Source organism: Cryptomeria japonica, chromosome 6, assembly GCF_030272615.1.
Source record: "Cryptomeria japonica chromosome 6, Sugi_1.0, whole genome shotgun sequence".
Lineage (NCBI taxonomy): Eukaryota > Viridiplantae > Streptophyta > Pinopsida > Cupressales > Cupressaceae > Cryptomeria > Cryptomeria japonica.
This window is the reverse complement of record NC_081410.1, coordinates 610,198,053-610,270,141: the sequence shown is the minus strand read 5'-3', so window position 1 is coordinate 610,270,141 and position 72,089 is coordinate 610,198,053. Positions and strand designations below refer to the sequence as shown.

The window sequence follows — 72,089 nt, the reverse complement described above, 5'->3', positions numbered from 1 at the left end:
CTATGTTGAGTTGAATGTGTTCCATGAAAAGATAGTGGGATAAATGAAGGAACCCGTATAATAGGTAGATAAATAACAAAACCATTTTATGTTTTCTTCTTAATGAATAGATAAAGGATTAGCTATGAATGCATCATCAAAGTAATAGTCAATTCACATTGATCTATAACGGATTGAACATGTATCTTAAGATATCTTATCCAATCATACACATATGTCAGTATTTAACATGATGAACTATGATACTTGTGGCCGATTTGTTATAGCCAAGCATATTATGTTGTGAAGGAGGTTTAAAGTTCCATCTCCTAGGGTATAAGTTGATGGGAGAATAGATAACTAGTATTGCATCATTGATATTTCGTTAAGTAGGTGATAAACGATAAAGTTAGGGGCATAGGTTGGGACATTGAGGGTAGGAGAAGCAAAAAAAATCATGTTTTAACCTAATAGTGTGGCAAGGGTTATGAGGTCATGGTAAAATAGGAGAGGAAGTGAAAGTAGTGGTAAGAGAGGATCAAGCAATATAAGTGAAGGGTAAGGGTTGAAAGGAATGCACATAGTGGTAGGAGGTAAAGTATTTGCATAAAGGGACATGATCATAGTTAAAAGGAGGAATGGAGAGAGACACATAAATGGTAGGAATGTGGGTTCAGGTTGGATAAGAAGGTGTAGGCATGCAAATTTAGGTGAAGGAATATTAAGGGGTAGGTGAAAGAAAATAAGTTGGCTAGAAGAGTGAGTTTAAGGTAGGATAAGTAGACTATAAAAGGACATGATTTTAGATGATATATCTTATACTTTGTAATATCTCTAGCCCCTCAAGATGGGTGATGATCATATTTATTTAAGGAGTAGGTGACATCATCAAGTATGGTACATTGGAGGAGAGGCAAGCAGTAATTAATTTTGATGAGTGACAAACCTAGTATCATCTAATAGGGATTCATCGTCAAAGTAGTCATCACTGTGAGACATGTAGACTTGACATGTGGGTTGGATGACAATGGAGGAATGAAGGTAATGAAACGGGGAAGAGGAAGGAAAATACATGGATGGTTAAGATAAGGGTTCGTATAAGAGATAATGTATAAGGAAGGAATAGTCTAAGAAGGAAAGATAATAATTTGTATCAAAGAACTAAAAAATGATTCATCCTCATATGCTATAGGGAATTTGAGTAGAAAAATAAAGAGTTGTTTCAATGAAAATAAAGAAAAAGACAATAGTGTAGCGAATGGAAATTAACCTAATTGTTATATAGTCTATATATTGTGACTATGTTTATGTTTACTCAAATATAGAGTTTCATTGAATGACAACACAATTTAAAAATCAAAGTAGAATAACTAACTTCAAAACATTAGAAAGAGAGTTTGGTGTTTAGAGAGGAAAATTCTTTTAAGGATGAAGAGAGGAATAAATACTGAAGGTTAAGATTCAAATCAAGTTCACTACAAATATAGATAGAAAATAGATAGTCTACATAATTTAAATGTAGGAAAGCGTTTTTCAATTATCTATCTTAGGATTCAATTGGCAATGAATGGATTTACTTAAGTTAATACAAACACATAAAAAACCTTTACCAATTAATTAATAAGTTAGTTTTCTTTCTAGCTCAATTGCTTAATATGCCTTGAATGAAATTCTTAATTTCAATGAGACTCAATTGAAAAATGATAACTTATCAATTTACTAGCAGCTAAATTTATAAATGAAAAAATTATTTAGAGACATTTAAAAAATTGTTAGAAAATAATAGAGCCTATTGAAAAAACCAAGGTTGCTTATTGAAAGAACAAATTCCATTTTTAATATAAGGATGTTTGCACACCGGTAGAGAGTAACCATACCTCTATTATAGATAACAACAAACAAAGAGTGCTAAAAATTTAGAGAAATGCAAAATAGAATAAGTATGCCATATTTCTTGTAATTTAGTAATAGATGTGGTCTCAAAATAGTTCCTGCCCCTTTTCTATGCTTCCACATTTTGCATACATTTTGTACCAGAGTAATTCCAACTACATTGGACAAAATAGCTCTATCTATGCTTTAATGGATGTCCATACCCTGTTCCAAGGATCCCATTTTGGCACGGGCTAGGAGGATGTTGTAAAAGGTTGCGGAGTCCAGCTTTACACTAGCGAACTCCATTTGCTTGAAAGTTCCTAAAGCCATTTTAAAAAATTGATTTTGTGAACCCATGAGAGCACGTTTCTTTGAGGCATTCCATGAGATCACATTTTTTTGAGGCACTTTGTTAAACAGTTACTGCCCCCTGTCCATGCTTCCACATTTTGCATACATGTCTACCGGGTCAATTATAACTATGGCATCTGACAGAATTCCTCGGTCCTTTATCATTTGACGGATTCCATACCCTGTTCCAAAGTTCCCATTTTGGCACAGGCAGGGAGACTACTGGCAAAGGTTGCGGATTGCAGTTTTACATCTGCCGATTGCATTTGCGTATTATCCAGGAATCATAGCATTCCATAAGACAACATTTCTTTGAGGCATTCGTCCAAACTGGTTCACATCCCTTGTCTGTGCTTCCAAATTTTGCATGCATGGCTTCCTTGTCTGCGGTGACAACATTCCATGAGAGGCTTTCTCTCTCTCTCTCTCTCTCTTGTGATCGAACCTACCAAACTTTACGCAGCGCGGGAGCGATTTTGAATTAAGTTGTATTACAGGCGGGAACTGGGCAGTTGAGTACTGACCGCAACGGTTAACGGGGCCGCTGAGGAAAACGGAAACGGGCGCCGGTGAAGAGAACGGACGGAATGGACCCCACACGAGCCACCTAAGCATTACAGTCAACGCTTTGAGTGTGCTCGTTAAGCCGGGCCGGAAAGGCATTCCTCAGCAGATTTGTATATATAGATATCTATACAGCATTGGGACAAAAATCTATTCCTAAATAGATTTCAGATCTCCTGGGAATCTGTCAAAGACGTTGACCATTTTCCCTTACAAATATTGTATGTATAAAAATCATTTTCCTAAAATGATTTCTTGATGGAATTTGACACAAAATCGTGATCTATCAAAGGACGTCATTTTTCCTGATAAGATTTGTGTATATAAAAATGTATTCGGTAACTTAGTATCGTTGACCTAAATATACCAAGAACAGCGTTCACGGAATCTGACAAAACTGTCGGCCTCCAAGAAAAGTGGAATCAATTTGTATAAATATAAAACATTTGGTAACGGCCATTGTCATTTGTATATAAAACTAGTCATACTATCGTATCGTTGACAATTTTTTTTTAAAGATACCAAGCACAGCGTTTACGAAAATGTTGAATCCATTTCTGTATATAAATAAACGTATTTGGTAACGGGCATTGTCATATGTGTATGCATGTGAATTGTTGATATTTCATTATTGAATATTCAATTAAGATTACACATATTTATAAATATTATTGTTAAGATTGAATAAACTAACTTAAAAGTACAAAAATTACTAAATACATTCATTATATTTATAGCTCAATTATAATTATTGTTATGTTTAATTTTAGTTAGGATTAAGATTATAGTATAATTAGGGTTAGATTTATGTTCAATTAGTTTAGTATTAGAGTTTAATTAGAAGGGGTTCAATATAGGTTAAGAATATGATTAAATTAGTGTTTAATTAAAGTTACAAAAGAAATTTTTGAGTTAGGATTAAATTATGATTCTAGTTCAAACATAGTTAAGGTAAGGGTTTAATTAGGGTAAGGGTCAGGTATAAAGTTGAAGTGGAGTTAGGGTTAAGGATCAATTAGCCTTTTAGGATTTTTTTTTGATTTGGAGTTAGGGTTAAATAATGGTTAGGATTCAAAGAGGTTAGGAATACAATCCAATAAATGAATTTTTTTACGCAAATTTTTATGTACATTAAAATAATATTTATAATTTAAATTTTCTTTTCAAATTATTTAGAATTTGTATCTTTTAAAGCTTTATATAAATAAATAAACATATATATAATATAAAAAAATATGAATTAATAATATTATTTTAGTTATCCCCATGCAATTTAATAATATAAAATGAGATAATTCAATAATATAGCTTATTATTTATAAAAATTTATACAATAATATTATACTATAATTACAATAAATTAACAATATAATGATTTAAATATAGTTTTGATTATGATTACTTGATGAATAATGAAAATTTTGGTCTTATAAATCTTTTTTTTTTTTTTTTTTCTAATTTGATATATGTTACAAGGTAATTAGCATGACAAATGAATTTTGTCTTTCTTATTAAAATTAGGTGAAAATATTTTGATACTAGTTAATTGATTAATTAATTATGAAAATCTTGGTAGTTACCATACAAGGTAACTACCATGACAATGAGTGAAGGACCAATATTAATTGAAAAAAAAAATATATATATTCTCTATCATTATTGATATTCCATTATTGAATAATAAAAAATGTATTCTCTAATATTCAATTAAGATTACACATATTTACAGATATTATTGTTAATATTGAATGAACTAACTTAAAAAATATAAAGATTACTAAATACATTCATTATAATTATATCTCAGTTATAGTTATAGTTAGGGTTAGATTTATGTTTTTGATTATATTAGTAGGGAGAGGGACTTGAACCCTACAAAACAACAAAATTGGAGTTTAGCAACACAAAATTTGCCATCAAACATCCTAAGAAAGAAAACCACAGCCACCTCTCTTAGAAGTAATAAAAAATCATCATGTCCACATAACTAAACATACTGTTTTGATCAAGCCACCATCTACCTAAAGTATAACTACGAATAACTAAACATAAAGAGCTCATGAACATAGTAGAGAAGATAGTTTTAATAAAAGTCTGAAGTAAACGATACGTAGGCCTATTCAAAATGTCTTCATTATAACACCTATGCCTAACTATACTAGATATCATCAAAAGAAAATAAGTAAAACATTAACTGCTTAATCTTCCCTAATGATGTTCCAATTTCTCTGTAGTCTCTACACCTGTTCATTCTAGATCTCTAGGGGAATTGTCTCCACATTCTTGTATTCCTCGCTCTAGTTAGATTTATATTCAATTAGCTTAGTGTTAGAGTTTAATTATGAGTAGGGTTCAATTAGGGTTAGGACTATGATTCTTGATTAGTGTTTAATTAAAGTTATAAAAGTAATTTTTGAGTGAGGGTTAAATTATGGCTACAGTTCAAACATGGTTAGAGTAAGGATTTAATTAGGGTAAGAGTTAGGTATAAAGTTAAATTGGAGTTAGGGTTAAATATCAATTAGGCTTATATTAAAATTGATTTAGGGTTAGGGTTAAATTATGGTTATAATTCAAAGAGGTTAGGAATACAATTCAATTATTATTAGAGTTATAATTGGAATTAGAGACAAGACTTTTAATAGAGTTAAAATAGAGTTAAGGTAAGGGTTAAGATTACTGTTCAATTTAGGTTAGGGGTTATTATGTGTTAAATTTAAGATTCAATTAAATTTATAATTAACATTCAATTAATATTACAGTTAGGGTTCAATTAAGATTACAACTTAATTAAGGTTAGGATTCAATCAAAGTTACACTTACAAAATTATTATTCCCTTCTATTTGCTAATTGTTTGCAAAAAAGCATACTCAATTACTATTACAAATCTAAACAAAAAGTACTTGCCATTACGTGACACTTGTTATTATTTTTTTAATACGTATTGATAAGAAATCGATAAATTGAGGGCAATATTTAGTGTTTTTTCATAGGTATTGATAAATTGATGGCGGTAATAAGTATATTTTTAATAAATATTGATATACAAATTGATAAATGATTTGGTAATATATAATATTTATTTAATAGGTATTGATGTAGATATTGATGACATTATTTAGTATTTTTTAAATACATAGTGTAGACACCTAAGAACAATTTGGAACATCAAATTAAGGACTTACAAAAGAAAATGGAGGACTTAAATACACCGAAGCCAGCTTATACAATGAGAGACATATGTCCCTATCCATTTGACAAAAGCATTCCAATGCCTCCATTTCCTACACACTTTGTGACACCAAAATTTGATAAGTATAGAGGCCAAGGGGACCATAAGGCATATATAAGACAGTTTTTCATAACTTGCATTGAGGTAGTAGCAGAAGAGACATATTTGATGAGATTATTCCCACAAAGCTTAGGTGATCAAGCTATGGAATGGTTCTCCCAACTCCCACCTAGAATTAAGTCTGGGGTGATCTAGTAGAGGCATTAATCCAACATTTCTCATACAACATAGAGACAGATATATCAGTCACCATTTTGTGCAACACCAAACAAAAGGATGGGGAGTCATTTTCATCATTCTTACAAAGATGGAGGAATTTAGCCAGCAGATGCTCTTGTGAAATTCCACAAAAACAAATGGTAGAGATGTTCACCCAGAATGTCCATAGAGAAATTGGTTATGATCTAAGAAAATCTTGTTTCTCCACCTTCAAGGACGTCATTGAAAAAGGCTTAGCAATAGAGAAGGTCCTAATTGAGCAAGGCATCATAAAAATATTCAAAAAAAATAAAGAGGACTTTAAAGGAAAAGACAAGCCAAGATTTTGGAATAAAAACAAGAACACAGTCAATGATGGTGTTGTTGATGCCAATACAATATGACCCAAAATCCTTTTTCTTGGATCAAGCTCTACAAACAATCGAGTGAATACTCAAACAACTTCAAAACCACAAAGGAAATACACCCCATTGGGAGAACCACTTGAGTCGGCTTTCAAGAAGCTAGTAGCAAACAAAATAATAATAATTCTAGATATGCCTCCATATGAGCCAAAGGTCAAACCAAATTGGTAGAATGACGATGAATACTACGAATATCACAAAAGAAAGGGTCATAAAATAGGAAATTGTCATCGACTCAAAAACATTATACAAGATCTTATTGATAGAGGTGACACTGAGATCGAAGGACACTCATCTAACCAAGAACATGAAATGTTTAAAGAACCATTCCCAAAACATGACAAGGTAAAAGCCAAAGCCATAGATGAGCAGACCAACTATACCAGAGCATCCTATAACTATGATTCAACTCTTAATCACATTTCAATGGACAATTATGTCTCTACCATCATCATCAAGTACAAAACACCTGAAAATTATACCCAAAGACCCAAAGTTGTCCTAAAAGGCATTGGTTCTTCTTCTGAACCTACCTCTGAATGTAATGTTACAACTCATCGAGGTAAATTCACTTTGCAAGGTGCTCTAGCTAAAAACACCACTTCCTCATCAACCAAACCTGAGTATGACCTTGTAGAATAGTTAGGGAAAACACCCACGCTTATCTCCATCCTTGAACTTTTATGCATATCCCCCACACATAAAGCCATTCTTGACAAAACTTTGAGAGACACTTCCATCCCCACTAATCTGAACGTGGACCAGTTACAAGCCATGGTGGGATACCTTTCCGTTCCACACTCCCTTACATTCACAGAAGATGACGACGCCTTCATGAACCAGCCACATAATGCACCTTTACACATTGAAGCCTTCCTACACAAACATCGAATAAAATGAGTACTGGTAGATGGAGGAGCTGGTCTCAATATATGTACATTGAACACAATAATACAATTGGGATATTCAGACAAAGCTGTGAATTTTACAAACAAAATTACCATCAAGGCATATGATGATGAAGAACATTCATCCAAAGGCACAGTCACCTTGCCTCTCAGAGTTGAGCCAATTACAAAGGATGTGACTTGTCAAGTCCTAGACCTCGAACTCACATACAACATATTTCTAGGATGCCCATGGATTCATGAGATGAGGGCAGTCCCATCTACATACCACCAATGCATTAAGTTTCCTCACAATGGAGTTGAAGTAATAGTTAATGGTGATCCTAATCCATTTATATACTGAAATAACTTGAGATCAAAAGTTGAGACAATCATTCCAATTAATAGAGACACTATCCCTTCTTCTGCATATATTGACCCTAAATCATTAAAACCTTCAACATCAAAGAAAGGTGAGCTCAAAGGGAAATATCAAGACAAAGGAATGGGTGAAAACACTTTGAATCAAACCATGTGCTTACGACAAGTTATGAGTTCACCAAAAGAATATGGACGACCACATCCTTATAAATGGGTATCTATCATTACACTCAAATGGGATCCTACTATCTTCCAAAAGTGGGGTAAAATGAAAGAAGAAGACTTATACAAAATGCTTTACAAAGACCCTAAAGATGGTACACAAGATCACATCAGCATACCATGTGAAAAATATGGCAAAGGATTCAAGATCCTACAAAAGTTTGGATATGATGGTAAAAGTTCTCTCGGCTTAAGAAAAGAAGGTATCACTCAGCCTTTGTTGCCAGAATTAACATTTAAAAATCAGCGCTTGAAAGGGCTTGGTTTCATCTCTTCCAAGTTAAACACTCACAAATCAGAAGAAGCATTACAAATCATGAGGTCCAATGATCAACAAGAGAACCACCATTCCACTGACTCTAATGAATGGGAATGGGGTTCAGACAAATCCTCCAGTGGCTATGAACTCACCGAGACATTCAGAGAACTAGGTGAACCCACAAAAGAAGAGGAATTTTATAGAAAATTCAAGGTTGGTCAAGAAACAACCCTTGAGGATCCCACATAGTCTTTGCCTCTAGGTTTTAGGTCAAAATCGCGAAGGATGAGAACACCCATCCCCAAATGAGCTTTTAGTGATGACAATTTGGACTCGTTCACGATTGAGATAGATGAGGAGAGTGCCAATGATGACCTCAAAAACTACCTTTACATACCCGAATATAACTGTATCTTCACCCACAGTCCCGCTGACTTTTAAAACATTGAAGGCCTTCCCCTCTTTCACCACCAACTTATTGACTGGGACCATGAAGGACCTATACAGTTCGATACATTCCAAAATGATGAAGCCTTTATTGACTATCTAGGCATATGAGATGATCTTCCGCTTGGGTACCATAAGACAGGATACACTATAGAACTCAACAACGTGGCATATTTTGGTGAGGGTGTTGCGCCTTCCAATCGCAAAAATGTAAAAATAAAAACAAATCATGGGTCTTATGGTGAAAACCACATTGTGGCACTATCTGACCCCAAAAAAGTAAAAAGAAAGGATGAATCTGAGGGTGAAAACCTCTCTGAGGCACCCGAAGATGGAAGGCTTAAAATTTTCCCGACATCATATGAAGAAAAATCATCTATGTTAGTAGAGGAGACCATCAAAACAAACATTGTTACAGAAGAAATTCCACATAACATATTCCTAGCACAATCTCTAATAGAAACAAAAAGACCGAAGTTCATAAGTTTCTTCACAGAGTGACAAATTAATTTTGCATGGTCATATGTTGATATGCCTGGACTAGATCCAGATTTAGTAATGCATCATTTGATAGTTAAACCAGGGGCAAAACTAGTGAAACAGAAATTAAGAAAGATGCATCCACAAGTGGCATTATTAGTCAAGGCGGAGCTTGAAAAATTATTGGATGTCGGATTCATACGCCCAATTGATTATGCTGAATGGATCTCCAACTTAGCACCAGTTAGTAAGCCAGATCGTAGCATCATAATATGCACAGATTTCAGAGACATCAACAAAGCTTGTCCTAAGGATGATTTTCCATTGCCAAATATCGACCTGATCGTAGATCTCACAGCAGGTCATGCGATGTTATCTTTGATGGATGGGTTCTTTGGATACAATCAAATAAAAATTGCATCCGAGGATCAGCACAAAACAACATTTACTTGTCCCTGGGGAACTTTCTACTGGAATGTCATGCCCTTCAGGCTAAAGAATGCAGGCGCTACATATCAAAAATACATGACTACTATCTTTCATGATTATATGCACGTAATTGTAGAAGACTATGTTGATGACCTCTTGGGAAAATCAATAGACAGAGATACACATTTGCACATACTTTTAGTATTTTTGATTGGTTAGAAAAATACAAAGTAAGATTAAACCCCAAGAAATGTGTCTTTGGAGTAACCTCTCGGAAGCTCCTGAGATTCATTGTCTCAAAAAGAGGAATTGATTATGATCCAACAAAAGTCAAGGCGATCCTAGAGATGCCACCACTGCGAAATATCAGTCAACTTTGATCGTTGCAACGAAGACTCCAGTCCATATGAAGACTCATAGCACAACTTGCAGATAAATGTCATCCTTTTCAGTACTGGCTACACAAAAACATCAAATTCAAATGAGATGATAACTGTCAATAGGCTTTTCAGATACTCAAAGATTATCTTCTGAATCCACCAGTCTTGATGCCACCAGTTCTAGAACAACCCCTATTACTCTACATATAAGCTACATCAATAACATTGGGGGCACTCTTAGCGCAACAAGATGTTGAGGGCAAAGAAAAGGCAATCTACTACATCAGTCATACTTTGGTAGGCTATGAGCTAAACTACACACCAATTGAGCGTGTGTGTCTCACTATGGTCTTTGCTTCGCATAAATTATGACACTACATGCTAGCTCATAAAACTAAGCTAGTCGCAAGGATCGATCCATTGAAGTACCTTCTCAATAAAGTGACGCTTACAGGTCGACTAGCCAAATGGGTGATTCTCTTGAGTGAATTCGACATTGAATATGTGGACAGAAAAGCAATAAAAGGATATGCTATCGCAGATCAGTTAGCAGATGCTCCCATGATAGATGATGCTCCTCTAACTTCAAAATTTGCAGATGAATCCATCTTGACGGTATCACACATGAAGCCTTGGCAACTGTACTTTGACGGCTCATACACACGACATGGTGCAGGCACTGGCATCCTCTTCATCACACCTTAAGGGGATTCCATTCCAAAATCATATCGATTATCATTTCCTTGCACTAATAACCTAGCAGAATACGAGGCATTAACAACTAGATTACTGATTGCAGTTTAGTGGAAGATCCAGGAACTTCATGTTTTTGGGGACTCTCAACTTGTAATTTGTCAAGAAACTAATGACTACCAAACAAAGGATGAAAAATTAATGCCTTACAAAAAAATGGTGGATGACCTGAAGCAACATTTTATGAAGTTAACCTTTGAGAAGATACCAAGAGAGCAAAATCAAGCCGCAGATGCCATGGCTACTATTGCCTCGTTGATCGATCTACTGCAGAATGAAATCCACTATGAGTTCTTGGTGGATAACCTTTTGGTTCCCTCATATGAGTTCACTCCTACTAAGATGATATGTGTCGTTGGTTCTGATTCCCAGTTATACGGTTCCATTTTCACATACCTTCATAATAATACCCTTCCTCCTGACTTATCCAACAACCAACATCACACTTTCATTCGCCAATCTTCTCGATATGTCATTTTAGCTGATATCCTATACCGTTGAGGTCTAGATGGCACTCTTCTTAGATGTTTAGAAAGGGACAAAGCTTAGATTGCATTACATGAAGTTCATGAAGGGGTATGTGGTCCACATTCTAGTGGTCCTACCTTAGCCAAAAAATCATTAGGACTGGATATTATTGGCCCAATATGGAAAAAGACATATCAGTTTGTCAAGAAATGTAAGCAATGTCAAATTCATGGAGACCTTATTCATGCGCCAACACAACAACTTCAACCGATTGCAACTCCTTTTCCCTTTTGTCAGTGGGGACTCGATCTCATAGGTAAGATTCACCCTCCTTCCTCCAATGGCCACAAATTCATCATCACTGCCACAGAGTATTTCACAAAATGGATTGAAGCCATGCCTTTTACACAATTCACTAGAAAACAGATTGCTACATTCATTCTCAACTACATCATTTGTCAATACGGTATTCCTATTTCCATCATCATCGATAACGGACATCCCTTCAAAAATCAAGATTTTCATGAACTTTGTGATCACTTCCATATTACCCATCATTTCTCCATGCCCTATTACCCCCAAGGTAATATTCAAGCTAAGGCGTCTAATAAAACCATTCTTAAAATCCTAAAAAGACAATCAATGATGCTGGCCACAATTGGCATATCCAACTTAATCTCGCACTTTGGGCTTATCGCACAAGTGTTCACACACCTTATTGACTTGTCTATGGCACTGAAGCTATCTTAACTATTGAGGTCGAGTTACCATCTTTATGAGTCTCTTTGCAAAATATTATCAGTGATGAAGATTACAGGGTCTCTCGCTTGCAAGAACTAGAACTATTGGATGAATGAAGACAAACTGCTTTTAATCATCTCAAGTCTTATCAACAACGAATGATTCGCAGTTACAATCACAAGGTGAAGCCTTGCACATTTGAGGTAGGTGACTTAGTTCTAAAAGAAAATCCTAAGAATCAGTAAGACAGAGAGAAGAAGGGCAAATTCAAACCAAATTGGCTTGGTCCATACATCATTACAACAACCTATGGATCTGGTGCATATCAGCTCTCAACTCCAGTTGGTGAGCCTTTGGAGGATCCTATCAACAACATGCACCTTTGTAGGTTTTACACATAGCTCTTCAAAGTATCCTAATTCAAAAATACAAAAAAATCAAAAAAATTCAAAAATACAAAAAAATAAAAAAGTTCAAAAATACAAAAAAATCAAAAAATTCAAAAATACAAAAAAAATCATAAACATAAAAAATCATTACTTAGTGAAAACCTGGCAAACAGGCGCGTTGTGACACAATTTTTTTTTGAAAAATCAAACAAAAAAAAAAAAAAAAAGTAAAGAAAAAAGCATTTCATCCAACAGTAAAAACCACTTCGGTGGCACCCTGGGCAAGTACCATGGTGAAAACCAAGTCACCGATGCCATGCGTAGAGACATTTCTCCTCCCTCCTTCAGGATTCAATCTCATCATTTCACTTTGCACACACTCACAACCTCTTCATCCATAATAAGCTTACCCATTCCCATCATGGCTTGTTATTGATCTACCCAAGATTGGTTAGCCATTCATAATAAAAACTTCCTTTACACCCCCTTCCATCCATAATAAATCAGCTCCTATCTGTGGCTAAGGAAAATCCTACATCTAGTGATGGGCATGGAACTGAGAGCATCACATATTTCAAGGAGTACAGTTTCTTCCAATTTTCTTCAGTTTATCTGCGCACAATCTACAATAAAGAAACATTTGCATCACCAATCCATAATAAAGTTTCATCTTATCCACAATAAAGTATCAGTTGCATGGATTCAATTAGTTTTCAGATGAGACACAAGAAGCAATGGGTTTCAATAAATCAAATCTTTCAATAGACTCAGACAACATTATGGTTCAGTGCTATCTATCCTTTTGTGAAAGTAAACATTGTGACCACAATCAAATAGACTTATACAAGTGACAAGAGACACTAAACTTGAGGACTACAATAGATGTTGGTGTCGAGTCTTGGTTTTCTTTTGATTTTATCTTTTGGTGACATGTCTTTTAGCTTTTTTGGGATGTCTCTGACTAGAGATTCTATCTCCAGGATGTCTTTGACTAGAAAGGCAAGGATGGGGTATCGTCACCTATTTTTCTTTTGTTGTATGCAAATTGTCTCTTAGTAATGCTATGACTTGTCCAAGGATATGAGGACACTAAGAGTCTAGTATGAACTGGGGCATTTCGTGTTTGCGACTATCTGATCTCCATGCAAACGGGTACAATGACTTTCTGGGTCGAACATATATCTATATTGTCATAGCCTATTTGCCATAACAAAGCTCAATGATGACAATAGTACAAGAAGCTCTTTCACTTCCATATCTTCTATCTTCCATCCTCCTTTCTTATTGACCTCCATCATCCTTCCCGAGTCCATGTAGCCTGCTATCACATGACTAAGTATAATGACAGGTCAAAAATATTTGCATTTCATGTAGTTGCACCTGCATTACCACATATTAAGCATTTCATGCATACATATAGATATCACATTTGCATCGCATCCTGCACACAACACATGTTAGCACATTTTACATTCTCATCATGTAAATAGTTATTTGCATTATCATATTCATTTTCATTTCATACATTCACATTGACATAACATAATAAAAACATAAAAGAACAAAAATATTGCATTTCCTCATGTACATATTTGCATCCATATCATAAGCATCACATAGAAACATACATTACATAGGTCCACATGCATATAGCTTCTGCAAGGATGAATCATCTCATATATATATCCAAATATCATAAGTGTCATGATACAGTGATGTCAAAATACATATGGCTACAAAATCACCCGAAGGTGTCTACATCAAAATACAAAAATGGTACAAAAATTGATACATAGGGAGCCCTCTAAGGCTATGATGAACTCCCTCCCTTAGAGCCAGCTAGCCTCGATAGAGTTTGAGCCCTAGAAGGACCCGCCCTAGGATCATCTCTCCTGCCCTCTCTATCTGGTGGTGGTGGAGGACCCATGACCCCACTGCTAGATGCCTGTCTCCTGTCTCTCCCTCTAGAGGTTGTCGCCATCTGTGATGGTCTTCAGAAGCTCCTATCCCACTGATCTGGTGGCATTGCTCCATAGTATAGGTCTCTCCAGTAGCCTATCTCCTCCCCTGCCTGCAGAACATAGGTGTATCGGGCCCCTATGTCCTCTGTTACCTGCCTCTGTGCCCTCAGTGCTGTCTCAGCCTCTATATAGTGCTTAATAGCCTGATCTCTCTCCTGTTCAGTGTCCCTCAGCTATCTCCTAAGTCTAGCTGTATCCCTCTCCAGAACCTAGATTTCATATGCCTGTTTCTTGGCAGATCTCCCTCAAGGATAGTAGCTCATCCTCTTCCTCTCCCCCCTCACCCTATCACTGTGGCTACTCCTGTGGCTGCTCCTATCCCTGTCCCTGCTCTTGTCCCTATACATGTCTAGGAGCCTATACCTGTCTGGGAACCTATGCTCCTGGCACCTGTAATGGCAATCCACCTCTACCCCTCACTACATGAGCCTATCTCTCCTCTCCTCCCTCTCTCCTCTGAGCTACTCTCCTTTGAGCTACTCTCCTCTCTGCCACTATGCCCCATCTCCGCCGTCGGCCCCTACCTTTGCCATCTCCACTATCATCTCCATCACCTCCACCATTTCCCTTTATCGGCTCCCCTGGATCCATCAGCTGTGGAAAGGGATGATCTCCCCAATATGTAATGTACTCTACATTCATCCCTGCATCCTCTACATCTGTCCATATATCCCAAGGCATGGGAACCATCTCTACCATCTGTGTCATAGCCTAATCATAAGAAAGAAATGGCCCCAAATACACCTAATCCCTCACTATCCGTGCATACATCCCTGAATCCCATGGCATATGCTATATCCTACCAAACTGCCTGCACACCCTATCTATCAACTGCCTCTCAATAATATTTGGTTTCCTCCCTATCAGATACTTGCTCCTGAATACATATGGCAGCTCCACTGCATCATCCTCTCACTCCTCATAGTCTAAGTACGACCTCCATACCACACTGTCTATCTCATCGATAACCTGCGCCAATACTCCAGTCTCCCAATCTGTGGCTGAGAAGTAATCATATCATAAAGGTGTACATAGCTGTGCCCATGTCCTCTACCTCTGAAATGTATCAGTCGTGTAACCGGCAGATGCTCATATGCCCATACCTGCAATAAGGTCACTCCGCATCCCAATCCTGCTGATCCGTGATACACAAACTGACACAGCTCATAATACAAGTGTGCCAACAGACACAGCCCCCATGCAAACCTGGTGTGCTCTATCACCAATGTCTCCAGAGTCCTCCCCCATCCCACAACCAACCCTCGTGTTTCTCTATCTAGATAGAGGAATCCACTGATAACTCCGACTAGCACCGCCGATAGTGCCAATCCTATCTATGTCATGGTATCCCAAGCCACATGTCCAGCCCTCATCTCCAGTCCTAGATCTTGAAATACTCATCTCAGTGCATCCCTGTCTCCCTCTCGATCATAAGGAACCAACTCCCCATTGATCGGTATCCTCAGTATCCTATATACATCCTCTAAGGTGACTATCATCTCAGCCATCGACAAATGAAACATGCAAGTCTCTGAGTGCCATCTCTCAACTAATGCAGTCAGCAATCTCATGTTCGCTCGGCACTCAGGCACATACATAATATATCGCAATCCCATGACCTCAACTGCTACTCTATCCTCGAATGTCAGCTCTGCTCGCAAACTCTGAGTCGATGGGAATCTCTCTCATGACTCCAACATTGGTAGGTCCTCCTATAGTCAAGCAAATCAACTATGTCAATCCTAGTGGCACTCCCTATTCATCACAAAGTGCTACTTTTGATCTCAGTACTTATATCTATCATATGGCACTCTATCCTAGTGGCATTCCCTATTCATCACAAAGTGCTACTTCTTATCCTAGTAGTACTTCCTGTTCATCACAAAGTGATACTCTTTTATCCTAGTGGTACTCCCTGTTCATCACAAAGTTCTACTTTGATCCTATCCTTTAGGGCACCTACTTGAGTGTATCCTCTTGAGTATCTTATCCAATTGACAACGTATGTTCTATCACCGAATTGTCAATTTCAGCCTAATCCAATTGACAATGTATGTTCTATCACAAAATTGTCAATTTCTTTGGTACTCTCTGTTCATCACAAAGTGCCTCGATCTATCCCAACCCTATCTATTATCCTAGTCTTCCCTAGAGGACCTACTTGAGTGTATCCTCTTAGTATCTTATCCAATCGACAACATATGTTTATCACAAAACTGCTGATTTAGCCTTAAAGACATAAACACGTCTTCTCTGCACAGATGCGCCAGACACACATAGACGTTCCTCTGCTCTCCCTAGACACGCCTGTCCTTCACAAATGCTCTTGCACAACACAAACGTGCTTGCATAGGACTCAACTGCTACGAGATTTGTAGACGTGCTTGGCACTAATGCAGACGCGCCTAGCCTACCCAGATGCACCTAGCCTACCCATACGCGCCTGGCACCAATGCAGACGTGCCTTAGCGTTTTCCCCCCCGCTTGATATTTTTCTAGACCTACCTAGAGTTCATTTACTGCACTACCTAGCATGCATTTATGACAATAATTAATGAAATAAGGTACAAGGAGGTTTTGTGGTACTCACCGGGACTCCTGCATCTGCTGGCCTCTGATATCGATGAATGCGATCAAATCTATGCACCAATGCCATCGTTGCTGACTGCTAACTACTCTCTGCTCTCTCTGCACTATGATCTCTTCAATGTGTGGATGACAATGAGGATGTCTTCCCTCGTAGTCTATCTTATAGACTACCCTACTCCTAGTCTCCCGAGTCAGTCTTCTTTATACCATGACTCTGTCACTCTATCCTATTTGGTTAGTCCATTCTACCCTTTCTTTCTTATCGAGAGATTGTCTATGATCTTTTCAGACATTTTCATCCAATCTCTCGAGGGGCCATATCATTCCCATCTTGGGGCAACTTCCTATCAGTTCATCTTATCTTCTTTGAAACAACGCGACAAGTTGCATTGTCTCAAAGAGGGACAAAATGTAGACACCTAAAATTGTCCTGTCTAATTAAATAAATATCTTTATTTATTTAATTATTTTAAGCCTAATTCTTCTATTAATTAAATGAATCTTTATTTATTTAATTAATTCATTTATCCTCTTCTAGCCTTATTTCTCATTTAAATAAATACATTTATTTATTTAAATTATCCTTTTCGTCTAAGGGGTTGAGCTTAGTTGGTTAAAGCATTGAGTTTTGACTATGGAGACCCAAGTTCAACTCCCATGAGGGACACCTTTGTGTAGAATTCTAAGTTGTGACTCTTGGTCTTCCTTTGGTTGTATTGGAGCTGGTATTTGTAATAAGTTTGTAATGTGGAGCAAAAAATGAGCTTTGTGATTCTATGATACTTAATACAAAATTATCCTTTTCTAAAATTAAATAAATACTTTTATTTATTTTAATTGATCCCACTTCTTCTATTAATTAAATGAATCTTTATTTATTTAATTAATTCATTAGCCTTTTCTACCTATGACACATGTCATTCATCTCTTAATTCCTACATTACCTACCCTATTATTATTTTCTTATTTTCTCTACCTACCCTCTAATCCTAGCGGACCATTTATCTTTTACACCTCTTAATCTTATCCCTCCATTTCTTATAGTGTCTTCTATATAAGGAGATGCTTCATTCATTATCAATCCTAATCAAGCCTTCAAGCATTCAAGCATTCTAGCATTTGAACTTTCATATGCGATCAAGCCTACTTGCAACCATATTTCCGTTCTTTTTTGAGCTCTTGTGCACATAAAATCTGAGAGCAAATATATCAAGCAAGATCAATGGAGATAGGAAGAATGGAGATCCAAACCCTATTGGACATGTGATGGTATAATCTTTGTGATTTCATTTGATTTGCATTGTCTTAGGTAATCTTCATATGTTATGGTGGATCTTTGTTGTTGTTGCTAGGGTTTTATGGTTGAATCCATTTTAGTCTTTCAATATTGTTGTTTCCATTTTTACCATAAACACATAGTGATATAAAAATTGATCAATTGATAATTGTATTTAGTATTTTTGTTCATAGGTATTAATATAGAACTTTATATAATTATAAATATAATAGTAAAATCAATCTTAAATTTAATTATTAATTATTAGTTTAAAATTATATATTATTTTAATTATATTTAGTAATATTAATTATAATTGATCTTAATAAAATAACTATTAATAATTATAAAATTATATAATATAAACAATAAAGTGAAAATAAGTATTTTTAATGACTAAATGAAAAATATTTAAATCCATGACTAAATATTATAAAATTATATTGTATTTACTAAAATGACTAAAAAAATTAATAAAAAATTAAACAATTTCAAAAAAATCATACAAAATTATAATTATAGAAGATACAATTTATTTTTTAATAGAAATATTTAATTTTTTATTTTATTTAATTAAAATGGGGTGAATCAAATCCCTATACAATAGTTAATCGATTTTATTACTTATATTTTTAAAACATAAAAAAATATTAACATATATTTATAAAAAATTTTACTTTATTTACAAAATTATCAATAAAAAAGGAAATTTTTTATATGAAATAGACATTTATTTTTTAAATATAAATAAATCTAAAAAAATCCAATAAAATCTATCATTCCTATAAATTTGTCACTATAACACCAATTTTTTTCATCCAATCATATTGTAGATAAATAATTTCTAGTTTGACCTATTCATGGGTTCCCCAAGGATAATCCTGTGAACATTACTTTAGAGGCGGATGTTATGACATGGTCAAAGCTAGAGAGGGGTTGGGTGAAAATTAATTTTGATGGGGCTTCAAAAGGGAATCCGGGAACTTCAGGTGTGGGGTGTGTGGCCTATGACGACGAGGGGAAGATCCTTTTCACAGGAGCAAGAAGATTACAAGATGGAACTGTATATGGTGAAAATGGATAACAATAATAACAATATTGAAAGACTAAATGAATTCAACCACAAAATCCTAGCCTAACAATCAACAAAGATCCACCATAACATATGAAGATTACCTAAGACAATGCAAATCACATGAAATCACAAAGATTATACCATCACATGTCCAATAGGGTTTTGATCTCCATTCTTCCTATCTCCATGGATCTTGCTTGATATATTTGCTCTCAGATTTTATATGCACAAGAGCTCAACAAAGAACGGAATGTGGTTGCAAGTAGGATCGTAGTGTAGTCAATTGCATAAAAGATGATTGATTAGAATGAATGATTAGAATGATTGATTAGGGTGCATAGAATGATTAGGATGATTAGGGTTTGATAATGAAGGAAGTATCTCCTTATATAGAAGACACTATATGAAATGGAGGGATAAGATTGAGAGGTGTAAAAGGAGGTCGGCTATGATTAGAGGGTAGGTAAAAGAAATAATAAAATAATGAAAGAGGTAGGTAGTGTATGAATTAAGAGATGAATGACATGTGTCATGGGTAGAAAAGGCTAATGAATTAATTAAATAAATAAAGATTTATTTAATTAATAGAAGAAGTGAGATCAATTAAATAAATAAGATATTTATTTAATTTAGGAAAAAGATAATTTAAATAAATAAATGTATTTATTTAAATGAGAAATAAGGCTAGAAGAGGATAAATGAATTAATTAAATAAATAAAGATTTATTTAATTAATAGAAGAATTAAGCTTAGATAATTAAATAAATAAAATATTTATTTAATTAGACATGACAATTTTGGGTGTCTACATTTTGCCCCTCTTTGAGACAATGCGGCTTGTCGCGTTGTTTCAAAGAAGATAAGATGAACTGATATAGAGTTGCCCGAGAATGGGAATGATATGCCCCCTCGAGAGATTGGATGAAAATGTCTGGAAAGATCCCAGACAATCTCTCGATAAGAAAGAAAGGCTAGAATGGACTGACTGGATAAAGTGACAAAGTCACGGGATAAAGAAGACTGACTCAGGAAACGAAAGCAAGGGCTAGGGGTAGTCTATAAGATAGACCACGGGGGAAAATACATCCTCATTGTCATCTACACCTTCATGAGATCAAAGTGCAGAGCGAGGAAAAAGAAGGAGCAGTCAGCAGCGATGGCTTTCGTGCATAGATTCGACCGTGTTCGTCGATTTCAGAGGCCAGCAGAGGCAGGAGAGCCGGTAAGTACCACCAAACCTGCTCGTACTTTGACGCATTTAATTTTTTCATTAATGCATGTCGAATAGGGCAATAAATGCGCTTAGACTAGGGTCCAAAAAGTGTCAAAAAATGTCCAGGCATGTCTGCATTGGTGCCAGGCACGTCTGTGTTCGCTAGGCGCGTCTGTGTCAAGAAGGCACGTTTATGTAATGTAAGCGCGTTTGCGTTGAAAAATGCAAGTTTGGTCTTCTAGGTCAAATCGACAGTTCTGTGATAAACATATGCTATCGATTGGATAAGCTGCTGAGAGGATACACTCAAGCAGGTCCTCTAGGAAGACTAGGATAGATCAAGGCACTTTGTGATGAACAATGAGTACCAAGATAGAGTACTTTGTGATGAACAGGGAGTACTGAAATATGAGCAGCACTTTGTGATGAACAGGGAGTGCGAATGTGAGTAACACTTTGTGATGAACAGGGATTGTCACACACGTAGTACTTTGTGATGAACAGGGAGTACCACTAGGATAGATAGCCATATGCATTTAGATAGCGAGTAGAATTTTGTGATAAACAGTGAATTCCACTATAACTGACATGATTGAGTTGCTTGACTGCAAGAGTATTTGCCGATGCTAGAGTCATGAGAGAGATTCCCGTTGACGCAGAGGTTGCAACCTGAGTTGACACTTGGGGACCAAGCTACCGTCGAGGAGATGGGCTTGAGACATGTACTATATGTGCCTGAGTTTCGGGCAAACATGGGTTTGCTGACTGCGCTTGCTGAGAGATGGCACTCTGAGACGTGCACGTTCCATTTACCGATGGGTGAGATGACAGTCACCCTGGAGGATGTATATAGGATTATGCGGATACCGATTGATGGGGAGCTGATTCCGTATGATCGAGATGGAGATAGGGATGCCCTTAGATGAGTGTTCTAGGATCCAAGATTGGAGATAAGGGCAGGACACGTGGCATGGGATACCATGACATGGATAGGATTAGCACTACCAATAGTGTTGGCAGGAGTGATCAATGAGTTCCTCTGTATCAGTTTTGTACCATTTTGTATAATGATGTAGACACCTGCGGGTGATTGTAGCCATATGATTTTGACATCATTGTATCATGACACTTTATATATATATATGAGATGATTCATCTTTGTGGTAGCTATATGCATGTGTACCTATGTGATGAGATGTTCTTATGTGATGCTTATGATATGGATGCAAATATGTATATGATGCAATGCAATATTTATTTATTTTTGTTCGTTTATGTTTTATATGTGTATGCATGATGCAAATGTGAATGTAAGTAATGCAGATGAATATGATAATGCAAATGTAAATTGTGCTAATAGGTGTTGTGTGCAGGATGTGATGCAGTTGTGATATCTATACGTATGTATGAAATGCTTATATGTGGTAATGTAGGTGCAGCTACATGAAATGCAAATGTTTTTGGTGTGTCATTATACTCAGTCATGTGATAGCAGGCTACGTGGACTCGAGAAGGACGATGGAAGTCAATCAAGAAAGGGGGGGATGAAAGACAGAAGATATGAAAGTGAAAGAGCTTCTTGTGCGTTATCATCATTGAGCTTTATTATGGCAAGTAGGTTATGACAATCGAGGCATATGTTCGACCCAGAAAGTCATTGTACCTGTTTGCATGGAGATAAGACAGTCACAAACAAGGAATGCCCCAGTTCATACTAGACTCACAGTGTCCTCATATCCTTGGACAAGTCATAGCATTACTAAGAGACAATCCACAGACAGCAAAAGAAAAATAGGTGACGATACCCCATCCTCGCCTTTCTAGTCAAAGACATCCTGAAGATAGAATCTCTAGTCAAAGACATCTCAGAAAAGCTAAAAGACATGTCACCAAAAAAGATGAAATCAAAAGAAAACCAAGACTCGACACCAACATCCACTGTAGTCCTCAAGTTTAGTGTCTCTTGTCACTTGTATAAGTCTTATTTGATTGTGGTCACAATGTTTACTTTCACAGAAAGGATAGATAGCACTGAACCATAATGTTGTCTGAGTCTGTTGAAAGATTTGATTTGTTGAAGCCCATTGTTGCTGCTGTGTCTCATCTGAAACTGACTGAATCCATGAAACTGATACTTTATTGTGGAGAAGATGAAACTTTATTGCGGATCTGGTGATGCAAATGTTGCTTTATTGCGGATTGTGTGCAGACAGACTGAAAGAAGCTGGAAGAAACTATACTCCTCGAAACATGTGATGTTCTCAGTTCCACACCAATCACTAGATGTAGGATTTGCCTTAGCCACAGATAGGGTCTGATTTGTTATGGATGGAAAGGGATGTGAAAAGGGAGGTTTATTATGAATGGCTAACTAATCTTAGGTAGATCAATAACAAGCCATGATGGGAATGGGTACGTTTATTATGAATGAATAGGTTGTGAGTGTGTGCAAAGTGAAAGGATGAAAGTGAATCCTGAAGGAGGGAGGAGCAATGTCTCTACGCATGGCGCTGGTGACCCAGTTTTCACCATAGTACTTGCCCAGGGCACCACCAAAGTGGTTTTCACCGTTGGACGAAATTATTTCTCTTTACTTTTTTCGATTTTTCAATGTTTTTTGTGTCACAAGGCGCCTGTTTGCCAGGTTTTCACCAAGTAACGATTTTTTTGTTTTATAATTTTTTTTTTGTATTTTTGAAATTTTTGATTTTTTTGTATTTTTGAATTTAGGATATTCCAAAGAGCTATGTGTAAAACCTGCGAAGGTGCATGCTGTTGATAGGATCCTCCAAAGGTTCACCTTCTGTAGTTGAGAGCTTATATGCCCCAGATCCATATGCTGTTGTAATGATGTAAGGACCAAGCCAATTTGGTTCAAACTTGCCCTTCTTCTCTCTGTCTTGCTGATTTTTGGGATTTTCTCTGAGAACCAAGTCACCTACCTCAAATGTGTGAGGCTTTACCTTGTGATTGTAGTTGCATTGTTCCTTGATTGAATGATGTGTAGCTTGATTGACTGTCTTCCTTGATAAAGGAACTGAGATAGAATTACTAGTGTGTGGACTACACAGGCCCGTATGCATGTCTCCTGAAGATGTTTGGGCATCACTAATAGCAAAGTCCTTCGAGGAATCTCCATTAAAGGTCCATGATGTATCGCCAGAAGGGAAAGGGTGTGTGGAACAAGTAGATGAGTGATGAAGGCTTATGATTGTGAAAAGAAGTGAAAGTAGGATAGCATGATGGAGACTTAGGATCAACAAGTATGCTTTTTGATTTAGAATTGTAGAACTTTTGCCCCCAGTTATTTTGATATTATGGGAGATCAACTCTTTCTCTTTTTGCTTCATAGGATTTTTATCCTTGACTTTGATTTTTGTAGAGTCCAATAGCTTTTGATTTTGATTTAGACTAAAGGACTTTTCTTTATTATTGACTTTTAGATTTTTCTTTTCAAAGCTTGATTTTTGATCCCCAATGAGTAAGGGCTTTTGTAATTCTTGTTGATCCAAGTTTGGAAGTGGAGTGGAAATGGAATGAGTGGATGAAATGGAAAAGATATGTGAGTTATCAAAAGGGATGGTGATACGCTCAATAGATTCTTTGTTGGAACCACTCTTAGGAGTATTGATATCAAGAGTTTCTTGCACCACTAGAGGAGATTTGCATTCGGACTTAGTAGCCACAACATTAGGTGGTTCACACCCAATTCCTTGGTCTTGCATATTGCTTGTAGATTGTTCTTGTCGACCAAATGTGTTAGGAGATAGTGGGAGTTGATCAACATGAAAGATATACTCACCACATCCTAGGTCTTTAATCTTGAACTTTTCTTTTAGCTCTGCTTGTTTGGATGTAGAAGTTTTTAAGGATTCAGGATCCACATATGCTGATGAAGGAACAGCTTCGCGATTGACTGGGATTGTTATTTCTGATTGAGGTTGCAGATTGTTGCAATATATGAATGGATTTGGATCTGCTTTGATGGTCACTTCAACTCCATTGTGTGGAAACTTGATACATCGATGATATGTAGATGGGACTGCGCTCATTTCATGAATCCATGGGCATCCCAAGAGTATGTTGTATGTGAGATCAATGTCTAGGACTTGACAAACCACATCCTTTGTAACTGGCCCAACTTTGAGAGGTAAGATGATTGTACCCTTGGATGAACGCTCTTCATCATCATATGCTTTGATAGTAATTTTGTTTGTAGAATTCATAGCTTTGTCGGAATATCCCAATTGTTTAATAGTGCTCAATGTACAAATGTTTAGACCTGCTCCTCCATCTATCAGGACTTGTTTTATTCGATGTTTGTGTATGAAGGCTTCAATGTGTAGTGGTGCATTATGTGGCTGACTTACAGAGGCATCATCGGCTTCTGTGAAAGTAAGGGAGTGTGGAATGGAAAGGTATCCCACCATGGCTTGAAACTGGTCCACGTTTAGATCAGTAGGAATAGCAGTATCTCTCAAGATTTTGTCAAGAATAGCTTTATGTGCGGGAGATATGCGTAATAGCTCAAGGATTGAAATGAGCGTGGGTGTCGTCCCTAACTGTTCTACAAGGTCATACTCAGGTTTGGTTGATGAAGAAGCGGTGTTTTTAGTTGGAGCACCTTGCAAAGTAATTTTACCTCGACGGGTTGTAACATGACATTCAGAGGTAGGTTCGGAAGAAGATCCAACACCTTTTAGGACAATCTTGGGTCTCTGAATAGAATTCTCAGATGCTTTGTCCTTGATGATAATAGTAGAGACGTAATTGTCCATCGATATGTGATTGATAGTTGAATCATAGTTGTAAGGTGCTCTAGTATAGTTGGCTTGGTCATCTGTGGCTTTAGCTTTTCCCTTGTTATGTTTTGGGAATGGTTCCTTAAACATCTCATGTTCTTGATTAGACGAATGTCCCTCAATCTCAATGTCACCTCTATCAATGAGATCTTGTATGATGTTCTTCAGTCGATGACAATTTCCTATCTTATGACCCTTGCTCTTATGAAATTCACAATACTCATCATCATTCCACCAATTTGGTTTGACCTTTGGTTCATATGGCAGGAAATCTGGAATTGTGATCACCTTGTTTGCCACTAACTTCTTGAAAACTGACTCAAGTGGTTCTCCCAATGGGGTATACTTCCTTCGTGATCTAGAAGTTGTTTGAGTATTCACTTGATTGTTTGTAGAACTTGATCTAGAAAAAATGAATTTGGGTCGCACTGTGTTGGCATCAACAACACCATCATTGACTGTGTTCTTGTTATTATTCCAAAATCTTGGCTTGTCTTTTCCTTTAAAGTCATCTTTGTTTTCCTTGAATATTTTAATGACTCCTTGTTCAATTAGGACCTTTTCTGTCGCTAAGCCTTTTTCAATGACGTCCTTGAAGGTGGACAAACAAGCTTTCCTTAAGTCATAACCAATCTCTTTGTTAACATTTTGGGTGAACATTTCTACCATTTGTTTTTGTGGAATTTCACAAGAGCATCTGTTGGCTAGATTTCTCCATCTTTGTAAAAATGATGCAAAAGATTCGTCCTCTTTTTGCTTAGTATTGCACAAAGTAGTGACTGATATGTCTGTCTCTATGTTGTAGGAGAAATGTTGAATAAATGCCTCTGCTAAGTCACCCCATGACTTAATTCCAGGTGGAAGTTGGGAGAACCATTCCATAGCTTGATCACCTAAGCTTTGTGGGAATAATCTCATCAAATATGTCTCTTCTGCTGCTACCTCAATGCAAGCTGTGAAAAATTGTCTTATGTGTGCCTTAGGATCCCCTTTTCCTCTATACTTATCAAATTTAGGCATCACAAAGTGTGTAGGAAAAGGAGGCATTGAAATGCTCTTGTCAAATGGATAAGGACATATGTCTCTCATTGTGTATGTTGGCTTCGGTGTATTTATGTTCTCCATTTTCTTTTGTAAGTCCCTGATTTGTTGCTCCAAATTGCTCTTAGGTGGAGATCGACTTCTTGGACCATACCCCATTCTTGAGGCACTAATTGGAGGAGGTGCATGTTGCATATATGGATGATATTGATCATACACATGTTCATATGGAGGAGGTCTGTAATGATGTTGTGTATATGGACCACTTGGTATAGATTCATGTTGAGGAACCCCATATCTATTTTGCGCATTTATACCATATTCTACAAGCATGTCATGTTCCATTGTGTTGCCCCCAAATTTGACATGAGGTTTCCTTGTGTCCAAATTTTGAGCATGCCTGTAATGCCCCGCCAGGAACCCTAAAGGATAGCAACACAACAAGGCAACTAAAAGGGCGCAATAATTTTTTTTTTAAAGATTAAAGGAAATAATCATAACTTTGCTCAATAATTAACATAAGCGGAAGACTAACATTACATCCTAAAGGGTTACCAATGAAGATTACTTCAAATTAAAACCACATCACAATATTAATCCAATCATCCATTTAAATAAAGGAAGGTCAATAACGATTAAAGAATTACAACATACATACTTCCAAAGATTCATTTATACATAATAGGAAAGATAATTGAAATAATATATATCCCATGAACCTAAATTACAATATTCCATAAATTACATGGCTTCCATAGAACAATAAATTACAAGGTTACAAGTTGTTGATACAATGACCACACGGGCCTCAAGGTACAAAATCAAGAACATAAGTGCGACACGAAGCAAGAACCAAGATGCACCGGTGAAGCCAATCCTCGCGTGAAGGTAGGAACAAGATATCCGATGGGAAGTGGCACTACCACCCGACCATGTGATCCCATAATGGAACCACCCCACCGTGCTAGGAGATAGCAGACGACCCTCAAGCAAGCAAGAAAAGTACAACAGTACACATGACTCCGCAGTACACAAGTGACTCGACTCACAAAACACTAGCGACCCTAGAGAGAGAGTTTCATCACATGGCTTAACATGGTTACCCTAGGTAGGTCTCCATAGGTCCCGACCCCCATCATGGGTTATCCTGGTAACCTCTCCCGAACCCCCAGCTCCATCTAAGCATCATGCGGACCCTACCATCCTTTCGTGAGGACAAGGTGGTAGGTTTTCCATTCCAGGCCTTCCCAAACACCTTGAGCCTATACAAGCACTCAACCATGTACGGGGTACATTATCTTAATTAATTTAATAACTACCCACCCCCTAAACAAATTATTAGGTTATCACTTAATAGCTGACTTTCGAGGGGTTATCCTGCCATCCACTTTGGGTGCGGCCCCTGCCCGAAAGCCACTCTCTCGACTAGGTCACTAACTGGATAAGACTATCTATGAGAACTCTATGGTGGACTAACAACCATAAATTATCCAGACATAACACAGGTGGAGGACTCACAGTCACGAACCCAGAGTTGGCCATTAAGGACATAACACATAATAGCCCACTTCCTCAAGGTTTGAACATCGACACCTGACCAAGGGTAAACATCGACAACATAATGACAATTTTAAACATAATGCGACGACATTAAAACAACTAGACTGCAATTATTAAAACGTAAGATCCTACACAAGCAATCTTTCTTTGAGCAGTCAACATTTAAATCAAATTAAACAATTGTAAATATCGGCTAATATAAAATAATTCCAAATAACAACTATTTGTCGAATACAACATCATACGATTATTTTTCAATACTTGGATAACAACACTAATATCAAATTTAACCTAAACTTTCCTTAATTCCAACATTAATACTAACCTCTAAATCGTTTAATTTATTTTCACGATACCAAGCAATAATCCTCGTCACTAAAACAAAAAAAATTACTAATTAATCTTAACATCATTAAAGACTACAATTAACACATTATTATTATTTAATATTAAATAATAACATATTGTTATTATTGTTAAAATAACAATATATTATTACTTAATACTAAACACAAAATAACGCTTATTGAATTTATTAAAAACCACTAACATAATATTATTTTCGTTTTTTTTTTTAAAACTAAAAAAAAAAATATTAAAAAAAAACAATATTAAAATATACTACGTGGGGCCCCCAAGCACCCACGGCAGCAGGGCTGCTTTTCCCAGACTGGGGAATGCAGCGCTTGCTGCATCCTCAGTCTGGGGAAAGCAGTGCTTGCTGCTAACCCCAAACTGGGGAGACTGCAACAAACGCAAGGAAAGGGAAGGGGGGTGCGTGGCTTTTGGGGGTCAAGCAATTTTTTTTTTCAAATATCTTTCTCCTCCTCCAAAATAAGCATAACCCCCAAAATCTCCTCCAAAATGATTTAGTAAGAAAAATCTTTTTAACCTAATTTTCTAGGTTGCAATATTTCTATTTAAAAAAAACATTAAAATCTCCCATTTGACTTTCTTTTCTTTTCTTTTTCTTTTTTTTCATATTCCTCAAAACAAATGAATGAAAAATTCTCTCTTTTTGAAAATTACATTTTTCATAAATAGCAATTAAATCAACTTTTCTACTAAATAGGAAAACAATGAGTTAACTTTATTTGCATATATTAAAAACAATTAACTAATCTATTCTACTTCTTCCATTGGATCTAAACACGATTACTTTTCCAAATAAGCAACTAACAGTTAAAATCTAATAAACTAATCAATTAAGATTGATTCAAGACATAAGGCATAATAAGGAATAAATCGCTCAAGCCAAAAAATAATGACAACTTAAACTTTAAATAATTAACCGAACCCCTATGGCACGCAAATCGAGAAAAGAAACAGGACTCGAAATTCGAACCAAAGGGATGAACGACCGACTGACGGCACTCACAATAATAGACTGAGGTAAGGACTAGGGTCAAAAGCTATCTCCTCCACTCCCATCGGACATATAAGGCACGCTCAGACCTGTGAAGCCAGGTGGAGACGATACCCCGTACCTACCCGGTACTTGTACCTGCAATATCCTGCATCACCGAACCACACATACATGCATATAGATATAGAATACATGGCACACACACCGATGAAGGAGAATCACGACGTTCCTTGTCTCATCGAAACGAGTGAAGGAAAATCATCCCCTTGCATCCAATACAATAGCAAACACGCAACATATATATATGACACATCGCCTAGATAAAGTAAGATGTCAGTACGAGCAATAATCCATGAAATACTAGAAATCACCAATACTGAAATACTAAAAGTAACTCATGCATCCAATATCCAGATAAACATGAAATAATATCAAATACGTCTGCAAAAATGACGAGCAATAAAGTGTCACTGAACAGTAGACTGCAACACAAAGATAGACTAATAAGTCCGATCAAAACGGGGTACTACATTCTCCCCCACAAAACTAGGCTTACTCCTGGAAGCCTAAAACAGATAAGGATAGAGCTCTCTCATCTTCGCTGCATCCTCCCATGTCGCCGAGGTCTCATCATTTGGGTCCCATAGGACCCTTACCTAGTCGATGGTGCGTCCCCTGAGGGTCAAATCCCGACGCTGAAGAATGCGCACGGGCTCTAAAGAAAGCTGCCCATCCTCGACCTGCAAAGCTTTCCAATCAAGAACATGAGTCACATCTGGGTGATAAGGTCGAAGAACTGAAACATGAAAGACATCGTGGATGCGGGATAGACTCGGTGGCAAGGCAAGACGGTAGGCAACAGGTCCTATCCTCTCAAGGATCTCAAACGGGCCAACAAAACGAGGCGCCAACTTAGAACCCTTTCCATAACGGATCGGACTCTTACACGGACGCACTCTCAAGAATACACGGTTGCCAACAGAAAACTGACGATCTACCCTGTGAGCATCTGCATACTTCTTCTGCCTATCCTGTGCAGCTACCAAATGCTCATGAATTCGCTCTACCTGCTGCTCCATCTCTCGAAGGATATTCGGGCCTATAAGCACCCTGTCCTCTAACCGATCCCAACTCAACGGAGTACGGCAAGGACGACCATACAATTCCTGAAAGGGAGACATACCTATGGAGCTATGATATCCGTTGTTATAAGCAAACTCCACAAGATAAATATAATCCTCCCAATGCGACTGCTGGTCCATAACATACATGCGAAGCATGTCCTCTAAAACCTGATTCACACGCTCAGTCTGACCATCCGTCTCTGGGTGATAAGCTGAACTAAAGTTCAACTGAGTTCCCAAAGCATGCTGAAGTGAGGTCCACAATGCTGAGGTAAAGACTGGATCTTTATCAGAGATTATCCGCCTCGGAATCCCATGCAATCTCACCACATCTTCCAAGAAGACACGAGCCACCACTGCTGCTGTATAGGAAGCTCGGATAGGAACAAAATGAGCAACCTTCGTCAACCTGTCAACAATGACCATGATGGCATCATGACGACGTGAAGAAACAGGCAACCCAACAATGAAATCCATGGAAATGATGTCCCATTTCCAATCCGGTACTAAATTAGGCTGTAAAAGCCCTGCTGGGTGCTGGTGCTCCACCTTCACTCGTTGACATTCCAAACACTTCGACACAAAATCGGCAATGTCACGTTTCATACCAGCCCAATGATAAATTTGTCTAAGATCTGCATGCATCTTCTTGACACCTGGATGTGCCGAATAAGGTGCACGATGGGCCTCAGTCATGATCAAAGTGCGAAGACCCTCCAAAGGAGGTACGTAGATCCGACCAAGATGACATAGAATGTCATCCGCCTCAAGACTATACCCAGCGAATCTACCCTCTAAGGGCCTTCCGGACTCCAACACGGCTCTAACATCCTGATACCAAGAGTCCTGAGGAAGAACTCCAAGAATTCTCTGTCTCAAGTCCACTCCAAGGGACAATGCTGAAACTTCATGCCGCCTACGACTCAAGGCATCAGCCACTACATTCTCCTTCCCCTGAATATATCGAACCTCAAAATCATACTCGCAAAGGAATTCCATCCACCTTCGCTGTCGAGCATTCAAGTTCTGCTGCGTGAAGATATATTGCAAACTGCGGTGATCACTATGCAGCTCAAACCGACGCCCTAACAGAAAGTGACGCCACCTAACCAACGCATGCACTACAGCTGCCAACTCCAAATCATGAACTGGATAGTTCAACTCGTGGTCCTTGAGTTTGCGAGACTCATAGGCAACCACATGTCCATCATGCATAAGCACCGCACCTATACCTTCTAAAGAGGCATTTGTGCATACCATAAACTCTCTGGATGGATCAGGGGCTGCCAAAATCGGAGCACTGACAAGGAGTTCCTTCAAGGCACGAAACGCTGACTCACACTGCTCTGACCAAACAAACTTCTTCCCTTTCCTCTGAAGAGAAGTAATCGGGTGACCTATACGGGAAAAATCCTTAACGAAGCGACGGTAATATCCGGCCAAACCCATAAAGCTCCGAACCTCTGAAACATTGGTCGGCACTGGCCAATCCACTATGGCTTGGATCTTTGAAGGATCCACAGATACACCCTCTCCTGAAACCACATGACCAAGATATTTCACCTCAGTCTGGAAGAAATCACACTTCGCCAAATTGGCATAAAGCTGATTCTCCCTCAAACACTGCAAAACTAGACGCAGGTGACCCTCATGCTCTTCCATAGATCTAGAATAAATCAATATATCATCCAAGAACACAAGGACAAAATGATCCAGGTATGCATGGAAAACCCCATTCATGAGGCACATGAAAACTGAAGGCGCGTTTGTCAACCCAAATGGTACTACTGTGAACTCATAGTGACCATAACGAGTGCGAAACGCTGTCTTATGAATGTCTGCATCATGAATGCGCAACTGATGGTACCCAGATTTTAGATCAATCTTAGAGAACACCATGGCTCCCTTCACCTGATCGAAAAGATCATCAATACGAGGCAATGGATATCGATTCCGAATGGTTACCTTATTCAGCTGTCGGTAATCAATGCATAACCGAAGAGAACCATCTTTCTTCTTTACAAAGATAACAGGCGCACCCCAAGGAGAGACACTAGGACGAATGAATCCCTTGGTCAACAATTCCTCCACCTGCAACTTCAACTCACTCAACTCCTGAGTAGTCATCCGATATGGAGCTCTTGAAATCGGTTCTGCACTAGGAACCAAATCAATGCGGAAATCTATGTCTCGCTTCGGAGGCATACCAGGAATCTCCAAAGGAAACACATCAACAAACTCTCGAAGAATAGGGTGACCATCAAGAGCGATTTCTCGACTCTCTCCCTCATCCATATCCTCAAGAGTTACTGCAAAAAGCTGACATCCTCTACGCATACACCGCTTAAGTTGCATAGCGGAAATCATACGTAAGGATATCGATCTCTGAACTCCAACGATCTCCACTTTCCTACCATGGTCATCTAAACACTCTACTGTCTTCTGACGACAGTCCACATGAGCACTGTGAGATGATAACCAATCCATCCCCAACACTACTCCATAGGATCCCAAAGGAATGACACGAAGGTCAACAGAAGTCACAAAGGGACCTAGATCCAACTCACAACTAGGAACAAAGGCATCTACGACCACGTGCACCCCAGTAGCCAACTCTACCTGCCACCTATCCACCTGCTTAGCAGACATGAGTCCACACCGCTCCACAATGGACGAAGAAATAAAAGAATCCGATGCACCAGAGTCAAAAAGCACTGAGATAGGGATACCACACAACACACCTGCGACCTCAATAACTGTCCCCTGATGCTCAGCCTAGTGGTTATCAACCGCTGCAAACACTCTGTGGGACCTACCAGCATCCCCTACTGTAGGCTCTGATGCAACTGGCCCCTGATTCCCTGTCTGGTGGATACGCTGAGGACACTGCACGGCTATATGACCATACTGCCCACAAGAGTAGCAAGCTCCTCTACCTGGTCCTCTACCTCCAGTCGGCCCACTGGACTGCTGAAAGCTTCCCCTACTAGGGGCCTGTGATGCACTCTGAGAAGACTGTCCTGGAAAACCCTGTTTGCTCCTCCGCCAGTTCCTATTTCTTCTATGAGGAGGGTTGCCACCCTGCTGGCCCTGAGACTGTTTCGGTTTCTGCTGCTGTGGTTGCTATTGCGGCTGCTGCTGCTGCTGTTGCTGTCCACCCTTAGCGGGTGCCTGAGGAGTCCTGAATGGTGCCGCTGACTAGGACTGATTCCCACGAGCTCTGTTCCCACTGGAAGGAACACTCCCTATCTGAACTCCTGCCTGTCCACCATGCGCACAGATGAGGTTCTGCTCAACCAATCTGGCTTTCGCCACCGCTGCCTCCACTGAAACTGGCTCAAAAACTCTAACCCCTCCACTAATGCGGTCGTTAAGACCTCTCAAGAAATGTTGTACGAGCATAGTCTCATCGTTGCCAATCCCGGCATACTGCTTCAGCTCATAGAATCTATGCTCGAACTGGTCAACTGACATACCAAACTGCCGCAATGAATAGAACTCATCTGCCCGAGTATGTCTCCACTGCGGTGAGAGAAACCGTGCTCTGAACCTCTCTAAGAAGATCTCCCAAGAAACAGTATTGATATTCAAGCCAATCTTCTCCTCCTCTAACTTCCACCATATAGAAGCAAAATCATCGAGACGCATGATCGCACATCTCGCTCGGGTGTTGCTACTGTATGGGAACATAGCGAAACACCTATCCAAACTAATCAACCAAGTCTCTGCCTCGAAACCTGTGCCTCGACCATCGAAGAAAGGAGGGTTGGTCCTCAAAAGATCCTTGATGTGACTCGAGGGAGCTGAATCATGACCAACTGGAACCTATCTCCTCCTAGGAGACCTCTCTCTCTCTCTCTCCTCTGAAACATGCTGATACGACTCCCCAACCTGAGCATGGATGGGCTGCTCACCTTGAGGCCTGGGGCCTAGCCTAGCTAGAACTTCCTGAAACATCTGCCTCAGCTCTTCCCTTTCGGGAACCTGCTCTTCTACATGCGGTAATTCCTGATGCACTGACTGATCCTGCTCCACACTCACATGAGCGGGAGGTGGTGAAGGACTATGGCGGTCTGAACCTCGGCCCCGTCTCCCACCTCTACCTCTATTGCGGCCACCAACACGGCCAACTCCCCTAGCTTTCCTAACCATGACCAAAACTGCAAAAGAAAAAATGGTTCAGATCAATGACAAGGATAAAGCAAGGGAAATCCAAACACTAAGATCTACACACAAGGTCAAACTGAATGGGCTCACTACAATCCCAGAGTACCCAATGTTGAAACATGGGCTCTGATACCAAATGTAATGCCCTGCCAGGAACCCTAAAGGATAGCAACACAACAAGGCAACTAAAAGGGCGCAATAATTTTTTTTTTAAAGATTAAAGGAAATAATCATAACTTTGCTCAATAATTAACATAAGCAGAAGAGTAACATTACATCCTAAAGGGTTACCAATGAAGATTACTTCAAATTAAAACCACATCACAATATTAATCCAATCATCCATTTAAATAAAGGAAGGTCAATAACGATTAAATAACTCATATTCATAAATTGATCCCCAAAAGATAGGCTTAAAGAATTACAACATACATACTTCCAAAGATTCATTTATACATAATAGGAAAGATAATTGAAATAATATATATCCCAAGAACTTAAATTACAATATTCCATAAATTACATGGCTTCCATAGAACAATAAATTACAAGGTTACAAGTTGTTGATACAATGACCACACGGGCCTCAAGGTACAAAATCAAGAACATAAGTGCGACACGAAGCAAGAACCAAGATGCACTGGCGAAGCCAATCCTCGCGTGAAGGTAGGAACAAGATATCCGATGGGAAGTGGCACTACCACCCGACCATGTGATCCCATAATGGAACCACCCCATCGTGCTAGGAGATAGCAGACGACCCTCAAGCAAGCAAGAAAAGTACAACAGTACACATGACTCCGCAGTACACAAGTGACTCGACTCACAAAACACTAGCGACCCTAGAGAGAGAGTGTCATCACATGGCTTAACATGGTTACCCTAGGTAGGTCTCCATAGGTCCCGGCCCCCATCATGGGTTATCCTGGTAACCTCTCCCGAACCCCCAGCTCCATCTAAGCATCATGCGGACCCTACCATCCTTTCGTGAGGACAAGGTGGTAGGTTTTCCATTCCAGGCCTTCCCAAACACCTTGAGCCTATACAAGCACTCAACCATGTACGGGGTACATTATCTTAATTAATTTAATAACTACCCACCCCCTAAACAAATTATTAGGTTATCACTTAATAGCTGACTTTCGAGGGGTTATCCTGCCATCCACTTTGGGTGCGGCCCCCGCCCGAAAGCCACTCTCTCGACTAGGTCACTAACTGGATAAGACTATCTATGAGAACTCTATGGTGGACTAACAACCATAAATTATCCAGACATAACACAGGTGGAGGACTCACAGTCACGAACCCAGAGTTGGCCATTAAGGACATAACACATAATAGCCCACTTCCTCAAGGTTTGAACATCGACACCTGACCAAGGGTAAACATCGACAACATAATGACAGTTTTAAACATAATGCGACGACATTAAAACAACTAGACTGCAATTATTAAAACGTAAGATCCTACACAAGCAATCTTTCTTTGAGCAGTCAACATTTAAATCAAATTAAACAATTGTAAATATCGGCTAATATAAAATAATTCCAAATAACAACTATTTGTCGAATACAACATCATACGATTATTTTTCAATACTTGGATAACAACACTAATATCAAATTTAACCTAAACTTTCCTTAATTCCAACATTAATAGTAACCTCTAAATCGTTTAATTTATTTTCACGATACCAAGCAATAATCCTCGTCACTAAAACAAAAAAAATTACTAATTAATCTTAACATCATTAAAGACTACAATTAACACATTATTATTATTTAATATTAAATAATAACATATTGTTATTATTGTTAAAATAACAATATATTATTACTTAATACTAAACACAAAATAACACTTATTGAATTTATTAAAAACCACTAACATAATATTATTTTCATTTTTTTTTTTTTAAAACTAAAAAAAAAAATATTAAAAAAAAAAATATTAAAATATACTACGTGGGGCCCCCAAGCACCCACGGCAGCAGGGCTGCTTTTCCCAGACTGGGGAATGCAGCGCTTGCTGCATCCTCAGTCTGGGGAAAGCAGTGCTTGCTGCTAACCCCAAACTGGGTAGACTGCAGCAAACGCAAGGAAAGGGAAGGGGGGTGCGTGGCTGGGTCGAGCCCAGCTTCCCGCCACTGCCCCCAATGCATTTGATTTCCAATTTAATCAAATTTTTTTTTTGGTGTAAAAAACAATTTAAACTTGTTTTTTGATAAAAATGACTGAGACTTAAAAAAATAAAAAACTTAAAGACAGAGACAGAGGTAAAACCTCTGTTAAAACCAAATAAAAAAAATTAATTTTCCAGCCACCATAATTTGACAAACATTCAACCAAAAACCAATTAAAAGAGTCACTGGTATTGCCAATTTTACAAGCAATAACAATTGTTCTGAGACAAAACAGGGGCATTAAAATTTCATTCAAATCAGCCCAGTTTGCTCTAAAAATTTAATTAAATGGAAATAAACTTAATCCCCAAACCCCAATTGAATTTATTTGCTCCCAACAAGCATGAACAAGGAAATTTAACTCATGACCATCATTTTTAAACTGGAAATTATCAGAGGGAGGTATTTTATGAATGCTTGGCAAAATTTTGCCAGCATAACACTACTAAAACCCAACAAATTTCCAAATACAAACAGCAAAATAAACTAAGATATTTCTTGCCCAAGCAAAGATGAAACAATACAAATTTAGTTAAGAAACTACATGGAGAGAAATTAAGTTTGAATTTGATAACAAATTGGTAGAATTCTTCTTCCACACCCATGACAAACAAACACCCAACACCCAAAATTCACAACTCAAGATTTTAAACAAATAACAGAAAATGGGAAGAAAGCAAGGATTTTTTTGTTGCAATAAGCAAGGATTCAACCAACCTCTATGACTTCCAAGTAGGAATGGTATGCTTCAGCAGGAATCCCAGCTAGTTCACACCCAAATCCACCCTTCAAGCAATTTTTTTTTTTCAAATATCTTTCTCCTCCTCCAAAATAAGCATAACCCCCAAAATCTCCTCCAAAATGATTTAGTAAGAAAAATCTCTTTAACCTAATTTTCTAGGTTGCAATATTTCTATTTAAAAAAAACATTAAAAGCTCCCATTTGACTTTCTTTTCTTTTCTTTTTCTTTTTTTTCATATTCCTCAAAACAAATGAATGAAAAATTCTCTCTTTTTGAAAATTACATTTTTCATAAATAGCAATTAAATCAACTTTTCTACTAAATAGGAAAACAATGAGTTAACTTTATTTGCATATATTAAAAACAATTAACTAATCTATTCTACTTCTTCCGTTGGATCTAAACACGATTACTTTTCCAAATAAGCAACTAACAGTTAAAATCTAATAAACTAATCAATTAAGCTTGATTCAAGACATAAGGCATAATAAGGAATAAATCGCTCAAGCCAACAAATAATGACAACTTAAACTTTAAATAATTAACCGAACCCCTATGGCACACAAATCGAGAAAAGTAACAAGACTCGAAATTCGAACCAAAGGGATGAACGACCGACTGACGACACTCACAATAATAGACTGAGGTAAGGACTAGGGTCAAAAGCTATCTCCTCCACTCCCATCGGACATATAAGGTATGCTCAGACCTGTGAAGCCAGGTGGAGACGATACCCCGTACCTACCCGGTACTTGTACCTGCAATATCCTGCATCACCGAAGCACACATACATGCATATAGATATAGAATACACGGCATGCACACCGATGAAGGAGAATCGCGACGTTCCCTGTCTCATCGAAACGAGTGAAGGAAAATCGTCCCCTTGCATCCAATACAATAGCAAACACGCAACATATATATATGACACATCGCCTAGATAAAGTAAGATGTCAGTACGAGCAATAATCCATGAAATACTAGAAATCACCAATACTGAAATACTGAAAGTAACTCATGCATCCAATATCCAGATAAACATGAAATAATATCAAATACGTCTGCAAAAATGACGAGCAATAAAGTGTCACTGAACAATAGACTGCAACACAAAGATAGACTAATAAGTCCGATCAAAACGGGGTACTACAATGCCTTTGACCATCCAATTGTTTTGGTGGTTGATCCTTAGCATTAGTATGTGATTGAGCATATTTGTCTGCATAAGACTTCCATAATGGTCTACGAAGGTGAGTATCATATGCTTGACCATGTGTATGTGGGACCTCTGGTTTTTGAAGCAAAGCTGATGGTGATTCAGGTACCATATGTGGTCCTCTATTTCCTCCACTATTAGGTCTCCTTTGATCCATATTGGAGTGAGGTTGTTGCAATGGTCGATTTTCCATTATTTGAGACATGTCAAAATCATGAGGTATCTTGGCTCCACTTTGTGCCATCATTTGTAAGAAGTATTGTCTATCCCTCCTCATTATTTCCTCAACCAATCGATTGAAATGGGGATTCATAATGGATTCTTCCACATCTGCTGAATGTACTGAAAAGTTGTCCACATTGTCATTGTGTGTAGCATTGTTGTTTATAGTGTCCATGTTCTCAACATTTGGAATGTTTCTATAGACATCCATGTCAGGTAATGTAGTATGATCAGAATTGAAAAAGATCTCATTGTCATACTCATAAGAACTCATGTTTGCGGACTCTTGAGCCTCTTTAGTTTCTCTCCTAGATTTTTGAAGACGGGTTTCAACCATGAACTAGGTATTGACCGAGATGTGTGAGACTAGATGAAAAATGGAAAGAGTATGGAAGACCAAGAGTTGGATGAAATGTAAATGAGTCTGAAGTGTACTTGTAATGTCCAAAGTGTAAGACCAAGTATGTATGTAGTAGAGTAGGTGTGACTTCCAAAGAGAGGATAGTTTCTCTTGATGAGGTAAGTTGACCTTGACTCTAAGTAAAACCAAATGAGACCCAAAGGTAAGAAACCTTGATGAGGGACCACTTAGCAAAGTGTTGTTGTATGTAGTGTGTTGACAAAGTATGATGAGGACAAGCAAGTGACCTTTTGACTCAAGTTTAGACAAATGTGAATGTAATGTAAGGTGTAAAGCAATGATGGATTTTGTGAGACCCAAAGACAAGTTGAATGCTAGATGAAAACCTGGAGAAACAACCTAGGAAGCTCAAGAATTCCGAAACTGATTGTTCTTGTTTGCTTGACTATAAAATTTTTCCAATTTGTGAAGTTGTGACCAAATCTGAATGTTTGACTATTTTTCGTGACAAGAGGACACAATGTTGATGAGGACTCAATGTTTGCAAGTGTTTAGACTCTCCAAGAAAAGTGTGTTGTTTGATGTAAAAATGTTTTGCATACACTTGAAAACACAAAAGACACAATGTTTTGCTGTTTGGTTTTGAATGTTTTGAATGTTTAAAATAAGTCAAGCACAATTCTTATGGCTGGCCAAGACAATAGTTGTTGATCCCACATGAGGTTTTACCCCCGAGGCTACGCTATTCAGAGTGGATACTTAGATGCTTGACCTCAGTGGCTCCACCCTTGGCACTCACTTCTCGGGTCAGCCAAGCATCAGTCCCCACGAAAACTCCCCATGGCGAACTTTGTATCTCTACTAAGAACCGTATGTGTGTGGGCTGCTACCAGAGGTCTGACCTCCTACCCCAACAACTAGAAGGATTTGGGCTTCTAAAACAAAAAGGTGCTAGTAAGGGCATCCGCTCGTGTGGCCATACATGCGGCACTTTCAGCTCTGTAAATACAGAAGGCTCCCAGCCAGTAGGGGTTACGCCCTACAAATGATCAAATAAATTTGATCAAATGGGTTTATGGGGAGACATAGTGTCGGTATGAACTAATCAGCACACGTTATCCATAGTTTTCACCATGAATACAGTTGTTTATAGTGGTTCGGAAGAGGTGGGTTTTCCTCGCTACCACTTGGGTCATTCTCTTCTCACTAGTAGTCCTAATGACCACACGGGAAGACAGGCCCTCTAAAGTTTAAACAAAAAGAGCCTATTGCTCAAGACACAAAAGACAATGATTCAATTTTAGTGCACCAATTGAAGTGTTTGCTAGTCTATGAAAACAAGGCACATAATAAAAATCCAAAAAACCCTTGCCAAGGACCTGGAACAAATATTTATTAGTAGTTTGGATTGTTTCAAATGATCACCCCTTCCTGCAAGCACACAAGTTAGGTAAATTTTAGATCCAAAAGACTTTATGAAATAGGGGCCTTCAACAATGCATTTTTTTGACCAATTCAAAGATCTGACTCATCATAAAAAAAGACCACCTCTAAAATTTCAAGAGATTTCCAAAAATGTAAGAAAATCCAAAAGATTTGCTAATTTGCTCCAAAAATTAATTTTTTATGAAAAATCATAAAAAATTCATATAAAATGTAAAATCGATCCAAAAAATCTGAAATTTTTACTAGAGAGTCTCGATAGTCTTCCAAACTTGCACAAAATATTTTCTGCAACAAATCAAAGCAGTTTGTGAGATATGAGTAAAATAATGTAAAACCCTAATTTTCAAAGATCTAATTTTTTAGGAATGATTTTGCATCAAATTAAAAATCACAAAAAATAGATCCTATGTATAATTCTGAGAGATTTCCAAAAATGTAAGAAAATCCAAAAAATTCGCTAATTTTCTCTCAAAATTAAATTTTTATAAAAAATCATAAACAATTCATACAAAATGCAAAATAGATCCAAAAAATTTGAAATTTTTATTGAATCTTTCTGATTGTTTTCGTGACCTACACAAAAACTTTTATGTCAAAATTCGAAACGGTTTGTGAGATCTGATCAAAATAAAGAAAAACCCTAATTTTTAAAGATCCAATTTTTAGGGAAATATTTTGCGTCAAAATTAAAATCACAAAGAATATATCCTATGTATAATTATGAGAGATTTCCAAAAATGTAAGGAAATCCAAAAAATTCTCTCATTTTCTCTCAAAATTAATTTTTTTATGAAAAATAATAACAAATTCATAGAAAATGATAATGTGCTCCAAAAATTCTGAATTTTGGCTTGAGAGCTCCTGATACATTTTTCAACTTGCAAAACAAATTTGGTGCAAAATTTCCTAGCCGTTTGTGAGATATGATCGAATCTCTCCAAGATCTTGATTTTGTGTCCAAAACCCTAGCTGCATAAGGTTATTCTCCAAATTGTTTTACAAAATAGCAATATAGGGTTAGAAAAATCTGCAAAAAAAATAGATCTAAGAAAAATCCATGTCCCACCGGGCGTGCCAAAATGTATATGGTGAAAATGGATAACAATAATAACAATATTGAAAGACTAAATGAATTCAACCACAAAATCCTAGCCTAACAATCAACAAAGATCCACCATAACATATGAAGATTACCTAAGACAATGCAAATCACATGAAATCACAAAGATTATACCATCACACGTCCAATAGGGTTTTGATCTCCATTCTTCCTATCTCCATGGATCTTGCTTGATATATTTGCTCTCAGATTTTATATGCACAAGAGCTCAACAAAGAACGGAATATGGTTGCAAGTAGGATCGTAGTGTAGTCAATTGCATAAAAGATGATTGATTAGAATGAATGATTAGAATGATTGATTAGGGTGCATAGAATGATTAGGATGATTAGGGTTTGATAATGAAGGAAGCATCTCCTTATATAGAAGACACTATATGAAATGGAGGGATAAGATTGAGAGGTGTAAAAGGAGGTTGGCTATGATTAGAGGGTAGGTAAAAGAAATAATAAAATAATGAAAGGGGTAGGTAGTGTATGAATTAAGAGATGAATGACATGTGTCATGGGTAGAAAAGGCTAATGAATTAATTAAATAAATAAAGATTTATTTAATTAATAGAAGAAGTGGGATCAATTAAATAAATAAGATATTTATTTAATTTAGGAAAAAGATAATTTAAATAAATAAATGTATTTATTTAAATGAGAAATAAGGCTAGAAGAGGATAAATGAATTAATTAAATAAATAAAGATTTATTTAATTAATAGAAGAATTAAGCTTAGATAATTAAATAAATAAAATATTTATTTAATTAGACATGACAATTTTGGGTGTCTACAGGAACCAACAATGTGGCGGAGGCTCAAGCGACGTTATTAGCGGTTGACTTGGTGGTAAATATGAAGGCATTGAAGGTCCACTTGGAAGGGGATTCCCAGGTGGTGATCAATGCCTTGATCAAAGGTGATACCGCATGTTGGAAGCTAAATAAATTTATACATATAACTTGTGAAAAGTTAAAAACATTCCAAGATTTTTGTATTTCCCATGTGAAAAGAGGCGGGAATGTCATAGTTGACGGGCTCTCAAAAGTGGCACATGAGATTTATAAAGGGGAGATGAGGTGGAGAGATTGCCATGAATGCATCATGCGATGGAATTAAGACACCCTACCAAGAATGTAGTGCATCCTTCAGCCGGATTTTTATCCAATTCTATAGTCTCATTTGAGTTAAGGAGAATTTAATGTGCAATTCTCTCTATGATGGAAGCGGTTGTGAAGTGCAAATACTTAATTTCCTTTTTTGGTACCATTGCACATTCAATGAGGTCTATCTGTGAATTGGTGGTGAAGGCTACAGGGTTTTTTGCAGAGCTTGACAGTTTTTTGCAGTGTCTTTTTTCTGTGGATGCCCATAATGGAAGCCAATTTTACTCTGATGTCTTCCAAGTTGATGTCGACGTTTCAGGGTCCTGTCCCGAGGAGGATGCTGGAGAAAATGTTCTTGGAAAATGACCCACTTTTCTTGAAAGCGGTTCAGTTGGTGTTGGGAGAGGATGTGGCGGTCATAGGTCATAGGTATCGATGTAGAGCTGATATTTACTCCCTAATTATGGCTCAGTGATTGGACCTAGGATATGAGTGTGTGGAAGTCAAGAAGGTATTGAGGATGATCATAGCGCAGGCCTACTTGTTAAACTTGGAGTCGCTATTGGAGTTGGCTATTCCGAGTTGGGGATTCAACCTTTCTAAAGGAATTCCAGAAAATAATGCCCAGTTGCAGGCGAGGAACTCTCGAATTTCTTATCTTCATAGCTGAGAGGAGGTCAAGGGTTGGTTCAGGGAAGATGTGTAGCGTGGTTGGGAAGGTCTGGTGGTTTATGTCCAGATTATGAAGGTTGAAGAAATCATCCAACAAGTGGATGTGGAGGCGAGGTTGGTTGATGAGGTGAGAAGTAGGAGGCCAATCACTAGATGACTCTCAGCGGAGCTGGCAAGATAGGTTGAACAGGGTGGTGCGTTTGGTGATTCTGGTGGGGTGGCGGGTGCTTCAAGCTCTCAAACAGTTGCGGATGATTAAACAATGGTATATCAATGGTACCTCTTGGTACATTTTTTGTTTCACTGAAGCCTCTATTAATATTTTTTGTTTTCTATTAAACTATTTACGCCATTGGGGCATGATGTATCAAAACATTTTTTGACAGTAGGGTGGGGTAGGGTTTGACGTCTCTATTTATGCTCAGACCGGTTTTGGCTGGGTGGTTTTTTCTAGATGGTGGTTTGGTTGTATGGGGGTTTATATGTACTACAATTTCCTAGTTAAGAAAAACAATAAATTTTACCAATCAAAAAAATTAAATTTCTAGTTTAAAAATATAAAATCTCAACTTTATAAAAATTAAATTTATTTTGAAAACAAAAATAATGATAATTTTTTATTGGTGCAAAAAATCAATTAATTAGGCTTAAGTGAATGCAATAGTATTGCCTCCGACAAGTACTAATAATCTTTCAATTGCAATATCGAATAGAAATGATGCCTATTAATGTTTAATAATTTTATTATAAAATATGATGGTAACACTTAACAATTTTACTAATTGCAATACAATACTAGAAGGTTATAATATCAATATTATATATTTTCATTAAAATTTATTGTGGTTTACAGTTGTTATGTGTATACGATGAAAAGTGACGATGATAAACTATTGTAAAATCATAAAGATCCAACCACAAACAATCTAGGTCCTACAATGAAACATTCACCAATACAATAGAGATACCTAAGATCATGCAAAAATAAAATAAAGAAATATTACAATTCACATGTCAAGTAGGGTTTCAATCTCCATTGATCTTGTTTGATATGTTTGCTCTCAGATTTTATGTGTGCACAAGAGCTCAACAAATAACAGATTGTGGTTGATAACTTGATCACAAGAAGGCTTGATTGGAGTATTTATATGCATTGATTAGTTAGATAGATTGATTAGGGTTTATAATGAAGGAGAGTGTCCTCTTATATAGAAGATGCCTTAGAAAATGGAGGGATAAGAATAAGAGATGCAAAGATACATGGTCGACTAGGATTAAAGGGTAGTTAGAGGAAATAATTAAATGATAAAGAGGGTAGGTAAGAGAAGAATTAAGAGATGAATGACACATGTCATTGAAAGAAAACTCCAATGAATTAATTAAATAAATAAAGATTTATTTAATTAATAAAGGAAGTGGGATCAATTAAATAAATAAAATATCTATTTAATTTAGGAAAATGATAATTTAAATAAATAAAAATATTTATTGAAATGAGGAAAAGGCTTAGAAGAGGATTAATGAATTAATTAAATAAATAAGAATTATTTAATTAATAGAATACTTAGGATAAAATAATTAAATAAATAAAAATATTTATTTAATTAGACAAGACAATTTTAGGTGTCTACATTATGATTATCTAAAGTTTTCTCATTGGCAAGGCTCTAGAACTATAGTCTAGGCTACATATATTTGGAATAGGTATTGACTTTTGTTCTATAGTCTTATATTTTTCATAGGCATTTCATTCAACTTTATTTATTTCTATTGGGGTTGCATGTAATATGTGTATCCATTACAAATCTGGTTGGTAAATTTTTAAACCTAGTTTTTGATATTTTATTAATTAATCTCAAAATTAATAGTTATTATATAATTCCCAAAACTGAAATTAGATCTTTGGTAGTGTTATATTATAATCCATAAATAATAAATTGAGGTTTTTATATTTCTCCTAGATTAAGGATCTAGAAATGGGGTCATTTTTACTTGCATATAGATGTTGGGGATCCAACTGCTAGTCCTAGTGAAGTAGCGATACAATCCAAGAAATACATTGTTGTCTTCCAATACAAACCTCACCTTCATCCCCTTAAACATACCTTCAATTTTATTCTACACTCCCTCAAAAGGAGGAAGATAAATGGAAGGTGTCCCATCACATATAGTTGATAAAGCTCTTTTGACCTATTGAACGTACCATAATATTGAGAGAGGGGGGTGAATTAGTATTCCCAAAATAAAACACTCTCATAATCAGAAACTCAATTTAATCTTAGATATCCATATCATGAAATTAAGTATGCAATAGAAATGCACAACATACACAAAATCATAAGAGAGACACAAGATTTTTATAAGTGAAAAACCCAAATGGGAAAAACCGCAGAGAGGGTTAACTCTCAAGATAATATAACTACTTATATGGGATTACAAAAGAGGCTCATTGTTGGAGGGATCACTGCCATAAAGGCTCACTTCTAGAAAATAAAGAAGTGAACTGAGAAAAATTGCATCTACATATGCATGGGATCAGTTCCTGTTAAGCTCAAAAAACACACCAAGTATTTTCTATAGATCCAGTTAAGAAACTCTGCAAATTACTTCGCTATCTTCCTGCTCTAAAATAATATTGCACTAGATTTGTCCTTTAAGATCAACCTGACCTAGAAAGAACATATCCTCGAATCTCCATAATATCACGCTACCGGAGTAAAAAAAACATGATCCAACTCAACATTACAAGTTTAAAGAGATGAGCAACAAATCATCAAAATATTAATATCATAAATCAAGAAACCAGAGGAAATCGGAGCACATCGAGCTGCTCAACACTACATAACTGAATACATTTTTGGAACACAACATCCAGAGCACAAATTCTGGACAACCAAAGCCATGAATACAACAATATCAAATGCTGACAATATGCATATCAAAATTGCACTACCGTATTTGTATCAAGACATTTAAATGTGAAGGTCTGGACCTTTGAAATAAGCTACTTGAATACTGTCAAACTGCATGAACAACTGGAACACGATACCAATTGCCATAATCAACACCAAACATATCCTCATATTGACAATACATATTTCTGGAGAAATAAACATATTTGCAATACATCAGCAACAAATAGGATCTTCCATCTACATCATACATACCCACGTTCCACTATTCTGCATCATACATACCCATCTTCAACTGTTCTGCATCATACGTACATACCTATATTCTACTATTTTGCATCATATCCAAACCAATCCAAATCACCAGGTTTGACATCAATGACAAGTAAGACATGTATTTCTAACATGACCATCTCAAATAATTTCACTTTGGCAAGTCTTGGGGAAAGAAAGGAAGGATGAAGAGAGTTGCTTCCATTTTATCTCTCTTTCCTCTCTCCATTTTTTTTGCAATAGCCATTGCAATCGTAACTCCTAGCAATTGGCCTAGAATCTAGATTTTTTTAGGTTTGCACCTCTCAATAGTACTTTGTAAGTACTATAAGCCAATGCCCACTCTTCATTAGCCATTCTTTGTTACTCCTCTCAAGTAGGCATACAAAATTCACAAGACAAGTGGTGATGTCTTTCCCATAATTCATCTATTAGACATGAATAGTTTTCATGGATCCAACTTAGCTATTAGAAATTATTAAAACCACCCACACAAGTAATTCAAAATATATAGTTTTATATCTAAAAGTGAGAATGGGTGACCCAAGGATGAGAATTGAGCCTATGTCTTGTGAGGCATTGAATCAAAATGTTGATCTTTAAAAAAAGGTTTAAGAAAAGTGCTTCTACTCATTTTTTTTTTTACTTGTGTGGTTAGAATGATACCCTAAATTCCAAGTTTGTTAATTCATGGACAAAAGGTGAGATCTTGGTGGTTAGGGTTAAATTTATAGTTACAAATGAGCTTATAGTGATGGTGACATGCATTATCAGTAAAGGAGTTAAGGTGGAAAATAGCAAGAAAATGATTTAACAAGGTTTCATAAATGCTTGTCTTGAAGTGAAGAAGTATCAAAATGGTTGTAGGTAGGAAGATTTTATTGCACCGTGGTTGATAGAAAGTCTACATATCATGAAGTACCTCACTTTGGAAGGTAGGTTCAAAATTGTCCATGACTACCATTTTCCTATCCTAAAATATCTTTATCAGATGGTAAATTGATTACTTTGCCATATTATTTACTTTATTATTTATAAGTGTATTGAAGATGATTCTTAGCCTACACTATATCAAGGGTTAATCAAGACCTTGTATGTGTTTAGTCCGTCCTTAACACCAAATATAAAACTTAAAGGATTCTAGTAGCAAGGCAACTCTAGCTAAGGTGTTGAAGCTAAAAATCACTTAATATTAGAGTCACTTTAAATAGCCCTCCTTTTGACAAAAACCAACCCTAAGCTAGAAGGGAAATGAATAAATAAAGTGGATCAAGTTTGGAAATGTAGATTAGTGGGGATGTGAGTTTGTCTCCTTCTAGTTTGAATATTAAATTTCTAGTTAATTTCTAGGATGAACTTGTTCAGAAGAAAATAAGCAATACTAAAATCCCTAAATGACCAAATTTTGGGTAGAAAGGATGCAATTTATATATCTAAGGAGGAGAAAAGTCACAAAGATGTTGATTTTGGAAAGAATGATAAAGAAAAGTAGTGGGAGAGGGTTGACTAGGTTAGCCAAGCTAGTGTCAACAAAAAAAATTAAAAAGAGATATCAATGATCAGGAAAGGATAATGAAGGGAGGAAAAATGCTAATGAAGAGGGTCACAAAACTCCCATGTATGAAGAGGTAGATGCCAGGGAGATGAATTTTTTCTTTAAGAATGATAGGGAAGAGGAGGAGCTAGATGTTGAGGAAGCATGTTAGGAAGGTGATGAGAAAGAGAAGGAAAGTGAAAAGGAAGGTGATGAAGAGGGAAATGATGAAGAAGATGAAGAGAAGGGTATAAATAAAGAAGATTACCTAGCTTGTGTAATTCAAGTTGAAATGGTTGAATATTCTTTAAAAAAGAATAATTTTAAGTATAAACATCATACACTAAACACTGTCAAAGAAGAGGTTGCTAAGGAAGTGGAATTTAGGAAGGCCTTGGGAGGAGCCTATGAATTATTTGATAAAAAAATGGAATCATATTTGCTAGTTTGTTTCGTCTTTTGTTTTCTTTTTTGATAAATTATTAAGTTCCTTCTTGTAGGTTTAGCTCTAGTCTAGTGACCAATTTTGTTGTTTCTATCCTTTTGAACTACTATCTTTTATTATTTATACCCGGGTAGTGGCTAGTTTTGCTATTTCTGCCCTTTTGAACTACTATATTTTTTTACTTGTAATTGGGTTCAAATGCCTTTTTTGGTTATCTAATTAAAAATAATAATAAATAACATTATAATTTAATGATTCATTTAAATTTTTTACTTTTATTAAATTAATTTTTATTTAAATTAAGTGGGTTTTTGACAAGGCCCAAACCTTGTCACAAAGGAAATAGCTAACTTACCCAAGAGGTAACTAAAGTTAGAATTGAACAAAATTAGAAACTAACGTAGGCATGTTCCGGAGGGCCCTCCAAGAGAAGAATCTGGATTATGCATCAAGAGTAACACAACAAAAGCACAAACACAAAACATAGAAAATGCAATCAAAGACATCCACAATATCATATATTCATCACAAATCATCCCCCAACATCCACAAGTTAAAACATTCATGCATGACCAGTTACATCATACATTCCATACTACAATCATCCGGATCTCCAAATTATAGATCATGAAACTAAATTATCACATTTCTTCTTATCTACCTCTATCTCTACTTCTATATCACCTAAAGATCAATTATATCAATATTTATATCATCCAAAACATATTTGGGTCGGCCACAAAAGATCACATTCTCCAAAATAGGAAAATGAAACGTGTAAAATAGATCAGACCCAAGCATGAAGATCCCCTTCACCAAAGACAATAACAAAGTGCGGACCACCAAGGAAGGTCAGCCAAGGGCCAAGGAACATCAAACAAGGTGCCAAATAGATCCACAAGCCAAGAAATCTCTCCTCACATGTGAGCAGAAATCTCCAACTATCCATTAAGCTCAAAACTAATTTGAGAACCAAGAAATAGATAATCCGGAAGCAATAAATTTTTGGAAAAGAATCCAAATGAACTTAAAATATTGAGTAAGTAAGAAGAACCAGTCTAGAAGCCAAAAATATGATCCGCAATAGAAAAGGAACAACTATTGGAGAATTTTAGAAGTAGCACAAAGACTGCAACATAGAACAAGAACAACTAAAAAGCAAAAAAAAAATTAACTGATGCAAGATTGCTCATCGACTATGGATGCTCCTGCATCAGACACCCCAGGTAGAAAAAGATGTTCCATGAGAGGCAACTCATGAAAATCGTAAAGGGTTCAGGATGTAGACCCCATGCTAACTTCTGATCCAAATGTCTTCCTTGTCTGCAAACTTATTTCCTCTTGCCATTTTTGAAACTTCAGAAAGATCTTCCAATCTGTTATCCTCTTCTCCTCTCTTCACTTGTTTCATTCCTATACTTTGCCTCTTACCACTATTCCCTTTCTTCTTCAAATTTGACTTGTTCTTTCCACTAGAATCCATCTTACCTGCCACCATAATTCTATCCCTTTTGTCATCTGATAACACCTTGTTATTAGCTAGATCTTTCTTCAAATCCATGCCAATATCTGGTATAACCTCTGTAACCTTCTTCTCAACACTCCAATTCTTCACAATACTCAAGTTCTTCACTTCTTTTTCTTTCTTCTTCAAAGAAGCCAAAGTTAACTTCTACCCATCCTTCTCAAAGGTGATCAGGTTCTTCCTACAATCATAGATAGCTCCTTTATCAAACTAGCAATGTCTACCCAACAAAACATGACAAGAACTCATAGGCAAGATATTACACAAGACTTCATCTCTAGAAGGACAAATACTAAAGTTCACCCAACACTGCTCTTTCATCTCCACCAAATGATCAGCTTTCAACCATCCCACCTTGTAAGGACAAGGATGCTTAAGCCTCTTCAAACCAAGTTTGTTCACCATCTCTTTTGATACCCGATTATTGGTACTTCCACTATCCACAATAATCTTACAACACTTACCTCCTGATTTGAAAATAGTCTGAAAAATATTGTTTCTCTAAGTAGGTCTGGTATCCTCACTGCTCTGCTCCATCAAGACTCTTCTAAACATAAGGGATTCTTCTTGCTCTGGTTCGATCAAGTTCTCACCTGCATCTCCATTTTCCATATCTTCACATACTACAAAATTCCTTTCCTTTCCCTTATTACTCTGAGGACATTCATAATCTCTATGTCTATTTCCCTATGCACTTGAAACATGTCCCCAAGAACTCCTTACTTCTACCTCCTTTCCTTTGTGTCTTTTGCTTTGGTTCTTTACTCCATTTAGATTTTGGTTCTTCAAAAGTCTACTTCTCCACACTGCCACTCGTCTGCCCTCTATTCGTTGCATACCTATCTCTTCCCTTAGGGTTATTCTACTGTCTTCTCTTCACTTTATCTTTTGCCTCCTCAACTATAGAAATCTTTAGCATACTCATCTCATCCTATATGTTAAATCAGAGTCCATTTACGTATCTAGCCACCTTCTCCCTATCCATCTCTTGATGTCCGGATCTAGTCATCACCTTGTAGAATTATTTAGTATACTCCTTCAAACTCATGTCTTTTTGCTTCAAGTTTTGCAACCTTTTGAACAACTCCAACTCATAGTCTCTTGGAATGAATTTATCCTTCAATCTCATGACCATTTTCCTCCCCTAGGTGATTTTCATCTCACCGTCTCCACTCTATCTTTTTGCAATTCTTTCCACCATAAAGCAACGTCCCTTTCAACTTAGTTTGTGCTAGCCAAACTATCTGCAAGTCGTTAACATCTTCAAACTCGAAGTAGTCCTCCAACTCTCTAATTCAGTCTATCAAGTCTTTCGTATTCAATGAACCCAAAAAGTTGGATACCTCAACTTTATGAACTTTACTTACTTGTGCCACAACTCTAAGAAATATTTCCTCACCCTCATTTGCCAGTCTCTCAAATTCTTCAGCCTCAAGCTCTTCTCCTACCTCTTCAAATTTATCCTCTGATTCTAGATTCCTCCACAAACCAGCCAACACGTTTCAGATCTCATTCCTCATTTTGTTCTTGAAATCCTCCATCATCTTCTCTATCCTTCTAGGGTCCTTCTCGGTGACATCTCCTCCCTTTTCTCTGGTGCAACTACCTCAACTTGGTGATCTGACCACAAGGTTTTAATTGCCTCTCCGTTGGCGATCTATTGAACACACTTGCAACCTACCTCAAATCGGCAATCTATTCACCCAAAGAAATTCCTCAAGGCTCACAACCAGCTGTGATACCATCTAACATAACCATGTTCTAGAGGGCCCTCAGAGAGAATAGTTTGGATCATGCAACAAGAGTAACACAATGGAAGCACAAACACAAAACATAGAAAATGCAATCAGAGATTCACAATATCATATATTCATCATAAATCATCTGCCAACATCAGAAATTCAAAACATTTATGCAGGACTAATTACATCAGACACTCCAGATTACAATCATCCGGATCTCCAAATTATAGATAATGAAACTAAATTATCAAATTTCTTCTTATCTACCTTTATCTCTACTTCTATATAAGATCAATTACATAAGTATTTATATCATCCAAAACACATCCGAATTGGCCACAAAAGATCACATTCTCCAAAACACGAAAAATTAAACATGTAAAATAGGTCAGACCCAAGCATGAAGATCTCCTTCACCAAAGATAATAAGGAAGTGAAGACCACCAAGGAAGGTTGGCCAAGGGCCAAGGAACATCAAACAAGGTGCCAAATAGATCCACAAGCCAAGAAATCGCTCTGCACAAGAAGAAATATCCAACTAGCCATTAAGCTCAAAATTTCTTCGAGAACCAAGAAACATATAATCCATAAGCGATAACTTGCGGGAAAAGAATCTAAATGAACTAAAAATATGGAGTTAGGAATAATAACTAGCTTGGAAGCCAAAAATCCAATCTACAACAGAAAAGGAACAACTACCAGAGAATTCTTAAAGTAGCACAAAGACTGCAACACATAACAAGAACAATTGAAAAGAAAAATATATTTTTTGTTGATGCAAGATTGCTTATTGACTGGGGATGCTCCTGCATCAGAAAAATCCTTAACCAACTTTACATATTTCTTCCTTTTTTTACTATTGTACAACTAGATTTGTCTTCAACACACAAAGATCCAGGTGAAGGGGATGGTGAAACCTCTTTAACAACCCCAATAAAGGAAATAATTGAAGAAGGTAGAGAAATAAAAATATAATGAGATGAATAAAATCATTAGGGACAACAAATTTATTAATATAAATAGTAGAATAATCCTTAATCCCATCATGAACCTTAGAAACAACCATTTTCTGAAGCAAATTTAGTCTAGCAAACAACAACTGGAGAAACAACAAAAGAATCCTTAATCCTAGCATGCTCCTTAGAAACAACCATTTTTTTGTAAGAAGCAGATTTAGTTTGGTAAACAAGAACTAGAGGAATAGCATAGGAATTATAAATACCATGAAACAAGAGAGGAGGGATCAAAAGAATTTGAATAATATGAGTCATCTTGGAATACTGTAAGATGTTTGGTAAGAGAGTTTGTCTATCAACAATAATAGGACTTGGAAGGGCCATGGGAACAACTTGAAGATAGATAACTTGTAGCAAAGAAACATCTACATTGAAAAGGAATGCCTTAATAATCAATCAACAAGGTCCAAGTATGTTTGTTCACATGAAAAAAGAATGAGAGTTTGTTATAAGAAAAACTTTATACACTTTTTTATTATACCAACAATTTCATAGATCCCCAAAAATACACAATATATCTTCTTAAAAAATTATAATTAATTATGAAAAATTTCATATAATGAAGTGTGTAATCTATGAGAAAAATATACTACTAATACTTTAATTTCTTTTAGATATTCAACAATAAAAGAATAATTTGAAGAAAATTTGTGCTATTTAACTGTAATGAGTAGTTTCTATCAGCCTCACAATAGATTATAAATAGAGAAACAAAATTGAAGATGAAAATTTTGATTCACAATCAAAACTGCCATTCCAAAGATGGTATTTCAAAATCATCAGTGGATAGGTCGACAATCAACATTCCCCATTTTTCATAAAAGATGGTCCTTGCCTTCATATTTACATTACAACCATATAAAATTAATTGAAACCACCCAATTACTGGTATCAAAAATTTATGAGAAAAGTTGCATTTGACAAAACGAGAATTGATTAACTTATCATATTACGTAAGTTTCAATAAATTGGCATCTAGTAGTTTTTCGGGAATCACACCGCTGAAATTAGTGTTCCCTGAAAACATAAGTTATACTCATTTAATAATATGAAGACACAATCTTTCTCAGACATTATTGAGGTACAGGTCATGGACTGTACCAACCAAATTTGAATTTAGAAATGCGTAAGATATAATCTATGAATAATTATTACCTTTGATAAGGATGACAAGGACCATCTATTTTTTATTCCGATGGGAATTTTTTATTTAGCATTGGGCTAAATATCTGTCAATGTGAAAATATAGCTCTCATATAGAGACATGTATGTTCATATGTTTTATCTATTTAAATGATTTTCATATTCATCAATTAGATATAGAGATAATCTATTCATAATTCTCTAATTTCAACAATTTCAGTAGCATTGATAGGTATGTTCATCAATTTTTTTAAAATTTTGATGTTGTTAAAGGAAAGAAAAAAACTTGTTTCTTTGAAGTTATTATTTTATAGATATCTTTTAGCTTATCCAATGATTAAAAGGAGGTAATTTTGAAAGTGTATAAAATAATCTTGTTTCATCATAATCAATTTTATAGTTTTTAAGTCAAATACATTCGCCCATATTTTATTTGAACCCATCTCTCATGAGTATGAATGATTCACTTAGTAGTAGCACCTATTACATCTATGTGATTCTCATAACAATAGAGCATCAAGATTTATTAGGAGGAAATCCATCCTAATGCAACTTCAACTCAAATACATTTAAGAATGATGTTTTTCAACAATACAACTTGGTCATAACTCTCTCTTGACATAAAAATTATTGTGGTGGTTTCCTCTTGTAAAATGGCAAAGGAATCGTCGAAACCCACAACAAACATTTTAGTGCCACCACAAAACTTTCCACTCCAAAGGTGGCAACCTCTAAGGAGAGATCCAACAATGAAGAATCTACATAATTAAATAACAATTTTATAATCTTAGTGCTTTAGTTATGTTGGCTAGGAAACCTAACTTGGTTGACTTGTATCCCTTTCTTAGGTTTATGTCATAGAAGTAGTCAACCAAAGTGAAAAATATATAGATTTAAACCTCTCAAGAAACTATAAGGTAGTTTGATGGTAGATATATTAAAAAAAAAAATGGAGAGATTATTAGAAATATTTATTTCTCCAAGCCTCCCTGCACACTTTTGTTCAAATACCTATCAAAAGTAGCTTGCAAATATTGGGATCTCATCTCCCAATTTGCCCCTAACGTGCAACAATTAGAATTAAATTGTTTTGCTAGAGATTTATTGCTAGTGAGTAGTTTTGAATTTGAACTTTAGGGAGAATTTTGAAGTAGAAAAAATGTGACAAATAGAAAGAATGTTCTTCCAATAGTAAGTTAATTTTGTATGTAGCAAAATATTTGTGCTCTAAGTTGAGTAGATGAATGTTTTGAGATTGTAGTAGTAGTGAGTGCGTTTGTAGGGAGTAGTAGATAGCTTCAAATAGTTGAAGCTCCAGATGAGCAGTGTGTGAGGGATTTTAGTGAAGCTCTAAACAATTTGTTGTTGCAGCTCCATCGCTACTAACAATTATTTTGTAATCAATGTTAAGTTATTTTGTAAATGTTTATTTTTTGAGTTAATAGAAAGAAACAATTGCGTGTCTCCAGCTATATTTTGTTTTGGATTTTATTTTCAAGCATTCCCAGTTGATTGGGAGTTAGAGTTGCAATCTTTGTGTTGTGTTTTATTTAGGGATTTAATTTCTTTTTAAAAATGAAAGATTGAAATGAGAAGAGTGACAAATTTTTCTTCTAGGAGTGGAGTAATTAAATTAAATAATTCAAACATCACAAAGAATTGATCTATCACTCCATATTGAAGGTATATAATTTAGAGGCTTCAATTTTTGAAGTAGAAGTGGAACAAGAAAGAAGATGCACTGCATTAGGAAGTGACCATTGTGAACTAAATTGACATTGAAAGATGAGGGATATGTAGAGAATAAATGAGTTAATTTATACTAGATAATGATAAGAATTAGTTAAAATATGAGAGCTAAAGTTTTTAGGACAATTTATCTAATTATTCATTAATTAGGTCCTTTAATTACTTTTTTGCTTAAGCTAAAGGTAATTACCTTTTCTTTTTATTTAATTAGGCTAATAATAGCTTAAGTTGTCTCATTCATTACGATTGTGACAATTATCACTAGCTAATTTAATCTTGCAATAGGGTTTTTCATCTAGGGTTCCTTTCATCCTTTCATAAGGATTCATTCCTTCATTGTAATCATATTCTTTGGTGCAATAAATATAAAATTCTTAGGTTGTGTTAAGAAAATTATCTTTGCTTGATCTTTCTTTATGACCAGTGGTGTGCTTGTAGATGATTATTGACTTGTGAGGTTCATATATACATATATACTATGTGTGTGTGTATGTATATATGTGTAAATATATGTATGTATATATATGTATATGTATATGTATATGTGAGAGTATGAGGTCAATGAATGCTTGTAACTATCATAATAATATATTTCAAACATGTTTTTGATATCTCTCACTAATCTAATATCTTAAAGAACTAAATTCTCATTATTATTTAAAATTTAACCTAGTTTAAATTTACTTACATTTCTCATAGGTAGGATTTTTTTTTTAGAAAATTATCTTTCTATTAGTGGTTTCCAAGTGTGTGATAACTTGTGAGTTTTGGATGTCTTTTATCTGGTGAGTAGGGTAAAATAGTTTGAGAATAAAAAATAGATCGCATGAATTTAAATTATTGACTAAAAGTCTCATCCCCTATTTAGTTCAAAGAAAACACAATCAATGAACCATATACATTTCTATATAAAAATTTCAACTTACTAAGAATAACATGTTGAATGTCTAAGATGACATTCTACTTCGTTTTCTTTATTTATTTTCTTCCGTCGATGGTATACCCGTGACCCAACCCAGTGCCCAGCCTGCCTTACCTTGGTCTTACTTATTGCATATGAATAAATCCACTTGAAATTGGGGAAAATTATGAGAATTAAGTAGTTGATTATAGTTTCCTTTATATTAAAGTTATAGAGATTTTTTCATATGCAAAAAGACAAAAAATACCCTCTCTTTGTGAAATTGAGTTGGTGATGAGATATGTTTTCAAATTTTGTCAATTGAGGTTCTAATAGAACTTTGAGTGGGCCGAATTGTAGAGAAATATTTTTGTTTGCTTGGGATTCTCATAAAATCCTTTCTAAGTTTTATCATGAAAGGATTTTAACTTTTAAAAAATAGATATGATAGTTAATAATCTCTCTTGTTTAATGCAATCTATAGATTAAAAATTGTGAATTGATTTATATGATGTAATTGCACAAATTTAATGGTTAATATCATTATCTAAAAGTACACTTATGGATATGAGTGAATCTATATTATCCTTTTATTGGATTGTAGGGAAGTGTTCTAGACTTAACAAATGAGGAAGTAAGATCTATGGTTCCTAAATTATCTAGTACTGAGAGGATTTAGGGAACATGGTGGATATGGAGTAGCCTTCCTAATTTACTATTGAGTAAATAATATTATGTTGAATATATTATTAAACTAATGTTACTATGGGTTTTGTCTTTTGGGTAATATTTTATCCTTATTTTAGAATGTTAAGATATAATAGTGAGTTGATCAAAACATTTAATGTTGTAAATGCTAACTATCATTGATTATATATCCATAAGTTAATTTCTTGGATTGCTTTACATTCTCTTCAATACTATATGTGATAAAGGCATATGTTGCAAGAGTGTATAGGAATGTTAGTTTGTCCAGAATTTGCGTAGTACATTAGATTCCATTATACATGTTGATACATATTTCTAGATCCTTTATGATGGGTTGGTAAGGCAGATATCACCTCAATGTTGCTCTCTCTCTCTCTCTCTCTCTCTCTCTCTCTCTCTCTCTCTCTCTCTCTCTCTCTCTCTCTCTCTCTCTCTCTCTCTCTCTCTCTCTCTCTCTCTCTCTCTCTCTCTCTCTCTCTCTCTCTCTCTCTCACACACACACACACACACACACACACACACACACACACACACACACATTTCGAGCATGGTTTGTAATCATGTTCAATATTGTAAAGTGTTTTCTACTTGTTATGTTATTTATAGAATTATAAAAAAATTATAAAAAATTTTAGGCAAATGTTTACTCATTTCATTTTAGTGAGTATTATAATCAATTAATTTTTATATTGTATTAGTAATTAAGTGGGTGGGTGTTACACATGGGATTTGAAAAGTGAGAGCTCTCACACATTTGCGAGAGGACCACACATGTGAAATGGAGGGTGTAGATCTTATATTATTTAAATGGATGGTCAAGGTTTATTAAGAAGATTTTTGGACAAGTTAGATTGATTTGAGAAGTACATGTCATGGATTAAACATGCTTAGAAATGTGTAAGAGGATTAATTATCTAATTTATTAATTTTAGTCAGCTAATTAATTGAGGGGAAAATAAAAAAATTCAATAAATAGTTTGTATTTATTTAGTTATTGGAGTTGCACATAAAAATGAATTAAATAAATATATGCATATTATTTGATTAAGGTGGACTATTGAGGAATGGGTTAAATGTTAAATTAAATGAATAATTGTAATTATTAATGATTAGAAGATGATTGTGAATGTTAATTAAATATTTAGACTTGTCTATTTGATGCTAAAAGAGGGTAAAATTAAGTGTAGTTAGATGTGAATAATTTTAGGTGTCTACTTTCATAATATTAAAAAAATATAACACATTTTTATGAGAGAAATAAATAAAATAACTTTTCAATTCAAACACATAGGGTATTGACAAACACTCCAAATCAAGCACATGGGATATTTTTGGGTGTATGTATCTCAAAATACTCATCCAATTTCAAGCTTACCTAATTTTAGAAAAAAAAGTGGCAACTTTTGACTCCTTTTTTGTATACCATTCCCATGTACACATTCTCTTTTAATATTGAAAGTGATAAAAAGAGAGAAAATTGGTGTTTTGATATGAAAGATTACCTTTTAGTGTAAGAGAGAATACACACCAAGTTGTCTCACAATCACAGTATATAATTATTTATTTACCTTTAAAAATTGAGATATGCAACTAAATTAGTGAATATGATGAAACTTTTGACAATGAATCTATAACAAAAGATGTTTGTACTACTTTCTCAAAGGAGTCTTTGATAATGATTTAGCTACAAAAAGTAAGGGTTAAAATACAAAAGATGGTTATTTATATGACTAATCCCTACAAAAATGATGAGATTCTACTTAAACAAGATATGCCAATAAAAGGTTGCATTATTACAGTGCAAAGTAAATGCAACACAAGAATATGGACACAATGAACGAGAGTTTTAGTTATTGCCATTTTTCAACCTATGGAAATGATGAAATTTAAAATCTAGATAAAAATGTGGAATACATGTGGTGACTTAGAAGGACACGATGCTGAGACAAAGACTTCTAGACACATCAAAATGCATAATATAGAAAATTATAGAAATTAGTTCAAAGATGAGATATGCCTACACAAAGAGAAAATAAATGTTAGTATTTATAGTAATGAAACTTGAAAAATGAGATAAGTCTCATGAGGCCAAGTCATACTCAAGTCATTAGAGAATGTGTTGTGGGGTGGAAGAAACATTAATACATTTAATAAAAGGTGGTAAATATTGGAGGATGAAATTGGAACAAAACTTGAAAACTTAAAACTCATAAAAACACTAAAACATGACTAGATTTGGGACAACTTGCCAAAAAATGAACATGAAGAAAAAAAGACTTAAAATCAAGAATATGAGTCTTCAAATTGCTTGAACCAAATGTAACCCTAATTAAGTTTCAATGACTAATATGCCCAAGTTGATAAGGCTTGTAAAATATATCTCAAAACCTCTTGTTCTACACACAAGAATGCGTATGGTTGTTCTCAAGTTGTGTGATTGATTAAGTGATTATATGAGGGTTGATCTTGAAATTAGTAACATGTCTTTGATTTCATGAGACCTTCCTCCAATTACTTGTGAAGAGTTTTGATTTATAGATTAAGAGGATAATCAATCAACGGTTGATATTGATCCGCAAAATTAATAATTGAGGCTGATTAAGATATCAAAGGAGGAGACTCCAAGTGACACCCTATATTATTGATGCAATTGGGAAGGACAAAGACCAAGAAGATTTAGATGGGGATGTGGGATTTGACAAGTGAGAGCTTTGAAACATGTGCAAAATAGAGGGTGTGGATCTTATAGGATAAATGGATAATTAAGATTTGATAAGAGGATTTTTAGATACGTGGGATGGACATGACAAGTGAACATAATGGCTTAAACATGCTTAGAAATGTGTAAACAAATTAAATAGATAATTAGTTTGTTTTAGTATATAATTATTGAGGGGGGATATTAGGAATTAAATAAATATTTTATCTTTATTTAATTATTACAGGCTCATATGCATAAAAATTAAATAAATATCAATTTGTTTTAAAGGTTGAATTATAGGAAAAATGGGTAAAATGATAAATTAATTAAAATAAATGATTTTGATAATTAATAGCTAGAAGATGAATGCAAAGGTCAATTAAATAGTTAGCCTTATTTAATTGATGTTCGAAGAGGATAAAATTGACTGTTGTCAAGGGTGAATGCTTTTAAGTGTCTACATTCATAATATTAAAAATGTATAAGATAAGAAGGCAATAAAAAATAATGTCCAATTTAAGCATATAGGATATTAGCAAACAATCCAAATAAAGCATTATAAAAACTTAAAAATACAACAGAAAAAAAAAGAGAAATAGAAAATTCCAAAGAAACATAAACTTTATGGGGGTGAACCCACAATAGTGGGTTACAATTTTTTGCCAACTTTGACACTGCAATATTCATTTTCAAAAAAAACTTTAAATTCAGACACCTATTACTTCTAAACCGTAAGGAATTTGTAGATGATGTCCACTACTGATTTGTGTCATTTTTTATGTAGACTCTGAATATTTTTTTTTGATAATTTTTGGAATCAATTTTTTTCTATTTTTCTATCTCCCTCAAAAACTAGTTTTTTTCAAAAAACAACATTTTTAAAGAGTGATACTCACTCTGTATAGCATAAATTTTTTCGATAATAGATATGAACGTGTTTCTTTCAAATTTCATTTTGTAACATCCATATCTAGTATTTGCAATTGGTTTTGTAACATTATCTTCAATATTTCATATTTTATTAAGATTTGAAGCTGAGTTAACTGTAATTTTGACATATGTCCATTTGATATTACATAAATTGTATATGTAACAAAAAATCTTTTTTTTTCTTTGTAGGAAAGAGAAATCCAATACCTAGTTCGTAAATATTTTTTAAAATTTTTTGGGTGACGTTTACTATTTTTCCATAAGCATTGAACAAAGAAGTTCATGTTCAGTGAAAACCTTACATTCATAAGAAATAAAATAAAAATATATTAATGAAATTAAATATATGAAAAATTAAACTATTTGGAAAGCTAATAATAAGGGCTAAATACTTAAAAAAACAAAACTTGTAAATGAATTCATTTGACCCCCCAAAAGCTAATGTAAATTTGGTTTTTTATCAGCATTTGATAGATGCAAATGAGACTCCATTGCAAGTATGATTTAGAAGTAGAGAGGTTCTATCCAAGAAATTTTGATCTAAGAGCCTTTGATCTAACTCTCTTCAATTAATCACCTCAAATGGGACCTCTTAAGGCTTAAATCATTATATTTTCTAAAAAATGTATGATTTCAGCAAAAGTCAGGATGTATGAAAGGCTGAGAACCAACATTGTGAGTTCACCCATGGGTTTATCCATAACACAAGGATATATAATCAATATTGATTCAAATCATGATTTCATACAGGTACACATGATATACCTTGTAACTCAAATCAAGTGAGACAAGGGAATGTGAACACACCATTTTTACCCAAATTATCCATTTCACTCAATAAAACATTAGGCATATCACAAATTTATCTTAAGCACAACATAAACATCCAACATGATATAATAAATCAACAAAACAATATCAATTAATTGCTACAATTGAAATCATCTAAAGCTAATATAATTTAGATATCATAGATTCAAAAATCAATAAGCATACCAATCATAATGTTAAATAGGATACCATCATCATAATCGCACATAATAAATATAGTGAATAGTGAAGCCAAAACAGTACCATATGTAGTTAAAATATATAACTATGTTTACATCCCATAATACATAGTCAAGCACCATGATTTCAATACAAAATATTAAATTTATAAAATATATTGATGATAATACAAAAAATCATCAATAAGTACCAAAAGAAATCCAAACAAGCATACGAGGCAAATAGGCATGAAGCATTACACACTTTCATAATATTGATCTAATGATTCATAATATCACATAACATAAACTTACATCAAATTTGGTAAGAGACCTAGTAAGTAGTTTCTACATCACCCAAATCTCATCATAAAATTCTTTGAACCTTATTTCTAACATACTATTTTAATATAGATGACTCGGTAATCTTGGAGTGGGGATTGCATGCAATTCTATAGCCTTCTTTAATACCATTCCAAAAGCATCACTCATATCTATTTTCTCACAATTCATCCCCATTGGAAGAGCCCAATTAAAGGAGTGGATTAAAGAAGCAATAGTAAAATGAACCATTTGATGAGCCAAAGGAAGTCCTAAGCATATTCTTCTTCCAGCTCCAAATGGTATCAACTCAAAATCTTGTCCCTTATACTTCATCTTACTATTCTCTCCGTTAAAAACCTCTCTGGCATAAATTTTAAAGGTTCCTTCCAAAACTCAGGATCTCTTCCAATTGCCCACACATTCACAATCACCATTGTGTGCTTGGGTATCATATATCCTGCCACCTCACATGAGTTATCTGCTCTATATCAGATTCTTCCACTCTTCGATTGAAACCAATTATCTCTTCTAATTCTTTTTGTGCTTGTTTCATTACATGAGGATTGGCAATGAGCTCCACCATGGCCCATTCTATTGTTGCGGCAGTAGTGTCACTACCACCAGACAAAAGTTCCTACATGATATAAAAAATTTCACATAATCAAGCCTGAAAATATTCAATCTAACTGCAAATTTTCTCTTTAATTAGTCACGATACTTACGATAATTAGAGCCCTGATATTTTCTAGAGTGAAATCATTGCCAGTCGAATCAAGCAGAATGTCGAGAAAGTCCTTTTCCTTGGGAAGACCTATTGAGAAACATGTGTCTCAACCTTGCAGTCTTTTTCTGGAAAATTCCAGAATTTGTTTGAGGTAGTTTTCCACATGTTTATGCATTGGAAAATGGTTAGTGAGTTGTTAAAAATGAGCCTTGTCCATAGTAGAATATAGATGGGCCATTTTTAGAGCCTTAATGACTCATTTTGTGACTTTTAAGAGGGTGTAAGCTAGGGGACAAAATTATGGACGGGATTACTATTTTAACCTGGTTGTTTTTCCATTTTGGAAATGTAAATGTCAAAAATGGGCACTATGTGGCATGGTGGTTAAGCCCATGGTTTTGTAAAACCACAAGTGGTTTCTAGGTTGTAAAATCACTATAAAAGGAGGGCTTGGGGAGGAGTTTGATAATTGAGTTTTTTGCAAGACTTGATGCTAGAAGGAGTCTCTCTGAGTTTGAGTTGTGGTGATGCGCTCCTGTAAGAACTTGCATTGGAAGTGTATTGTAATCAGCTTGATTTGATAATACATTGTGCGAGTTTTGGAGGGTGGGGTTTTTCTCCCAGAAGGGTTTCCCTACGGTAATCACTGTGTTATGTGTTCATTGCTATTTTGTTTATGCTTTATTGTGCATTTCTTGATATCTTAGTAATATTTAAGTTGAAAGTTGCATAACCGTCCTCTCAAGATTAGCGTAGGAAGTGTTTCCGCACACCTTTGCTTCCTTACAAGTGGTATCAGAGCCTGGCCAATTTTGGTTCTATTTGTTGGGTACAGGGTTTTTTGAGCTAATCAAGGTTTGAGTGGAAGCTTGTGCAGAGTATTTCATTTCTGTGTTGTAGGATTGAAAAGATGGCAAGCATTTCAGGGAGGATTGATGTAGAGAAGTTTTCTGGCACAAACTTTGAGATATGGAAGCTAAAGATGGAAGATCTGTTGATTGATCGAGATCTATGGGATGCGATTGATGAGAATAAGCATAGGCCCGCAGATCTGACTTTAGCCACACAATATGATGTGACTGATAGAAAAGATAAAGGTCTCATCAGATTGTGTCTTGTAGACTCTATTCTGATAAATGTCCATCAAGAATCTACTGCAAAGAAGCTTTGGAAGAAGCTAAGTGAGATCTACCAAGCGAAATCACTTGTGAACAAGATCTTCTTAAGGAAGAAATTGTATTCTTTGAGAATGGAAGAAGGTGGATGAATTTATGAGCCTCTGGAAAGCTTTAATATGTTGGTAACTCAGTTGACCTCTATTGGGGTGCCAATGGATGAAGAAGAAAGGTGCCAAATCCTGCTATGTTCGTTGCTAGACTCATGGGACAGCCTTGTGATGGCCATAGGGAGCACTGCTGTCATCTTGAAGATGGAGGATGTTGTCGGTTCTCTACTTTCTGAAGAGATGAGAATGAAGGTCTCTCTGAATGCCAAAGAGGATTTGAGTGTTCGAGGAAGACCAAAAGAAAGAGGCAAGAATGAAAAGCAGAATGGCCATTCTAAGTCCAAGAATAAGGGGAGATCAAAATCTCCTGGTAAGTCCAAGGTAATTTGCTGGAATTGTGGAAAGCCCAGACATTTCCGAAAGGATTGCAAAGAGGAGAAGAAAAAGAAGAAGAAGAAGCAAGATTCTGATTCTGAGTCCGAGAAGGAAGATGGAGATGCGTTCATCGCAGCCTTGGCCACTCGTGCAGGTGACAATGCATGGTTAATAGACTCAAGTGCATCTTTCCACATGACTCCTAATAGAAACTGGTTTAGTAAGTATGAATATTTTGATGGTGGTAAGGTGTATTTGGGTGATAACTCAGTACTTGATATTGTTGGTCATGGAAGTATTTGTGTGAAATTTTCTGATGGTAGAATTAGAAGATTTGATGGTGTCTTGCATATCCCAAGACTAGCAAGGAATTTGTTATCTATTAGCAAGCTAATAGATGCGGGTGTGCATGTACAATTTTCTGAAGCAGGTGTGAAAATGGTAAGATGTGCTATGGTGATAGCAAGAGGAAGCAGATTGGGTACACTGTACCAGCTTGATGCATGCACAGTTGAGTACAATAGTACTTCTGATAAGATTGTGAAAAAGACTACTCAGTTGGAAAAGGAGAGGGTTTCTCTTTCAACAGATGGTCGTGGTTTTTGGGTATCCAAGGGTGCTCTGTCTACCGAATCAAAGTTTCCTACAGAGAAGACCATGTTATGGCACCAGAGACTTGGTCACATAGGTGAGAAGGGTCTATGGACCTTGAAAAATAAGAACCTTGTTGATGGGTTGAATGATTGCAATCTTGAATTTGATTTTTGTGAGCATTGTATCTATGGTAAACAAAACCGCAGTCAGTTTTACTCGAGTTCTCATAAGTCTTCATGTATTTTGGATCTAATCCATTCAGATATATTTGGTCCAGTTGATGTTCCTTCTATTGGTAGATTAGTTTATTATGTTTCTTTCATTGATGATTTTAGTAGAAGAACATGGGTTTATTTTCTTAGGAGTAAAACTGAAGTTTTTGGTCATTTCAAAGAATTTAAAGCAATGGTTGAGTTGCAGACTGGAAAGAAAATAAAATGTTTGAGAACTGATAATGGTGGTGAATTTTGCTCCAATGATTTTGACACATTTTGTAAAGATTGTGGTATTAAAAGAGAGAAGACAACTCTGTATTCTCCACAACAGAATGGAGTTGCAGAAAGAATGAACAGGACCTTGATGGAGAAGGCTAGGAGTATGCTGAGTGGAGCTAGACTAGAACAAAAGTTCTGGGCTGAAGCTGTAGCCACTGCCTGCTACCTGATAAACAAGTCTCCTACATCAGCTCTTGTTGATAAGATGCCAATGGAAGCGTGGTCGGGCTGCAAGCCTTCACTTAGACATCTAAGAGTGTTCGGTTGCGAAGCATATGCTCATGTGCCAAAGGAGAAGCAGACAAAATTAGACAATAAAGCTGTTAAATGTATTTTCATTGGATACAATTATGGTGTAAAAGGATACAAGCTTTGGAATCCTGTTGAACAAAAGGTATTTTATTCAAGAAGTGTTATTTTTAGAGAAACTAAGCCTTCTTCTGTTACAGTGCAGCCAGAACAAATAGAATAAAAGAAAGATGTGATTCAACTACCTGCTACACCAGAGAAAGTTGAATTGAGGCTCTTAGAAAGACAAGAAGTCAAGGAGAGCTCTATGAGTTCTGAATCATTAGAGGAAGAAGAGGTACCTAAAGCAAAACCTGAAGCTGAACCTGAACCAGATCTTGCTCGAAGGTCTACTAGACAAAGGAAACCACCTGAAAGGTATGGATATTCTCCTGATGACTGGAGATGTATATTTGCATTGAATACTAACATTGATGAACCGAGATTTGTAGAAGAGGCTCTTGGTATGAATGATTCAGAGTCTTGGAAAATAGCCATGGATGAAGAAATGGCAGCTCTTAAGAGGAATGAAACATGGGACCTTGTACCATTGCCTAAAGGACGAAAGCCTGTTGGTTGTAAATGGGTGTTCAAGAAGAAGATGGGTTTAGATGGAAGCATTGAGAAGTATAAAGCACGTTTGGTTGCAAAAGGTTACTCTCAGGTTGAGGGAGTAGATTATGGTGAGATTTTTTCTCCAGTAGCCAAAATGACATCTATTAGATTTTTACTTTCTATTGCAGCAGCCTATGATCTAGAGATTGAGCAAATGGATGTGAAAACAGCTTTCCTTCATGGAGATTTGGAGGAAGAAATTTACATGACACAGCCAGAGCACTATGTGATGAAAGGTAAAAGTCATTTGGTCTGTAAGTTGAAGAAATCCTTGTATGGTTTAAAACAGAGTCCTAGGATGTGGTACCGGAAGTTTGATACATATGTGTTGAGTTTGGGATTTGTGCGATCTAAATCTGATCACTATATATATTTTAAATCTGATGGTGATCGTTTCTTGGTCATTGCCCTGTATGTCGATGACATGTTGTTTATTGGCAAAGGAAAAGGTTTGATTGCAGAGTTAAAATCTCATCTCTCGATAAAGTTTGAAATGAAAGATCTTGGTGCAGCTAGGCACATTCTGGGAATGGAGATTGTAAGAGATAGACAAAACAGAAAGCTTTGGCTAGGCCAGAGCAAGTATGTTGGTACTATTTTGAAAAGATTCAATATGCAGGATTCAAGACCATTGAGTGTTCCTATTACAATAGGAACAAAGCTTTCTAGTTCACAGTGTCCTACATCCCCATTGGAGATGGAAGAGATGAGTCGAGTACCATATCAGAGTGCTGTTGGAAGTTTGATGTATGCTATGGTCTGTACAAGACCAGACATTGCCCAAGCAGTGGGAGTTCTTTCTCGTTATATATCTAATCCAGGAAGAGCACATTGGGGTGTAGTAAAAAGAGTTTTCAGATACTTGAGGGGTACTTCAGAGTACTCGATATGTTTTCATGGAATAGGAAATGAGCATTCCTTAGATATTCGAGGCTATGTGGATTCAGACTGGGCCGGTGATGTTGATAGAAGAAGATCCGCCAGTGCATATGTGTTTACATTATTCGGTGGTGCAATCAGTTGGATGAACAAGCGACAGGCTGTGGTCACTTTGTCCACTACTGAGGCAGAATATATGGTAGCTACTCATGCCTGTAAGGAAGCCATCTGGCTAAAGAGATTGTGTTCAGATATAGAGTTCAAACAGGGTGCAGTGACAATTTACAGTGACAGTCAGAGTGCAATCTGCCTAGCGAAGAACCCTACTTTTCATGCCAGGACCAAGCACATTGATGTACAATATCATTTTGTGAGAGACATGATTGAGGATGGCAAGGTGAAGCTGAAAAAGGTAGAAACTTTGGTGAATGTTGCTGATGCATTAACTAAGCCCATGAGCACAGAGAAATTCAGATGGTGTTCAGAGTCTATGGGCCTCTCGGCCCCTAGCAATTAAGTCCATGATATTTTGGATCCCCTGACTCTTGCAAGGTGTTTGACAAGTGGGAGAATGTTGAGAAACATGTGTCTCAACCTTGCAGTCTTTTTCTGGAAAATTCCAGAATTTGTTTGAGGTAGTTTTCCACATGTTTATGCATTGGAAAATGGTTAGTGAGTTGTTAAAAATGAGCCTTGTCCATAGTAGAATATAGATGGGCCATTTTTAGAGCCTTAATGACTCATTTTGTGACTTTTAAGAGGGTGTAAGCTAGGGGACAAAATTATGGACGGGATTATTATTTTAACCTGGTTGTTTTTCCATTTTGGAAATGTAAATGTCAAAAATGGGCACCATGTGGCATGGTGGTTAAGCCCATGGTTTTGTAAAACCACAAGTGGTTTCCAGGTTGTAAAATCACTATAAAAGGAGGGCTTGGGGAGGAGTTTGATAATTGAGTTTTTTGCAAGACTGGATGCTAGAAGGAGTCTCTCTGAGTTCGAGTTGTGGTGATGTGCTCCTGTAAGAACTTGCATTGCAAGTGTATTGTAATCAACTTGATTTGATAATACATTGTGCGAGTTTTGGAGGGTGGGGTTTTTCTCCCAGAAGGGTTTCACCACGATAATCACTGTGTTATGTGTTCATTGCTATTTTGTTTATGCTTTATTGTGCATTTCTTGATATCTTAGTAATATTTAAGTAGAAAGTTGCATAACCGTCCTCTCAAGATTAGCGTAAGAAGCGTTTCCGCACACCTTTGCTTCCTTACAAGACCCACGCCTTTCCTCCTCGCCTCCAGCCAATCTTGTATGAATACATCTAAGCACTTATGTAATCTCCTTTGACTGACGGCCATATCACGGCTCACGCCCTGAGGATCCAGGAACCTCAAAAATGGATAAAAGTCGGCCAGGTTGGGTTTTCCGCCCAACTTCGCCAATTCAGCAAAAGAGTTCCTCAATTCTGCAGACTCTAGATTGTTGGGATCGAACAACTTCTTACTGAAGATGGCGTTGCTCATGAGATTGAGACCCTCGTAGAACACCAAATGTGCAATATTCATACTTTTTCCCCTCTGCTCGAAAACCGTCCGAATTGTCTAAGAGACTTGATCTCTTCTCAGATATTGCGGGACTTGGAGTTTGGTGGGAGTGAAGAGCTCTGTGGCAGCAATTCGCCTCACTTTCCGCCAGTAATCTCCATACTGAGCAAACACTATTGAAGATTCGTGGTGAGAATTAACCTTTGCTGCTTCTATCAGAGTCCGTCCTGCAAAGTTTTGGTCGTGGGTTTTGAAGATCTCCTTTGCCATTTCAGAGGAGGAAACAACCACTGCAGTTTTCATGCCGAGAGAGAGAGTCATGAGTGGGCCGTATTGCTGAGAAAGAGCCCACAAAGATTCATTGGGTTTTTTCCCCAGCTGGAGAATGTTTCCCACTATAGGCCAGGCAGGAGGTCCAGGAGGAAGATTTGCCCTGCTTTTCTTCTTTCTTCTCCCGATTAACTCTGATAAGAAATACGCCAGAAAACTGCTTACCAGTGCAGAAAACCAAATCACCCATTGCCCTTCCATTGAATGGATTTCAGATCTGCTTGGAAAGCAATTATTTGGTTGTATCAGCAGATTAGTATGTATAAAAATCTATACAGCATTGGGACAAAAATTCGTAAAGATACCAAGCAAAGCGTTCATGTAATCTGACAAAAATGTGGGATCCATTTGTTTATATATATAAACATATTTGGCAACGCCCATTGCCATTTGTACATAGAAATGTATCTTTGATCGAATACAATGTTCAGGTCCCTTTTGTTATATAATTTGATATACAAATAAAAATATCTTTTAGCTAGATACTATAGCTTTGAGCTGTTATTATGCGCGCTTGGTCAGATATAAATAAAGGAAGAAATTGATAGCTATAGATAAAGAAACTTCCAAAATTGATATAATATTTATGTTGGAAGTATTAATCACATCTACTTAATTAAATCTGCTGGCTGTCTGTATCGTCTCTGTATCGTCCATATCTTTCTTGGATTCAAATCGATTTCATCTCATTTTCTCCTCTTTGTCTACATTGTCACATCTGCAAACTCACACTCACGGGACCTGATTTAGAAAATATTATTTTATTGTATTCATTCTCTTTATCAGATGTGCTTAGTATAGAAAGTTATTGTTCATGTTCTAATAACTGTTCACTTCTTGTCCAATCAATCTCTCAATTACTAATTTTAAAAAAATAAAAAAAACACTAAAAGTCTATTAATAAATTTCACATGTATCAATAGCCACCTATTTTAAACATTTTTGGATCATAATTGGCTCATGTGTACACCATTATTGATACCCATAGCACATGACTTCTGGAGCATTTGTGCATTAGTATTGGCAATTTTAAGTGCATGATTAATGGGGCATCTTTAAGCAGGTATCAACGACACTTGTAAATGTGTGCTTTTTGACCCTTGTGCACATGATGGATCCCACAACATACATCATTACAACCCAGAAGCCAAAACAATAGCTATAAGCAGTTAAGTCACATGTGAAAACACCAAAAAAAAATTGTCAAAATCCAATGTACCATTTAAATCTGTGGGTGTTCAAATTTAACTATAACAGTTACTAGTAATCTTCCCCTAATATTGGAATCTATATTTTGTATGTACTCTTTTTAGAGTCCAGCTTTGCAAAGCTATTAAAAGTGCCCGAAGAAAGTTATCCAGATTGAATGTAAGAGTTGTAAACTATATAAGATGGTAAGTGTATAAATCTGAAGTTGTGTGTATGAAGATAGTTGTATTGTTTTATTTCGTTTAATATAAAATTTAATGTTAGTTCTCTATCTGTTTCATTTTATCTTCCTTTTTCAAACTATTGAGTGGTATCATAGCCATATCGGTCATTCTCACTAGGAGGAGAGGATGTTGGTCTAAATAAATATTCATCATGGATATTATTACACCTTACTTAAGTTTACTTAGGAAATGCATTTCACTGTAGTTTGGGTATGAGACACTTGGGTGTTTGTGCCACATTGGGATAGTGTGTGTAGGAGAATTTCCACCTTTTATGGTGTTGATCTTGTTACTATTTATCATATCCACTTCTTGTGGAGTGATAATACCATCTTCGGTGGGTGATCCACCTCATGTGGAATATTTTATTGTTTCTCCTATTTGCCACACCTATTTCCTACCTACCCTTGTTTCTTATTTAGCCACATGTCATGTTTGTGTGCTCACATATCCATATAGCCTTGCCTATATAAGCAGGCTCATCTACATTGTTTGTACAGACAATCATTGAACATCTTGTAATGATCCAGTTGATCAATATTTTCATCTTGATAGAATACAGTTTATTCCTATCATCTATTTTGTTCTCTCTTATTTGTTTTTTCTATTGCCTCTAGATCTTGACAAAATCTCACATGGTATCAGAGCTATTAGAGTGTCATTGGTTTGCCAATTGAGAGAAATTTGATGTTATTTGGGGTTGTGTATTTTGGAGCTTTCTATTGTAGGTTATTATTGAAGCTTGATGGGTCAAATATGAGGTTACCATTGGATTGACGAGGTCCAAAAAAGTTAGTTTTGCCTTTTGTTTCATCCAAATCGGATTTCAGAGGCCAAATCTGCATTTGAAGTTTGAAGGTGCGATGGAAATTTTCTAGAAATTAT

The 72,089-nt window shown here is 36.1% G+C and overlaps 2 protein-coding genes across 2 annotated transcripts; both read right to left on the bottom strand.

Moving 5' to 3' along the window:
* Positions 1-36,715: 36,715 nt before the first annotated feature.
* LOC131037723 (iridoid oxidase-like) lies at positions 36,716-69,462 on the bottom strand. The gene is made up of 3 exons (XM_059222211.1): positions 69,169-69,462; positions 63,173-63,337; positions 36,716-36,901 (listed from the first exon to the last, which is right to left on the bottom strand). Exons 1-3 carry the CDS (start codon positions 69,460-69,462, stop codon positions 36,716-36,718), a joined length of 645 nt encoding a protein of 214 aa, XP_059078194.1.
* Positions 69,463-69,498: 36 nt separating this feature from the next.
* On the bottom strand, positions 69,499-69,972 carry LOC131037724 (cytochrome P450 71B37-like). Its single transcript, XM_057969907.2, has one exon. It carries the CDS (start codon positions 69,970-69,972, stop codon positions 69,499-69,501), a length of 474 nt encoding a protein of 157 aa, XP_057825890.2.
* Positions 69,973-72,089: the final 2,117 nt, after the last annotated feature.

Coding starts and splice junctions, on each gene's coding strand:
- LOC131037723 (XM_059222211.1), bottom strand. CDS start 69,462: ATGAATATTGCACATTTGGTGTTCTACGAGGGTCTCAATCTCATGAGC. Junction 63,338..69,168: donor GGAGGAAAGGCGTGGGTCTT/GTAAGGAAGCAA, acceptor TATATCATGTAG/GAACTTTTGTCTGGTGGTAG. Junction 36,902..63,172: donor ATATAGAGCAGATAACTCAT/GTGAGGTGGCAG, acceptor CATTGGGGGCAG/TGGCGGGAAGCTGGGCTCGA.
- LOC131037724 (XM_057969907.2), bottom strand. CDS start 69,972: ATGGAAGGGCAATGGGTGATTTGGTTTTCTGCACTGGTAAGCAGTTTT.